We start from the raw sequence: 72,089 nt of genomic DNA, 5'->3' as shown, positions 1-72,089 counted from the left end.
CCATTCTTCTCGCTCCCTTTCCTCTTGTTGCTGATACCGATCCTCACGCTACTGCCAAGTCTCCCGATGCCATGAGTAATCACAACACCAGAGTGTGGAGGCCGTCCAGAGCTGCTACCCTCCTTGATCAAGCCTTTACCTTTAGCATCATCGGTGGTTAATCGATGCTGAGGATCCACTGATGCTTTCTTTTCAGCTAATTCTAATGTTAAGACCTTAGTCTTACCTTTGGCGTCCAACATATTTGTAGGGAAAGGGTGTTGATCAATTTTCATTGCCTTTTGAAGTTTTGAATTATCAAACTTCATTCTCCTAGACTCTATAGCCAATTGCATTTGCTACCTAAACACCTTGCACTCATTTGTGCTGTGTGATGTTGCATTTTGCCATTTGCAATATTTGATTTTCTTTAACTCCTCTGCCGATGGGATCACATGATTAGGTGATAATTTAATCTGTCCCTCCTAAAGCAAGAAATCAAATATCCTATCAGCCTTCGTGATATCGAAAGCAAACTTTCTGGTTCTTTTTGAACAAAAGGACAAGACATTGACTTTTTGTTTTTACCCACTTTGCCAAGCTGATGACTGGTTCTTCATCAGAATCAGAACTCAATGCCTCATCAATGAACGACACGTTCTTATTCCAGGCTTTTCTAGGCTCATAAGCCTTGACATCCTGATTAGAAATCCTCTGCACCAAATGACTCAAACTTTCAAATTCTTGAGAACCATATTTATATTTGATGTGTGGCAACAATCCTTGAAAAGCGAAATCGGCTAACTACGGATCGTCCAAAACCAGACTGTAACACTTGTTTACATCCCGCAGCCTCTACACAAAGCTTTCAACTGATTCATCATTACGTTGTCTTAGTCTTACTAAATCGGTAATCTTCTTTTCATGGACTCCAAAAAAGATATACTTGTGAAACTGCTTTTCTAGACCAGCCCAGGTTTTAACTGAGTTTGGAGGCAGCGAAATAAACAAGGTAAACACTGATCCTGACAAAGATGAGGAAAATAAATGAACTCTTAACTCATCTCTGTTAGCAGCTTCTCCACACTGGATGATGAACCGATTGACATGTTCCATGGTTGATGTGTCATCTTGCCCAGAGAACTTAGTGAAATCTGGTACCTTGTACCGATTTGGGAGCGGAATTAAATCATAAGCAGGAAGATACGGTGTCCGATAAGAATAAGTGTTAACCTTAGGTTTTATTCCAAACTGGTCTCTCATAACTTCTGCTATCTTATTGGCCCAATAGGCATCGGCATCCTGCCGATGTGCGGGTTGAATTTTTGGCACCTGCTGATAAGCTTCCACGTGTCTCTAGGGTGCACGGTCTCCAGGAAATATCACATTGGCCATAGCTTTCTGACCACCAATCTGTTGAGCGGGATTCATCGGTTGATTTACTAGTCCTTGATTCTGAAAACCGACCTGCATCTGTCCTTGCTAGAATCCTGCAGCCTGATGATTCTGTTGTGTCACCTGTGGAAAGAAGAACTGCTCTGTTGATAATTAGTTGTCATTGCTTGGTTGGCATAACCTGTTTGAGTCACAAACCTCTGTTGAGTTGTGAACGGATTTGCCGACGAATTTGCATTAGGAATCTAGAATGTCGGCATGTGAAAGTTCCCTGTAACAGGTCTTGCAGTAGTAGTTGTTGAATACTGAGGAATTTGAGTCATCGGCGAAACTAGAGGTGCCGATGTCATAGGAGCCTTCCCTGTTAAGTCAGTTACCTGAGATGTTCCATAACTATTTGTAAAAAATTTGGAGGCGTACCATATCCCCAACAACTGGGAGGAACTTGATAATCTAAAACTTTGATCCTAACATTGCCGATGCCGATAGATCTGTGTTGAGCTGAACCCGTCCCCAGATGTCGTTGGTTTAGGTCTCATCGGTGTAGATTGCTCATTAGTCAACTCTAATGTGCTTGGAGGAGAAGTAGCTTCTGTAACCGCAACGGCCGTAGGAGCCGATGGAGCTGTAACCGATGACAATCCTGACTGATGATAGGCCGAGCCAGCATTGTAAATATAGTGGTGGTGTCTGTCCTTCTTTAAAAGTTATAGCCACAGCATTGTAAATAGTATTGGGCAGCACATTGGAGTGATTAATCAAGGCATGATTGATAGCATTGTCAACCATGTCTTGCAATTTACCAGGATTAGGATCAAAAGTAACCTGCAGAGGCATCGGTAGTTCTTGCTTCTGGATAACTTCCCTGCTCCTGTTAATGCTGAAGGATTTCAAGCAAAGCTACTTGTATTCCTCCATAGCCCTCTCCATAGCCTGCTTCTGCTCGTCTCTGAGAACGGTTTCTGTCCCAGCAATGACGTTCTCCGTCTCAAGATTTTATTGATAGATTTGTCCCACCGGGCATGCCAAAAGATATGTTGATGCAAAAATGGATCTGCAAACACAAAGGGCTAATACCTGATTCAAACGTTGAGGCGTGCCAGCCGATTTGACCTAGCAATCGACAAAGGTGATAACTTGAATACTTTGGTCCCGACAACAGCGATGCGCCCGGATGCCACAGCCAAGAGGTATTCACACAGAACTCGAGAATTCGCTGAGTATTGCTCGATGAATCCTTAAGAACTCATAAATAAAAGAAAATATGTGAGTTGACGAAGTCGTCGAAAAGTAGATGTAAAAGTGGATGTAAAACTTGTGTATGATATTGATTGATTCTCTTACATTGCTACTAGGCCTATATTTATACTCTGTCCTAAAGAGTTACAATCGTATACGACTAAGATTCAATCTAAACCAAACAGGACTCTTACATAAGGCAAACTCTAACAAATATGGAAAATAAACACCTATCTATCCTGGTGATCGGCATATCACCGTTGCCTTCCTAGCAACTCCCACGTCTCCCTTCATCATCATCGGCATACTCCCTGTATCCTTTCATCATCATCGGCATACTCCGTGTATCCTTACCAACTCCCATACGTTTCCTCATCGGCATCAGCAATCATCAACATCGGCAACCAATCAGCAATGATCAGTCGCTACCATCAAGCTTAGCAACACCTTCCACCCATCATCCGGTCATCGGCATCATCAGCTATCGGCAATCTTCTTACCAGCCATACACAACACCTCCTTGTCTGCCGATCAAGTTTCACTGACCATCCCGACTTGTGCCAAAAACGGTGTCAACACACCTTCAATGCCTTCATTTTTGGTCATGGCCTAGCTTCCCCCACACTCGCCGATGTACTCATGCTCACGGACTTAGATATCTCAACTACCGATGATGGTAGTATTTTCAAACGGAAACCCAAGCATAGAGCGAACACTCGTAACATCGGCGGTTGGTCAGGATACATCTAGAAGTATCGGCACACCAGATTGGTCAACCAGAGAGAGCATACAATTTTCTTGAACATGTGGCTGGATAAGTTTCTCTTCTATGGCCGATCGGTAGGGCCAACTTGTGTCTACTTATCAGTTGCCAAGCGACTAGCCAACGACCACCGATTCCCTTTTGGCTGATATCTTCTAAGCTCTACCTATCATCTCCTCCATCAAGTAGCCGAGAAGCTTCTGCTGGGTGAACCTATCGGCAACTTGGGAGGCCCCTGGTGGTTCATCAACATGTGGCTCAATGCCCATATGGACAAACGCCTGCAATGGGATTTCTTCGCATAGCGATTCCCATAGGACATTGCTGAGGACTATGAATTAGCAGAGGATGAATCGGCAACGCGCTCGCCCCTCAACTATGGTGAAGCCATCATAGTCCTTCCTGGGACCAATGTGAATGAGAACCAGATTGGCCGATTCTTCCAAACTTTCTACAACGGTCTTTCTAGGGATCATTGGGCTTGGATGCCTTACGAAGATGAAGAATCCAAGTTACCTCTCCTCTTCCATCCTGCCGATGGTGCACTCAACAAGGATAATGACTTGATGATGGCAATTATCACCCCAAGGGTGATCCCAGTGAACAACTTTGGCAGTGGAAAGAATACCAACACAACTTATGAATTCTACAACCCATCGGTATTATCTCACCAGTTAGCTTTTGGTCAGCTGCCCATCAAACTTTGTTATGCCGATGTGGTCAAGCCAAGGGAGACAATCACCAGTGGTCTTGAATGGATCAGGGTAGCTCAACTTCCGCCAGATACCGATACAACAGATGTCGATCTATTGGCTTGGGTCCCAGCTTCCTTCATTACCGAATCCTACAGGCTATGGTGGGAAGAATGGAAGGAACAACTGTTTACAGCGTCGGCTCATGTATACCGGAATATGATCGACTCCGAGCATGAAATCCCCGATGACGTTGTAAGTTTTCTCCCGATACTCAATTCTTTCTTTACCTCTAACTTCATTGGCAACTCACTTCTTTACTTTGACAGGTTGATGATCCAGCACCATCGGTGAGCAAAAGTGGGCGGCCGTTTGATCTCCATCCAGTATCTCTAGTTTCTCTGATCGGCCACAACGCCCCCAGTCTAGCAGCCCTGATGCACCGAGGCATTCGTTTTAAGAAGATGATCACCAAGCGATCAAAGGCCTCTCCATCGGTTGCTGTCGCTACTCTAGCGCAAGCTTTTAAGGTAAGAATCCTCAATTAATTCCTCTTATACCGATTTCGATCTATACTTATATTATCCTTTTAGGGTGCATCGACCACGACTGGAACGTCATCGCTAACTTTGCTCTACACTAGACACTTTCATTCCTTAATAAATTTCAGAGATATTCCTCTGCTCTTATATTTAACTCACAAAATTTTTAAATTTTGTGGCAACAAACCAGCGCATCGGCAAGAGCCCAAGGTACTCAATCATCGGGTGCCGATGCCCCCCAGTCGACAACCAGCCAAGCTCCTCCTAAGAGAAAAGCCCCCAAAAGCACCAAGACTCAGCCGAAACGGCAGAAAGTAGCACCAACCTCTCCACCTCATCCGGCGCTCCAGACTCACGTAGATCCGGCCGATGCACCCGAGTAGACCATCGATCCACTCGATCAAGGCATGTCATCGGCCGTCGTTCCTGAGCAGGCAACTATCACTCCCCCTCAAGGTAAAATAATAATAATAAAGTCATTGCCAATGAACTTTTATACAAATATCATCATTCACCCTTAGTATTTACAGCTGAAGATACTCCATCGGCAGCCCCGACCGATCAGGGTACAATACAAGTCACATCTCTAAGCCAAAGGCAAGAGATCACTCTGAAATAAGTAAGCCACCCGATCTGCTTGGTTCTGCATTATCCATATTCGACTCTAATTAAATCATTTTATCCTCTGTTTCTAGGAACAAGACTCCCTTGATAGCTTGTTCTCTTTCGCCATCGACATCTCTGATGACGAAGGTGAAGAAGCAAGTTCTTCTTTAGCGCTAGGAATCGCTTCTGCGGAAATCAAGTCCAAGCTGGAGGATCTGTTGGCTCTACTACATCAAAACACGGCTCAGCTAGTAGACGATTCTGACCCTGCCAAGGCTATCTTCAAAACTCTTCACGGTCAGGTACCTGCCGATGCCGAAGAGATACTCTTCCAAGCTGCCCATCTAGAGAGCCATCAGATCCAGTACCAAAAAGCCATTCAGCGCCTTGCCGATAGAGCTGCTCACGCCCAACTTAATGAGGAAATGTTGTAGGTAAAGCTTACTGCCGATGAGAAGCACAAGAACAGCGGCATTTTGCAATCCTCAGGTGTTGAATTAAAGTAGAAAATTTCGAATCTATCGGCAAAGAGAGAAGCTCTACTTGCTGAACTCAAACAAGTTGAAGAAGCATTGACTCACGCCAAGTAGAAAGAAAGCCAACTACCCAATGTACTCAAAAATCTCCAGTAGGACAGGGATACCCAAGATCGCAAGGTGTGGGAGTATAAACCCCTATACCCTTACGGTTAGACTTGGGCCGGGAGGCTTGGCCCATCACGAAGATAGTCCGAGGCTTGATCCAACTGCTCGGAGTTTCGCGCAAGGAAACAAGACGTGGAGATCAAGACGGATTCTAGTCGGTTAGATTAGGAATTCATATTGTGCTATCTATGGCAATTGTAACCGACTAGGATTAGTTTCCAGATTTGTAACCCTGCCCTCCGGACTATATAAGGACGGGCAAGGGACCCCCTAGGACACATTATCTCAACACAATCCATAGCAATACAATCAGACGCAGGACGTAGGTATTACGCCCACACGGCGGCCGAACCTGGATAAAAACCTTGTCTGTGTCTTGCGTCACCATCAAGTTCGTAGCTTGCGCACCGTCTACCGATAAACTACTACTGTGGGTATACCCCAAGGTACATTGCCGACTAGCTTTCGTCGACAGTGGCGCGCCAGGTAGGGGCAATGCATACAGCTCTCCCAACGAACAAGATGGTCATCGTCCCAGCTTCCGCGACCGTGGCTGAAGGCCTCATGTTCACCGTCGGCGAGATCACGTGGACGACTCGTGGCGGCGGCCTCGCGACCACGACTTCGGAGTAAACCTAGATTCAATCTGGGGCAGCAGAGGCGTCGACTCCGATCACACCGATTCTGAGTACCCGACCCCCACTCCCTCGTTACGAGGTAAAGTCGGTCGACAACTCGGATCTTCTCCAAGCCCTTGATCGCGCCGACCTCAGGCTCCTCGAAGCCTCCAACTTGGTGGATGCCATCTCGTGCAAACCTGATCAGGCGGCGTCAACAAACTTTTTCTACTCCTGCCAGCCAACTCGTGTCACCACACACGAATAGCTGGAGACATCCCTAACAATAACATCGACCCCCACGGGACGGTCCATCAAGCTCAAGACAACTCAAGACCAGAATTGCCCTTATGGTCTAAACAACTCGGCCGACCACTATTCGCGGCACACCCAATCTCTTTCAGCAGGGCAGGCTTGTCGCCGCGACAGAGCAGCCAAGCAGCTCGCCATTACGTCAACATGGTATCCATCCGAGTCCTGCCAGACGACAAGGCTACCAGTACGAACTCCAACACAGGGTCCGTCCCTACCGAGGTTCTACACTCCGAGGACGAAGATTACGACCTGGATCTACCACCATATCCTCTGGGTTTTTCTCGTTTCCCAGTCTTTCCACCTCAGCGAGGAGATCTTATTTTTAACGTCAGCAATGATGAACCAGTTGTCGAAGGCGAAACAGACGAGCAGAAGCAACTCCGCGAGCAGCGCAATGCCGATCATGGTCGGCGGCGCGCGGATGAGGAACGGCAACTTGTGCCACACAACCTCAGTGATGCTTTCGACATGGTCGGAGATCAGCCAGTCTAAAAGACGCCAAGCGCTAATGTGGCTGTAGCCATGGCAAACCTGGACCGACTCCCTAATACCCCAGAGTGCCAGGGCGTCCGATCCAGTATACGAGCACATCTGATCGCCGTGATGGGACAGACAGCCACCTTGCTCAAAAGGGTCTAAGTCGTCTCCTACACGGAGGTTTCTTTCGACCAGACTCATCGTAGCCGGACTTCGCCACGACCCAGCGTGCGCCATCATAGCCGCTCCCCCAACGGTCGCAGGAAGGTCACTGGACGCGACAACCGAGGTCAGGACACGTGCGGTTACCACGAGCAGAGGCGCGGGTGTGGTCAGGAAGTAAACCAGGACAGGGATCTGCACTACAACATCCCTCCCAAAGATGCCCGCGACCGCATCAACAGGCGCACTACGGAAAGAGCGGTACACGAAAACCTAAGATGCATTGAGTACGATGCAGCACACGGCCCCCCAGCCTAAGACAGTTCTCTTCACACCTTCGTCAAGTCGTATGGCCCCGCAACTTTAAGCTCGAGAAGCTTAGAAAATACAACGGCAAGGAAAACCCTGAAAACTGGATTACTCTATACGAGATCGCAGTCCGGTCAGCAGCTGGAGACGAGCACGTCATGGCAAATTACTTCCCAGTCGTCCTTGACCAGGCTGGCCATCACTGTCTCCTCGGCCTGCCCGAGGACTCCTTTGACTCTTGGGAAGAGCTGCGCCAGGCGTTTATTGACAATTTCATCGCTATCTGCGAACAGCCTGGTAACAAATACGATCTCGAGAGAATAAGGGATAGGAAGAATGAGACCTTGCGCGATTACATCCGACGGTTCTCGGATATGCACCTTAAGATTCCAAAAATCTCTCACGACGAGGCCATATCAGCCTTCATCAAGGGTCTTCGCTTCCACGAAGCACTAAGGAATAAGCTACTGCGCAAAAGGCCGACCACGGTTGCCGAGCTCCTCGCCATGGCAAAAAACTACGCTGACGCCGATGACACAGAAAAGCTCATCCGAGAAGATGCGAGAGGCGCCGACCAGCCTCCTCGACGAGACGACAGTCGTGGACGCTTCGACAACTGCAACCCTCACCGCGGTGACAACCGCGACCACCGAGAAGGTTGGGACAGGCGACGTGACAAGCACGACGATTTTAGGGGCAAGCGACCTCGTGAACACGACCACAAGGTGAACACAGTCAAGCGCCCCAATGGGCGACCAAACTACCAGGAAGACTACAACAAGACGCTGAAAGGGCCATGCCAACTCCATCCCAAGTCCAATCACACGATGGAAGAATGTTGTGTCCTCAAAAGCATCTACACACAGCGGGTTGCTCAAGGGGATTCCGCCAAGAAAAATGGGAAACAGGACAGACATGGTCACGAAGACGAAGACGACGACCAGGATAGGGACCCACGACACCAATATGTCAGTCCCACTGACATAGTGCACTCTATCTTCGGAGGCAAAGTTTCCATCGAGTCTAAACGAGAGAGAAAGCTCCTCAAGAGAGCATGCCTCAATGTGGACAGCGCAGACGGCCTGATCGCCGACCCGAAGTTTCCTCCCTGGTCGCACAGGGAGATCTCCTTCAACAGGAAGGACCAATGGGCCGCAATCCCAAAACCAGGACGCTTTCCTCTGATCCTGGACCCTTGCATCAACAGCGTCATATTCGAGCGAGTGCTCGTTGACGGGTGTGTTGGGTATTTTAAACGCAAACAGAAAAAATCCGCAAGCGCACGGATACCGATGTAGCCTTCACCCGGGAGTATTCCAGAGTATCGATTTTCCACAGGGAACGTGAGTGTACTAATTTAGATTCAAGATCGCCCAAGGATAACTATATAATTATTTTTGGTGGAAAGAGAGGAAGTTTCCTAAGAGTTCTCTAGTTGATCTAAGAATCAAGAATTACTTCAAGATTATCTATTTCGGGACATCACAACACTAACCACACAAAGAGATGAGAAGGGGGCTAGGAAGCTCTGACTACGGTCCTACAAACACCGATCCGAACGAGGTGGAATACATCGACCGTTAGGCTGTCACTATCCTAGGGCTACTACAACAATTCGCAGGATTGGGTGCAATTTCAGGTAATTGCAAGACTAAACACCACGTCTAATCTATTAATCACTACTCTAGCGTTATAAAGACTAGAGCACTTGATGCAAGCGGAAATCCAATAAATAACCTGAATGTAAATAAAAGTAATTAAGGAACTCAGGAATTATGAATTGATGAACTTGGAGAACGATGAAGAACGAACCAGTTGCTGCAAAAGAATAATGTTGAGGAAGATCCGACAGATTCGGCTCCTCCTCCGCTCTCCTCTTCTCTCTCCCTATTTTCTAGATTACAACTAGAACTAGAACTAGATGAACTAGAGGGATCCTCTCTACTTGGCTGAAGAATTGAAACCCTAACTTTGATTCTGTAGAAGAGGTATGATCTCCAGGGGCCTTGCTTATATAGTCTTTTCAGATGAATCTGGGCCGTCAGATCAAACCGACATTAATCGCACGGTTTTCCTTGATCCTTTAGGTCGGTGGAGCATAATCCGCGAAACGGGTCTGGATTGAACATAGAAGGTGGGCGGGCACCCAGGAGAGTAGGGCGGGCGCCCTGCCTCCGAGCCCGATTGCCTTCCCGTTCGTTCCAGTGGCTTCTGGAGTCTTCTAGATGGTAGAAAATTGCGCGGCACGTTAATATCTCTATGTAAACCCAACGTGTGGGCCTTTCTTCCGTATTTCCTGATAACCCCCTGTAGAAATAGACAAACACTGAAACTCATGGAATTCTATCAGATAAAACCCTAAGTCTAGGTGTTGGTTGCATTTGGATCCTTTTCTATGATTAGTTGACGGTTAAATGTGAGCATTAAGGACCGTCAACAATCTCCCCCAAGCTTAACCTTTGATCGTCCCTGAGCAAAGATGAACTCAAGAGTTTCTGAAGTGGTTTCATGCCTTAAAGGTACACATGTGTTCAAACAAGATCTCATCTCTGGGTTAGGGTAAACTGTTAAGATTTAAACTTACTCATTTTACCTTCCACCATGGGGCTTGCAACCATCACCTGTGTCTTGAGCAGTTAAAAGATAGAATGGTCTAGTCAAGCGCCATGTCTCTTGTTCTTCGAATAACTATAGCTCTAGAGTTTTTGCAGATTTTCAAATAAAACTCAGAGATTCCTTGTATGACTCTCTCTAGTCTCTCTTTTGTGGTATTTCTGGATCCTTACCAAGGCAGTAAAGGTGTATGCCTTCTCTCAAAGTATGTGGTATTTTTGGTATGAGGCATAGTGACATTGCCTTCTCTATCACCCTACTCTAATAAGGATTTTGATATCTAGAGCTCATAGGTGGGAGACAGCTAATACATACTTACAAGACATTTATTGCATAGTCAAACCATGGATCCCGAAGAACAAGTCAATAAGTCAAATCAAGATGTGCATGTGTGGTGAATGAATGGTGCATGGTAATGATGGTGATAACAATGGTGAAAGTCTAATTCTACTTTTGCTCTTTTGAGGGGATACATACCTTTCTTGCTCTTTTGAAACTTTTTGAGGAGAATGAGATGCTCTATATTTTATTTTTCTTTTCTCTCAGGTGGGTATCTTATACCCCTAATTCTGCTATCGGACACTTGTCCATTTTTACCTCTCGTCTCACTTTTTCTTTTCTTCGAGGTTCCGGGCACTTGCCCCTTTTTATTTCCTCGTTTTCATTTTTTTTTCAGAGCACTCATCCTCCTAGAATAATGTAGCAAGTGGTAGTAACCAAAATATCTCAAGCATTTATTTCACAGGGAAAAACAGGAATAGGAGAATGTTTTTGGCTATTCTCTCCCGGATTAGGAGTAGAATATTTTTGGGTGATTCTGGAGATGGAAATGGATGGATATATGTGGATGCATACTTCCGGAGTAGAAGCAGCATGTGCGAGTGAACATGCAAGTGAATCTTGATTTAACCACACTCAATGCTCATAAGCAGTAAAAGTAAATGTGTGGCTCAAAGTCTAGCAAGCATGTATATATGGATGTGGTAGGAATTTAAACTCTCATCATACAGGAACTCATCATGCAACATTTTAAAGATTTTCAAAGATAAAATTCTCCAGAATTCTAGCATCTCTAGGAAGAGATAAACAGTAGCTTAACCTTCCCATATCATATCCATTAACAACTTAGACTTCAGATCAAGTTCTCTTCCCACAAGTTCAGGTTTAGAGCAAATCTTAATTCATAACAGTCATGCCTAAATTTGAGAGAGAATTTAATTTTGAGAACTAGTCATGGCAGAGCAACTATTCATCATTTCCATGTGAGAGCTTATCATGAGGGATCATAGCAGACTTTATTTATTTATTTATTTAGCAAACTAGATATATGTATATAAGCACAAAATCTTTACTTGGGTTTTTATGATTATGCATCTTTTTATTATTTGAGTAAAGTATAAACATGAGTAACCAGCAGGTGCTGGAGGTGTATTTGAATGTCGGCAGCACCCTGATTGCGATTAGGATGTCCTCCGTCTGCTAGTCTCTTTGATCCTTGAATTCTGTGGAGCTCAAACAGACAACAAAGCTTTGTGGAACTAGTTAAGTGTTAGCATAAATATCTAGCCATTATCATGTTGAGCCTCCTCAATGAATGTTACACTCTTTGGTAGGATCATAAATTTATTTTTATATTTTCGTTTTTATAGGACAGAAATATATTTATTTCATTTTTACGCCACCACAGTGAATGTACTTATGGGTTTTATGCCATGAGCATACTCACATGGGGCTTACTATTTTTAACATTTTTATTTTCTTTTCAAGATGATATGAACTTGATTAACTAAGCACACTATTTAAGGAAAATAAATAATTGAAGGGAAAAGGATAACTACCAAGTTTACATCTTGGCAAGGCGTTCAGTGTTTTTAAGTCCTCCGAATGGGACTCTCCGTCTTCTCAGTTGTCCTGGGATTCGCTGGATGGCGTAGTCGGTGGTTCCGGCGGCGCCTCCTCCTCATGTATAACTATCTTCTCTCTCCACACCTGACTCGGTGCTACGGTCTCCTTAGAACAGTTCTGTTCAAGCTGTATGTCTTCAGACCTTACTACTCTTCCTTCATAGTCTGCCCATCCGTCCTTGATGATTTGCCTTCTCTAATTGCGGTTGCGTCGTCTTCTTCTTGTCCTGACCTGCTTAGAGTCTTCAACTATATAGTTAGGGTCAGTAAAATAGCGACGTACCTTCTTAGAAGGGAAGTGCATGTGGACTTCTCTGATTCCAATGTAAATGATTTCTTTAACGGTGCTGAGGAACGGTCTTCCAAGGATGATGGGTGGATTGTACTCGTCTTCTCCCATGTCAATAACCTGAAAATCTGGGTCATCCTTTTTGGTCAGGAACGGTGACTTAAGTCAACGGTCTTGACCTCCTTAAACTGCAGTGACCATCTTAGCTGACTTGGTCCACATTTGCTTGTTCCCATTCCTCCTGTTGGTCCTCTTCCTTGGTTCATGTCGGGATTGCTCTGAGATTTGTGTAGTCTTGTTCTTGAAGGAAAACGTCTCCTTCCTCCTCTTGATGTAGAAACTGATCTTGGCAGCACTAGCGTAGATGACAGCTCCTGAGGTGTTCAGGAATGGCCTCCCTAGGATGATGGGTGCCTTCTCATCAGTACCAGTCTCTATCACCATGAAGTCTGCTGGGGCGTACAAGGTACCAACTCGGACGCAGAGGTTCTTCAATATTCCCTTTGGGGAACTTAGTGTCCAATCTGCAGGCTGCAAACACATGGTTGTTTCTAGTAAAGGATGTGTAAAGAATTTTTCAGAGAGTACCCTGGGCATAATGTTGACGCTGGAGCCAAAGTCGCAGAGTGCTTCTAGGAAGTCCACCATGCCGATGGAGATCGCGATGACGGGGCGTCCTGGATTGTCTCTCTTGACCGGCAGAAGGTCAGTAATTACTTCCACAATAGGGTTACTCCAATAGTTACGTCCCGAAGCATTTTAGGGCAGTGATTGCCTAAGTGTCCAGTATCTCCAGTGTGTTTGTGCTCGTAGATCTAGGTTCTTCACTTGGTTGAGTCTGGGAGTTGTAAAAGTCCTTCATATTTTGCTCGACGTGTACCTGCTCATAGAGACAAGGCAGAGATCAAGTGCATGGGCCCTGTTGGTGGAAAACACCAACAGAACCAAAAGTGTATTTGTTCTTCTCTAACCTTAAGCATAGTGAGCAAGACAAAGTTGATGGATAATAAGATCATGAGTGTAGCATTTAAAACATTTGTCAGATCAGATCGCTCAACCTTATGGAAAGATAATTTATCTATGTATATGTCTTTTTTTATATCTTCCCAAAGATTGAATGTGCAACATTTTAGCTCATATGATTAGGAGTGTGGGATCACAAAGGTGGAAGGACTAAACATATTGAATCGATTGGGTTGGTTAATCTAGAGTTGTAAATCACACATGTTTGTCTCTTTTATTCATGTGAACGCCAGAACCAAGGAGAAGCTTATAAAAGTGATAGTTAAGTACCTTAAGATGTTACCTTACTTGAAGAGTGATGGTACAGTATCACCTTATGGAAGCTTTCCTTTCTTAGCGGTTGTGCATCGTGTTTGTGGCACCGTCCATGGATCATCTCTTGTGAGCTATGCCTTCCTTGTGTAAATTGTTAAACTTCATGTGTCTCTCTCTTTGTCTCCGATGTGAGTTTATCTCAGGACTTCCCAAATCGATATTGAAAGTTTTCCTGTTGGGGTTAGTCCAACAAAATATCCCATATCTACTATAGCATACTATCGGCTCAAAAATCAACCTAGACACCATGTCTAATTTGATTTAGGAGGGTATTTTAACCTAAGCATCATGCTTAATTTAAACTCCCTTGGAAGTAAGATCATCAGCCCTAAACTAAGCACCATGCTTAATTAAGAGATAAATGAAACTACTCCAAACCTAGACATATACTAAAGCAAATAAAGGTAGCATGAGAGCATTTATAGAGATCTACTCAAGTGGAGATGAAATAGTGTTATTAGTATTTAACAAATTTAGCATGTCTCAAAGGTAGGGACAACCAACATAGCAACATGGCAAATGATGTTTTTATGTAAAGTACTCCCCCAAGCTTGAATTTTGCAAAATTCAAGTTTGGATGCATTTAATTCAATGTTGTATGATGATTGGTTGGACATACCTTGTGCTTGTCATTCATCCCTTCTTGCTCCAATCCTGGAACGGTTAGTGACAAGAATACCCGAAGGGATATTTTTACAATTATCCTTATATGCTCAACTCACAAGGTAATGTTGCAAATAATTAAAAGCTCATGTTATGATTTGATTAGTGCATATTTTAGGACACTAAGCTTGTCCTTGGGAAACCATCAATTTATATCGGCGAAGCGATTTCCCCTCCAACGCTGACCTATATCAAGATCAACTCAACGAGATCTGTAAAATTTATTATAGACATATGCATCAACAACCGCCCTTTTAATGTTTTTATAAATAGAAAGGAAGAAGGGGTTGGAGATCTCGAATGTGGTGATGTTGGAAAAACCAATGGATTGGGAAGATGTTGCATATGAGCATGTAGTAAATGAAGTGGCTATAAAATAAATTTCATGCTCATTAATGCTTAGAGTGAAATCCATGTGGTATGATGAAAATGATAAGGTGAGTGTGGTAAAAAAGGAAAAAAATGATACACGGACGACTTGGTTCGAAACTAGCACAGCTACCGTTCCTCGGCAACGGCGCTAGAAAGCTTGTTGCGTATTTTAAACGCAAAGAGAAAAAATCCGCAAGCGCACGGATACCGATGTAGCCTTCACCTAGGAGTATTCCAGATTATCGACTTTCCACAGGGAATGTGAGTGTACTAATTAAGATTCAAGATCACCCAAGGATAAATATATAATTATTTTTGGTAGAAAGAGAGGAAGTTTCCTGAGAGTTCTCTAGTTGATCTAAGAATCAAGAATTACTTCAAGATTATCTATTTCGGGACATCAGAACACTAACCACAGAAAGAGATGAGAAGGGGGCTAGGAAGCTCTGACTACAGTCCTACAAACACTGATCCGAACGAGGTGGAATACGTCGACCGTTAGGGCTGTCACTACCCTAGGGCTACCACAACAATCCGTAGGATTGGATGCAATTCAAGGTAATTGCAAGACTAAACACCACGTCTAATCTATTAATCACTACTCTAGCGTTATAATGACTAGAGCACTTGATGCAAGCGGGAATCCAATAAATAACTTGAATGTAAATAAAAGTAATTAAATAACTCAGGAATTATGAATTGAAGAACTTGTAGAACGATGAAGAACGAACCAGTTGCTGTAAAAGAATAATGTTGAGGAAGATCCGACAGATCCGGCTTCTCCTCCGCTCTCCTCTTCTCTCTCCATATTTTCTAGATTACAACTAGAACTAACTAAAACTAGAACTAGATGAACTAGAACTAGAACTAGATGAACTAGAGGGATCCTCTCTACTTGGATAAAGAATTGAAACCCTAACTTTGATTGTGTAGAAGAGGTATGATCTCCAGGGGCCAGGGGCCTTGCTTATATAGTCTTTTCAGATGAATCTGGGCCGTCGGATCAAACTGACATTAATCGCACTGTTTTCCTTGCTCCTTTAGGTCGGTGGAGCATAATCCGCGAAACGGGTCTGGATTGGACACAAAAGGTTGGCGGGCGCCTAGGAGAGTAGGGCGGGCGCCCTGTCTCCGAGCCCGATTGCCTTCTCGTTCGTTCTCGTGGCTTCTATAGTCTTCTAGATGGTAGAAAATTGCGCGGCACGTTAATATCTCTATGTAAACCCGACGTGTGGGCCTTTCTTCCGTATTTCCTGATAACCCCCTGTAGAAAAAGACAAACACCAAAACTTAATTGAATTCTGTCAGATATAACCCTAAGTCTAGGTGTTGGTTTCATTTGGATTCTTTGCTATGATTAGTTGACTATTAAATGTGAGCATTAAGGACCGTCAACAGGGGGCAGCTCCATTGACATTCTTTTCCGCAACAGCTTCCCTGCCCTCAGGCTAACCCCAGCGCAACTAAAGTCGTACGATGCTCAGTTTTGGGGCATCCTACCAGGCCAAAGTTCAGTACCCCACGGGCAGATAACGCTGCCCGTCTAGTTTGGAACACCGGACCACTTCCGCACAGAGTTCGTCAACTTTGTGGTCGCCGACTTCGATGGCACCTATCATGCAATTCTAGGCCGACCATCGCTCAGCAAGTTCATGGCAGTTCCACACTACTCATACCTGGTCCTCAAGATGACAACAGAGAAGGGTGTCCTAACTGTCAGAGGCAACGTCTACACCGCATACACTTGCGAGGAGGAAAGCTTCAAGATCACTGAGGCAATCGATCTCTCGATTCGCATGGTAGAAACTATAGCCCAAGCCACGCAAGTTTCACCCGACCAGCTCCAGCTACCCGAGCAGGAGACTCCGAGGAAAAACTCAAAGACCAAAGAGCACAAGGAGGTACAGCTGGTCGACGGCAGCCCCGAGAAGATGGCTCTCATCGGGGCCAACCTGGATCCTAAATAGGAAGACGCGCTCGTCAGGTTTCTAAGGGACAACGTAAGCGTTTTCGCATGGAAACCCGCAGACATGCTCGGCGTCCAACGAAACCTGATCGATCACTCCTTAAACGTCTCGTTGACCGCAAGACCCATCAAGCAGAAACTATGACGGTTCGCTCGTGACAAAAAAGAGGCTATAAGGACAGAAATAACACGGCTTCTAGCAGCCGGATTCATTAAAGAAGTGTATCATCCTAATTGGCTCGCCAATCCGGTTCTTGTAAGGAAAAAGAATAATGAATGGAGAATGTGCGTTGATTACACTGATCTCAATAAACACTGTCCTAAAGATCCTTTCGGTCTCCCTTGTATCGACGAGGTGGTCGACTCAACGGCCGGATGCGAACTCCTCTCTTTTCTAGACTGTTACTCTGGTTACCACCAGATTTCACTAAAGGAAGACGACCAGATCAAAACAACTTTTATTACTCCTTTTGGTGCATATTGCTACACCACCATGTCCTTCGGACTCAAAAATACTGGAGCCACTTATCAACGAGTCATTCAGCAATGCCTCCACGACGAGATCCGTGATGACCTCATCGAGGCCTACATCGATGACGTCGTCATCAAAACAAGGCACGCGAGCACTCTGATCGACAATCTGGACCAAACTTTTAAGGCACTGAATAAATACAAGTGGAAGCTTAACCCCAAAAATTGTATCTTTGTGGTCCCCTCTGGTCTACTACTCAGCAACGTCGTCAGCCACGACGGCATACGACCAAATCCTTCAAAATTCAAGTCGGTGCTCGATATGCGACCACCCAAGAATGTCAAGGATATTCAAAAGCTCACCGGATGTATGGCCGCTCTCAGCCGGTTTATCTCTAGGTTTGGAGAAAAAGGCCTTCCCTTTCTTCAAACTTCTAAAGCCGTCGGAAAAATTCTCCCGGACAGAGGAAGCTAACGCTGCGTTCACCTAGCTCAAAACTTTCCTCACCTCACCACCCGTCCTCACAGCACCTCAACCTAATGAGGACCTGCTCCTTTACATAGCAGCAACCGATCGAGTTGTCTCCACGGCAATGGTGGTCGAGCGGGACGAACCTGGCCACATCTACAAAGTCTAGAGGCCTGTTTACTTCATAAGCGAAGTCCTAGACGAATCCAAGACCTGGTATCCTCAGATACAAAAGTTAATCTACGCCATCCTGATAACCTCAAGGAAGCTGAAGCACTACTTCGACGGCCATCGGGTCTTAGTAACTACAAGTTTTCATCTGGGGGACATTTTACGCAACAAGGACGCCAACGACAGAATTATAAAATGGGCAATGGAATTATGCCCATTCTCCCTGGATTTCCAGAGTCGCACTACCGTCAAGTCCCAGGCCCTGGTCGACATAATTGCGGAGTGGACGGACCTCAATGAGCCCCCCCTCCCGATACCTCCGACCACTCGTTAATGTTCTTCGACGGGTCCCTAAACATCAATGGCGCCGGCGACGGGATACTTTTTGTGTCACTAAACAAGGACAAACTCCGCTATGTCCTTAGGATTCTCTTCCCGGTATCTAACAACGTCGCCGAATACGAAGCATCCTTGCATGGCATCCGACTGGCTATCGAACTGGGAGTCAAACGTCTTTACATCCACGGCGACTCCGCCCTGGTCATCAACCAGTTAAATAAGGAATGGGACACAACTCACGAGAAGATGGACCTCTATTGCAAAGAAATTTGGAAATGGGAATCCAATTTTTACGACATCGAATACATCCACGTCGTCCGGGACAGGAATCAGGCAGCAGATGTGTTGTCGAAGATAGGATCATCTCGGGCCTAGATCCCGCAAGGTGTTTTCGTCCAAGATATTCACACCCCAAGCATCGACACAGACCTGGTCGACAAGCCACCCAATGAGGCTATGCTCATAGACGATACTACTCCGACAACCAGCAGTCACGACTGGCGCACTCCCTTCATCAAGTACTTATCGGACGGTTTGGGATTCCAAGATAAAACGGAAAACGAGCGCCTTATGCGGCGGTCTAAGAATTAGATACTGGTCGAAGGCAAACTTATGCGTAAGAACGTAAGCTCAGAAGTATTGCTGAAGTGCATATCCTAGGACGATGGCATCAAGCTACTGAACGACATACACGCCGGGTCCTGTGGTAACCATGCCGCCTCCAGAACACTGGCCGGGAAAGCTTTCCGAGCAGGTTTTTACTGGCCAATAGCAGTTACCGACACCGAGAAACTAGTCAAGCATTGTGAAGGATGCCGGTTCTTCGCCAAGCGGACCCACGTACCTACTCACGAGATACAAACGATTCTGTCATCTTGGCCGTTCGCTTGTTGGGGCCTCGACATGATCGGGCCATTCAAGCCGGCCCCCGGCAACTTCAAATTTGTGTTCGTGCTAATCGACAAATTCTCAAAATGGATCGAGTACATGCCACTGGTCAAAGCAACTTACGAGAAGGCTGTGGAGTTCCTCGATCAAATCATACACAGATTCGGAGTTCCTAACAGCATAATTACGGACCTAGGCACCCAGTTCACCGGCACTACATTCTGGGACTTCTGTGATGATAGAGGCATAGTCATAAAGTACGTGTCGGTAGCCCACCCGCGGGCCAACGGTCAAGTGGAGCGAGCAAACGGAATGATTATCGATGCTCTGAAGAAAAGGCTGTATACTGAAAACGACAGAGCACCAGGACGATGGATGAAAGAGTTACCGGCTGTGGTCTGGGGTCTTCGAACACAGACTAGTCAAAACACGGGTGTATCACCCTACTTCATGGTTTACGGCACCGAGGCAGTGCTCCCTTCGGATGTGGTCTTCGGATCTCTAAGAGTTGAACATTTCAACCAGCCTTCGCCCGACCTCGCCAGTGAGCTTGAAATCAATTGCACAGAAGAAAAGCGCCTAATCTCGTGCCTTCGAACAATGAGGTATCTCGAAGCTATCAGGCGGTACCACAACAGGAACGTCAAAGGTCGCTCCTTCGTGGTCGGTGATCTGGTACTCAAATGGAAAACAAACTAGGAAGGAATGCACAAGTTATCTACATCGTGGGAAGGACCCTTCGTGGTCGCCGAAGTTACACGCCCTACATCTTATAGACTGGTGTACCCAGACGGAACACGCTTGCCCAACTCCTGGCACATAGACAAACTGCGCCGTTCTTATCCCTAAGCCCCAGTACACTTCATTTGTAAATCTTTTACAATGAGTAATAATAAAACTTGTCTTTCTTGTTGTGTACATTTTTTCATACGCAGAGCATTCGACAAGTGCTACAACTACTATCAAGGACAAAGGTCGTCAACTCGACACAGTGACGCATCACTCTAACAATGTTACAGCGCTCAAAACCATGGTTATGATAAATTAAGGTTTATTACAAACTTTATAGACAAAGTTTACAATAAACACCTCTTTGGGCGGTCTCTAGTCTACTCCTACAGACTACTTTATAGGCCTACTGCTCGGGCTGATCACCCGCACGGTCCTGCTGTCAAGTCGAAGGGGTCGGGGCCACCGGCATCTGGCTGGTCGAGACCGCAGGCGTCGACCGCTCATCTCCTGCAATGGACGCCCCCGACAACTCCCTGGCTGACCTGTCTGATCCGGGTTGGTTGAGGGGAGTTGACATCCCACAGAGGTTTATGTCACCGATCACTGTCGACGACAGGTCGAGCAGGCCGACACGAAGGTCATCTGCCTCCTACGGACCAACCTCCTTGGGATACCCCCTCTCCAGCCGGGACAGATCAACTAGAGGGTAGTGGGCATGTACCATGCTGAGGACGTGCGCTCCGGCGAACTCTCCGGTGTCCTTTACGAACTGCTGCAACCAACCCCACGCTTGCTGCGCCTTCTCGACCGGAGTCAGCCTCGGTGCGTGGGGCTGGTCTTCGGGGAGCTCGGGGCTAATCAAGTCGAGCACCGGGGCTACTCCTTTCCAGATCTTGATACAATTGGTCTTCCAGGAGTCTAGGTCCTTGACCAGCTCGTCGAGGTGCTTCTTGGTGTTAACTTTAAGCACTATGATAAAATTTACAAAGAGAACCAAGCCAGAAGTCAGTACAAACATGAAAAGAGGAACATTGCGTAGTCAACAAAGGGCGAAACGGCCCTTACCAGCCAATTCTTGACTCTTGTTCCTCAGCTCCTCACCAGCCTTGCGCCCGGCCTCCAGTGCGCCGGCGCGCTCCTGGTCGAGTCGCTCACTTTCGGCTCGGAGGCGCTCAATCTCCTCCTCGAGATCTGCAGAAAGAAATAGCTGGTCAACAAAACAGACCACGCAGTTAAATTATAGCTGCTCGGAGCGCATGACTTACATTTCTTCTCCTGATCCTTCTCGGCTAGTCGCTGGTTAAGATCGAGCAGGCGCTCTTACTGAGCCACCTTCTCGGCCGCCTTCTCTTCGGCTTCTGACCGAAGGTGGTCCACTTCTGTGATCAGGGCCTTATTCTCGGCCACGACCCCTTCAATTTGGTCGAAGCACCTCCTTTGGTACTTCGCCGTTTTCATTGCGCCCTGCAGGAATTACACGTATTGTGAAACAAACAACACTACATACACATTTTGGGCAGAACACGAGAATACATACCTTGACTTCTTCGATGAGCCGTTTGGCAGCGCGCTCTACTCTGGCCGCCTCCTCGGTCTCGGCAAGCTCTTCATGACCGATGAAGTGGTCCCTACATTGGCGCCACACGAGAACGTGCTGGCGACCATCTTGGGGGCGCCCCTGGATCTCCTCCACCTCGTTGTCGGAGGTCGCCTGGGCCTCCTCGCCCTCTGTACTACCCCCAGCCGTGGTAATAGGTATCACAGGACCCTTATCCCGACCAGAGGAGCCCTTTGGCGAAGAAGTCTCTGCCTGGGGTGGAGTTGGGGCCTTCCTTTCTTCAGCAGGTGGGGGAGTCGGGGCTCTGTCTCCCTCATCCATGACACTGCTCAGGGGAGGCGTCCTTGCAGCCTCATCATCCCTTGTCGGCATGCTCGCCCCGGTCTTCGCTTGAGCCGGGCCCTCCTCGGCAGTCTCCGCCGCAATCACTACCGTGGGCTGCTCCTCGGTTGGCTCCTGGGTGGTCTGCTCGTTGGCGTTTTCAACAACAACCGCCGGCCTCGGCCGTTCTTTGGCCGGCGACGTTGCCCGGATCAACATCTGATGCCGCACTAGCAAAAGAAGATATTGCGGCAACGTTACAAACCCACAACAAAAAAAAAACAAAAACAACAAGGAGGAAGTGCAGAAGACGAGTTGTAGAACTCACAGGTCGGAGCGCCTGTGCGTCGCGGCGAAGAACCTCCTCCTGGCCCTACCAGTCGCCGCTATTGCCTCTACCCCCCACGTTGCGTCGGCTCGGTGTGCGGGGCCGGAGGATCACTGGTCTCCTGACCAGCGGCGGCCGGCGCAACGTCAGGCCGACTGCGCGGTCTCCGGACTAGAGATGGTGCAGCCTCCTCCTCTTCGTCTCGTCGTCAGTGATCCTCAGGAGCCAACGACGCTTCGAAGCCTGGCTGGTCTCCGCCGGCAATGCCTCCGAAGGGTATGGCTCTACGGCCATTGGCCTCTTCCCCGCCACCCTATCCTCGGTGGTCGGTGCCGGTCGGTTCTGCTCTTCTTCGCTACTGGTGTATTGGGTACACCGAGCAGCATCGTCTACTGCCGGGTCCACCCTAGCAGGCTGTTCCATACCAGGTGCCAGTGATATATACACTGAGCACCCGTCAATGTCTCCAATCTGCAGCAGAACCAACGACAAGTCATCAACCAAGAAACAACAAGTATTCACATGACGATACATATCGATAACAGTACCCGTTTACCTTAGGAGCTGGTCGTCCTAGCTTGAAGGCGTGCATCCGATCATCGCTTCGAATGAAATTGTCATTAGACAAGTTGAACAACTCGTTCATCAACTGGTGGACCTCCGTTTTCTCCAGACCACCCGGGCACATCCTGGTCGGGTCTTGGCTCCGCGCGTACTCATACGCCGAATGCACCCTCCTCTGGCAGGGCATCACCCATCGCACATGGAAGTTACCGACCACTCCTGGCACGTCTAAGCGGGACCAGTCGATCGGGCTCATCAGCTCTGCCACTTGGCCATCGTACTCTGGACGATCTGTCCAGCTGACCCTCTTCTCGGGGATGTAGCCCACGTCGCAGAACGTGGCGCTGCCCGGCTCCTCCCTGATGTAGAACCAGTTCTTGTACCATTCGGTGAGGGAAGTTTTCCATGGGCAGCTGAGGTATCGGTTATTCATCCCGTCACGCAGATGGAGGTATACTTCACCTGTAATATTGGAGCTGCCAACTGCTCCTTTCTTCCGCAAACAGAAAAGATAACGGAAGAGGTCGAAGTGCGGCTCTATTCCAACATAGGCATGGCACAGGTGGATAAAGGTAGAAATGAGGAGAATGGAGTTCGGGTGCAGGTTGCAGATCCCGATCTCGTAGTAAAGAAGAAGGCCCTAGAGAAAAGGATGGACAGGAATCCCAAAGCCCCTCTTGAAGAAATCCTCAAAAACAACAATCTCACCGGCGCGAGGGTTGGGGTAGCTCTCCCCCTCTGGCGGCCTCCAGCTGCCGAGCTCCTGGTTATGTAGCAGACCCATTCCAACGAGGTCGTTGAGGGACCTTGTGCTGCTCGAGGATTTGTTCCACTCCTTGGTCATCAACTCGGCCCTTTTCTTCGAGTCGCTCTTCGCCATTGACGTTGCAGAAAGAACTTTGAGCTGGAAGTTAAAGATGGCAGTCGCAGGAGGCAGCAATGGCAAGGATAGCAGGTTTGTAGGCAAAGGCTGGGTAAAGAATATGGATGCCGCATTGAGCCTTTTATAATAGCAGCTCCACCTCTACCACTTCCCGTGTTATGGGGAAGTGGGCGGATCTTGCGGTGGCTGCGACGCTTCGGTTTTGAATATTTATCACAGTTAATACGATGACTTTTCCACGTAATTGATGGTTTCTTTTTCTTGGGCCGCACAAAGAGCGGCTGCACAGTTACCAGGCGCACCTTTTTACGCAACAGCCTGACAATGTGCCAGGGCGCTCTGCCCATCACACATTAATACGGCGATATGTTATTTTCAAAAAAGAGAAGTGGGGCTGTTGGTGGAACGGACGTGACATATTTGATGGACTGCACCGACCACCGAGCATCACAAACTCGGGGACTGGTCGACTAGTCTGCTCATTTGACATTTCGATTGACTGGACCGACCACCGAGCATCACAAACTCGGGGACTGGTCGACTAGTCTTCTCTCTTGACATTTCGATTGACTGCATCGACCACTGAGCATCACATGCTTGGGGACTGGTTGACTAGTCTGCTCTCCTGGCATCTTCATCGCTTGTACCGACCACCGAGTGTGGTACGCTCGGGGACTGACCGACTAGCACACTCGTTTTACAACCATTCATATATGCCAACCACTGAGCACGTTTACGTTTCCAACCACGCTCGGGGACTGCCTGGTTAGTCTACATGCTGTGCTCGGGGACTGTACTGACTGCCGATTGTGCTCGGAGATTCATCAATCAATCCTAGTCTTGTGCTCGGAAACTTGCTTTGATTACTCTCCAACCATAGCTTGGGGACTGGACGAGATAATTTTAATTTTTTAGACCTTGCTACAAGGCTCTTGCTTCGCCTTCAAGCAAGCTCGGGGACTACATCGGTGCGATACATCTGGCGATGCATCTCAGTTTTAGAATTTCTATGAAGACTTTTTTTGACCCTGGCACCACGTGCCTACGTCACCTACTACCAGGCTTGGGGACTAAGTGGGCACACTTCACCTTGCGGTGAATATGCTTGCTTTTTTAAGGTCTATACTTTTCAGAAAAGTAAAGTGGGCACACTTCACTAGGAAAAAATCTTTTTTGATTAAGAGCACCATGCATTCTTCGAACAACCTGCTTCTTCGATGACAATGTTGATCAACTGTCTTTTGAGTTGGTTAAAATACTGTTGCAACTGTTCAGGCGACTTCCTTGCTTATCAAAGACGCCAAGCCTCACTTGTCGAAGAAGCTCAAGACGGCATGTTACATCACAATGCACGGTGCTCGGGGACTAGCTGTGGGAGTATAAACCCCTATACCGTTACGGCTAGACTTGGGCCGGGAGGTTTGGCCCATCACGAAGACAGTCTGAGGCTTGATCCAACTGCTCGAAGTTTTGCGCAAGGAAACAAGACGTGGAGATCAAGCCGGATTCTAGTCGGTTAGAATAGGAATTCATATTGTGCTATCTATGGCAATTGTAACCGACTAGGATTAGTTTCTAGATTTGTAACCCTGCCCTCTGGACTATATAAGGAGGGGCAAGGGACCCCCCTAGGACACAATATCTCAACACAATCCACATCAATACAATCAGACGCAGGATGTAGGTATTACGCCCACACGGCGGCCGAACCTGGATAAAAACCTTGTCCGTATCTTGTGTCACCGTCAAGTTCATAGCTTGCGCACCGTCTACCGATAAACTACTACCGTGGGTATACCCCAAGGTAGACTGCCGACTAGCTTTCGTCGACACAAGGCGCTACAGATGAAGAAGAAGCTGAAACTAGTATAAGGCTCGACCGATGAGGATGTTGGGTATTTTAAACGCAAACAGAAAAATCCGCAAGCACACGGATACCGATGTAGCTTTGACCCGAGAGTATTCCAGAGTATCGATTTTCCACAGGGAACGTGAGTGTACTAATTAAGATTCAAGATCGCCCAAGGATAACTATATAATTATTTTTGGTGGGAAGGGAGGAAGTTTCCTGAGAGTTCTCTAGTTGATCTAAGAATCAAGAATTACTACAAAGATTATTTATTCTAGGACATCAGAACACTATCCACATAAAGAGATGAGAAGGGGGCTAGGAAGCTCTGACTACGGTCCTACCAATCCGAACGAGGTGGAATACATCGACCGTTAGGGCTGTCACTACCCTAGGGCTACCACAACAATCCGTAGGATTGGGTGCAATTACAGGTAATTGCAAGACTAAACACTACATCTAATCTATTAATTACAACTCTAGCGTTATAAAGACTAGAGCACTTGATGCAAGCGGAAATCCAATAAATAACTTGAATGTAAATAAAAGTAATTAAATAACTCATGAATTATGAATTGAAGAACTTGGAGAACGATTCAGAACGAACCAGTTGCTGCAAAAGTACAATGTTGAGGAAGATCCGACAGATTCGGCTCCTCCTCCGCTCTCCTCTTCTCTGTCCCTATTTTCTAGATTACAACTAGAACTAATGTTGACACCGTTTTTGGGCACGTGTCCAGGATGGCAGGATAGGGTGGCAGTACAATGCGGGTTGTTGATGAGGATGGTTGCCGATGAGGGAGAAGTTGAATGTGATTAAGTCCACAGGCAGTAATATGGTGCCGATGGCTGGGTAAAAAGATCTGCCGATGACTATGGCAAGGGGATTGCCGATTACGCGAAGGAGGAGTCCGGAAGCTGCCAGTTGTCATCTGGAGGAGTTTCGGGTTATCACGAAGGATAGTTTTATTATTTCCTTAGTTATTTTCATCGTTTTGTATACGGATTCCGTGTAATTTGGAATTCGAATTCTAATCGTGTCTGGTTGTAGCTCTTTGAGCAGGGTATAAATATAAACCCTAGGACCTTGTAATCAATATATCAAGAAATCAATCAAACACACGTTTTTACTCATATTCCAGCATCTACTTTTTCGACGACTTCGTCATACTTTTTCCTTTTTATTACGAGTTCTTAGGAATTCGTCGACTTAAGCTCGGCGTGTTCTCGAGTTCCGCGTGAGTACCTCTTAGCCGTGACACCCGGGCGCATCGCTGTTGTCAGGACTAAAGTATTCGAGTTATCACCTTTGCCGATAGCAAGGTCAAATCGGCTGGCACGCCTTAACGTTTGAATCGGGTATTAGCCCTTTGTGTTTGCAGATCAGTTTTGCATCAACACATCTTTTGGCACGCCCAGTGGGACTGATTCAAGATCAAGATCAACATGTCGATCTCCGACCTCGATCAAGAGAACGTCATCCCTGTGACGGAGGCCAACCTCAAGGATGAGCAAAAGCAAGCTATTGCCCAAGCCATGGAAGAGTTCAAGCAGCAGTGCCTGAAGTCTTTCAGCATAAACAGGAGCGGCGAAGTGGTCCAGAAAGATGCACTGCCGGCACCACGGCAGGTCACCTTCGACGCCAACCCTGGCAAGCTTCAAGATATGGTAGACAATGCCATCAATCGAGCGTTGATTAACCAAGCTGGCGTACTGTCTGATACGGTTTTCAACGCCGTGGCAAGAACATTCAAGGAAGGACAAATCCCGCCAGATTATGTGGGGCCCTCCCATCATCAGCCAACGGCACCAGAGGTCACGGCTCCATCGGCTGCCTTGACGAATGTAAGTGCACAGTCTGCCGTCCCTCCAAGTACATTGGGGACTACTGGTGCACTATCTATGCCGATGGCAACCAACCCACAAATTTCAGTTGGGCAGCATAAACTGACAACAGATATGTTGGCATCGGCAATGTCAGGGTTAAATCTTCCTCCTAACTGGTGGGGTTATGGTATGCCTCCAGAGTTGACGCCGGGAACATCACAGATAACTGACATGAGGGGCAAAACTCCTATGACATCGGCGCCTTCCAATGTGCCGGTGAACCAGAGTCCTCGGTATACCACAACTACTACTGCAAGGCCTCACACTGGAAATCCTCAAGATTCAATGTTCCAGATGCCCAACGCATCGGCAGAGTCAATGCTGATGCAACAGAGGCCTATGGCCCAGTCGGGGTATGTCAATTCAACGACGGTACCCAATTACCAATCATCGGCAGCACCTATGCCGATGAACGCTAATAATGGATGGCTTGGACAGCAAGCCTTTCCACAGTCGCCCCAGCAAGGTTATCAGACTACGGGGTTCCAGCAAGGGCAGGTTTATCCCGGGTTCCAAGGTCAGGGGATTCCCAACCACCCAATAAATTTTGGGCAGCAACTCGGAGGACAGCCAATCGGTGGACAGCAGTTTGGTAGTCCGCAGATTGGAGGACAGGGGACCAATACAATGTTCCATGCAGGTCACGTCCCAAACAGACACGTGGAGGTTCGCCACCAAGTGCCAGAACCGCAGCCGCCTCATCGGCAAGATGCCGATGCGTATTGGGCCGATAAGATTGCTGAAGTAATGAGGGAACAAATTGGGATAAAACCCAAAGTCAACACTTATTCTTATCGGACACCGTATCCTCCAGCGTATGATTTGATCCCGCTTCCACATCGGTACAAGGTACCGGATTTTACAAAGTTTTCCGGACAGGACGACACGTCAACCATGGAGCATGTCAACAGGTTCATTATTCAATGTGGAGAGGCTGGTAACAGGGACGAATTGAGGGTTCGTCTATTTTCATCATCATTGTCTGGATCGGCCTTTACTTGGTTCATATCATTACCTCCCAACTCAGTAATTACTTGGGCCGATCTAGAGAAGCAATTCCACAGATACTTCTTCTCGGGGGTTCATGAGAAGAAGATCACCGACTTGGTCAAGTTAAGGCAACGTAATGATGAGTCGGTTGAGGGATTTGTGCAGAGGATACGAGAGGTCAAGAATAAATGCTATAGCCTGGTTCTGGATGATCGGTAGCTAGCCGATTTGGCTTTCCAAGGTTTGTTGCCACATATCAGGGATAAGTATGCCTCCCAGGAGTTCGAAAGTTTAAGTCATTTGGTGCAGAGGATATCTGATCAAGACATCAAGCCTTTCGAGCCTAAGAGGGCATGGAATAAGAAAGTGTCATTTGTTGACGAAGCAACAAGCTCAGATTCCGATGAGGAACCAGTAATCGGTTTGGCCGAGTGGGTAAAAAACAAGAAGCCGATGTCTTGTCCTTTTGGGCAGAAGGAACCAGAGAAGTTCGCCTTTGACACCGCCAAGGCCGATAGGATATTTGACTTTCTACTTCAGGAAGGTCAAATCAAACTGTCACCTAACCACGTGATCCCGTCGGCAGAAGAGTTGAAGAGGATGAGATATTGCAAGTGGCATAATGCAACTTCCCATGACACCAACGAGTGCAAAGTATTCAGACAGCAGCTGCAATCGGCTATAGAGTCAGGAAGAATCAAATTTGACAGTTCCAAAGCCCAGAAGCCGATGAAGATAGACCAACATCCTTTCCCGACAAACATGTTGGATGCTAAGGGGAAGGCCAAGGTCTTAACGTCGGAAACAGCTGAGAAGAGTGCATCGGTAGATCCTCAGCATCAAGTTACTACTGCCGATGCAAGAAGTAAGGGCTTGGTCCAGGAAGGAGCTAGATCAGGAAGGCTTCCTCGATCTGGCGTCGTCATAACTCATAGAAGGCCACGAGGAAATTGGCAACAACAGGAAGATCGGTATCGGCGCCAGCAGGAAGATTATCGACGGGAAGAAGAAAGACGCCGACAGGAGTGGAATCGGCACAGGGATCATTGGAATTGTCCATTCTTCATCCATTGTTGGGAGGAAAATATCAAGCTTCCTACTGTCAGAGACTGCCCTGAGTGCAACGGTTATGATCGGTACGGTAGAACCGATCGGCGTTATCATGATGGTGAACGGCGATTTAATGGGCCAATCAGAGGAAGGGCGTCAGTTCATGATCGGCTGGGGGGCAGGCTTAGCGTTCACGATCGGCTCAGTGACCGTGTCCGGTATTTTCCCCGGAACCAAGAGGAGCTCGAAGGGATGGCTGATGCGTGGGTTCCCGATGAATTCATATTTTGCAGGGATGCTAACACGCATCGCATGGAGTCAAGAGAGAACCAACGCCCGACGGTGAGGCAAAGGCCACTTCCTCCATGGTGCCCTCAAGGATTAACCAAGACACAGAAAAGGAGGTTGCAACGTGAAAGGCAGGAAGAGCTAAATAAAGGAGAGAACTCTGGAAGTCGGTAGCCGTCAGACACTAAGAGGGAAGGTCCATCGGCTGGCGTCAACATGGTCTTCATGTTGCCGATGGAGTTTCTTGCACCAGCTAGTGACGATGAGTTGGAATTTTCTGATCAGATAGCTCAGTTGGCTCTGGATCCGATGACGGCTATCTTTGAGAAACCTGCCGATGACGAGAGGCAGCATCTTATGGCTTTGTTCCTCAAAGGAAGGGTTGATGGGCAGCCAATGACTAAGATCCTAGTTGATGGTGGAGCTGCTATTAATATTATGCCGTATGCAGTATATCAGAAGCTTGGGAAAGGGGATCCAGATTTGACCAAGACCGATATGATGCTCAAAGACTTTGAGGGAAACGTGTCTCCAGTCAAGGGGGCGATATGTGCAGAGTTGACCATCGGCAGCAAAACCTTGCCGACAACCTTTTTCGTGATCAGCGGAAAAGGTGCCTACAATTTATTATTGGGGAGAGATTGGATTCATGCCAATTGTTGTGTCCCATCTACAATGCATCAGTGCTTGGTTCAGTGGGTAGGTGACAAGATTGAGATTGTCCCAGGGGATTCTTCTTATGTTATCGCATCGGCAGAAGCGGATACTCATGAAAGGACTAGGTGCATTTCAGGAGAAGTTTGGGAGAAAGATTTTCTCAAAGTTGCCGATTATGAGATTCCACCGATCCAAGCAGTCGGTTCTGACGACGGTTTTTAATGGATAGATTCGCCGATGATGGAAAATTAGGCCAGGGGTTCACATCGGCCGATGATTTGGTAGAAGAAAATCCTAGGCGGTGGCATACGTTGTTAAATGAAGCACTGTGGTCTTATCGGATGGCTTGTCATGGATCAACCAAGGTGTCACCCTATCAATTGGTGTATGGACATGATGCAGTGTTGCCTTGGGAGATTAAGGCTGGATCTAGGCGATTATCTTTTCAAGATCAATTGGCTGCCGATGATTATGCCACTTTGATGACTGATGAGTTAGATGATTTAGCAGGGCATCGGTTAAAGGCTTTAATGAGTATAGAAGAAAATAAGAAGAGAGTTGCTAGATGGTATGATAAAAAAGTAAAGGCTAAGGAGTTTGCCGATGGGGATTTGGTATGGAAGTTGATTTTGCCAGTTGGGACTAAAAGTTCGAAGTTTGGAAAGTGGTCTCCTAATTGGGAAGGTCCTTATCGGATAAGACACTCAGCTCCTGGTAATGCCTATATTCTAGAAAGTCTCGAAGGAGTTGAATTTCCCAGAGCATTAAATGGCAAATATTTAAAGAAGTACTACCCCAGCATATGGGTCGACGCATAAAAGTTTAAGTGCCGATAACACTCCTATCGGCTGGATTTAAATGTTCAGGGGCAGACTTAATGTTTCAAAAGATGCCGATAACAGTCTTATCGGCTAGACTAAAAGCTAAAAGCGGAAAAACAAAGGTGTGTTGCCGATGAAAGCTTCAGATGTTCAGCAGCGCTTGGATTGCTGATATGGCGCGCAGCCGAATCTGATTGGCCGTCTCTATCTCTTTGATATCATCATCGGCAGAACCTTCTATCGGCTTCAGCTTCCTCTTCAGCTGCAGCGCTTTGCGACCATGGACGTTTCGTTCTTGTTCAAGGTGCTTGATGGTCTCCGACAGCTGACTCTCTTCTTGCTGGGCTTGGGACAGAGCGTCCTCTACTTGCTTGAGTTCGGCTAGTAGAGCTTCTCTTTTTGCCGATAGATCAGACACTTTCTGCTTCAGTGCATCACCTGAGGACTTTAAGGTGCCGATGTTCTTATGTTTCTCATCGGCTAAGAGTTTTTCTTTCATCATCTCCTCAGAAAGCTAGATTTGAGCGGCTCTATCGGCAAGGCGTCGAGTGGCTCTCTGGTACTGTAGCTGACGGCTTTCTAGGTGTGCAGCATGGAAGAGTGTTTCTTCAGCATCGGCAGGAATTTGGCCTCTAAGGGTCTTGAACAGGGCTTTGGCTAGGTCAGAATCATTGACCAGCTGAGTTGTGTCTTGATGAAGTATGGCCGATAGCTCTTCCAGCTTAGCTCTGGTTTCTGCCGATACAGTTCCAACTGCCCGAGAGGAGCTTGCTTTCTCGCCTTCTTCTTCGAAGATATCAATGGCGAAGGAGAATAAGCTGTTGGGAGAATCTTGTTCCTGAAAATGAAGATGAAATAAGTCAGTTTTATGGTCAAAACTTCGGCAGACGATACTGGTGGAAAATTGGATGACTTACGTGCTTCAAGGCGATTTCTTGCCTTTGACTCAAAGATGCCGATGGAGCTACAGGTTGATCGGCAAATGTTGCCGATGGAACGATATCGCCTGAAAGAAGACAGGAAGGATTATGAGACTAAATAAAAATAAGTTTATCGGCGGAAGTATTGTGGAGATATGTTACCCGGAGGAGAAACAACAGTCGCCTGAATCGGGGAAACCGCCGATGATATAACTGGACCTGCCGGGCCAGTTGTTTGTTCACCTGCGTCAGCTGATGTACCTTCCGTTTGAGGTTCTTCCTGCTGGGGTTCTTCCATCTGTGGTGCTTCCTGTATTGGTTGGGGAGATGGTACTTGCTGTGTCTGGACTTCTGGAGAAGAAGGGGAAGATTCCACCGGGATTGGAGACACCGGAGGAGGAGGAGGAGTTGCCACTTTCTGGCGCTTTGTTCCAGCCTTAGCACCTTGGATGCCCTTCCTCTTTGGCTGGCTAGACTGGGGGGCATCGGCACCTTGGCGTTTGGCTTTTGCCGATGCACCAGTTTGCTGCAACAACAAAAAGGAGTTTATGAGCACAGATAGCCGATACAAAGATAGTCAGCATAAATGAAAAAGGTTTTAACAGATTGCCTTGAAAGCTTGCGCCAGAGTGGAAGCAGTTACCGTTGGTGATGTCTGAGTTTTCCTGGTGGTAACTTTCTTGAGGCGCGCACCCCGGTGCACGATGGAAGCCAGAGTGGGAGCCTTATGGCCGATTGAGGAGATCGGGCCTGATGGGAATAAGTCGATCGGCTTGCCACTCCTGCTAACCGATGGGGGGGTGTTGTCAGTCTGCAAAAGAAATACAGGGGTAAGTTACCGATAGGAATAGTATTGGAAAATGAGACATCGGTTTAAAATACTTACAATGTCATCAGGGACTTCGTATTCAGGGTCGATCATGCCGCGGTATGAGAGGGCCGATCTGCAGAATAGATTCTCTTTCCATTCTGCCCACCATAGCTTGTATGCCTGAGTGATAAAGGCAGCTGGAACCCATTCTGACAGATCTACATCTGTATCGGCATTTGGTGGTAGCTGGGCTACTCGAGTCCACTCGAGGAGGTTGGCGATGGGTTCTCTGGGCTTTATTACATCGGCATAAGGAAGTGCAATCGGCAATTGGCCGAAAGCTAGCTGGCGAGCTAATGCCGATGGATTATAAAATTCATAGGTTTGGGGGGAGGTTTTCGTGCTACCGAAGAAATTCACTGGTATGGCTCTGGGAGTCACGATTGCCATCATCACCTCATTGTCCCTGTCGAGAGCTTCATCAAATGGATTGAAAGTCAGAGGGAGCATGCTGTCTGGGTCGTCATAAGCCAGCCATGGTCGTTCATCTCTGGCCAGACCCTCATACAGAGTCTCGAAGAATCGGCCGATCTGATCCGGATTGTTCCCTGAACCGGGTAAGACTATAACGGCTTCACCAAAGTTCAAGGGGGCACGCGTTGCCGATTCCTCTTCACCTAACACATGATTCTCGGCTATATCTCTTGGGAAGTGCTGTGAGAACAAGTTGAAATCAAGGCGCTTATGCAGATGCAGATTGAGCCACATATTAATAAACCACCAGGGGCCTCCCAAGTTGCCGATGGATTGGCCAAGCAGGAGTTTCTGGGCTACCTGATGAAGAAGGTGGTAAACAGCGCCGAGCAGATATCGGCCGAGAGGAAATTGGCCGCCGCTAGCCAGTCTTTCTGCTGCCGATAGATAGACAGAAGTCGGTCCTGCCGATCGACCACAGAATACAAACTTGTCCAGCCACATGTTCAGAAAGGTGGTTTGCTCCTTTGTGGTGACAGGCCCTCTCCCGCGGTACTTCTGGATGTACCCTGACCAACCGCCGATAGCGCGAGTCTCCACTTTGGTACTGGGGGCGGTATCAAAAAAGTGGGTGCTATCGGCAGAAGATATATCTAGCCCAGTAAGCATGGCTACATCGGCAAGGGTAGGAGAAGCAGGGCCGTGGCCAAAAACAAAAGCATTGAGGGTGTCTGACCAAAAGTAGGATGCAGCTATCAGCAATGACTCGTTCCTGTGCATATCGGCAATGGATAGCCTAATGCATTGAGCTAGCTTTCTCTCACCCCATTGAACTTCATAAGAATTGCTGACCCTCAAAAACCAGTCTTTCCACCCTACGGTAGGGCTGGGCCAAGAACGAAAGGTGTCTTTCCACAGATCTAAAGAAAAGTTTTCAGCTCTAAAGGGAATCCTGTTGGTTTCTGCATTGATAAGGTCAGTTGGATCTGGATCCCCTAGAGGGCCGAGGCACTGAAGGTGTGGTTGATCGGTAGGGATGACAATTTTGTTGGACAACTCCTAGTGTTTTGGAGAATAAAGATACAAAGAAAAAGGGAAAGGAAAATATTCGGTAAGATGAATCGCAGATGAACAGGAATGCGAGAAAAAGGTACAGCAGATGAGATGGAAGTCTGACCTCAGGGACGACGAAGCCAATGGCCATCTTGTCGTGAAAAGGACGTTGGAGGGCACCAGAGTTGATGAAGAAGAGTGCTTGTCGGAGGTCTTGAGGGTTGTAGATGGCGCCGCCGCTGGAAAAGCAAAGTTGGATAGTAGAATGGTGTAATGGAGGAGGAGTACCCAAGAAGGAACTATTTATAGGACAAGATGGGCAAGGGCAAATCCGTCTTATCTCTTTGCCGCATCCGAGAAGCCCGAGGGTACTCAGATGGATATGGTAACTGTTCGCACGGTAATCCAGGGATTGTGCAGGTGATTTGACAGGAAGCGGTCATTATCTAAAGATATTTTACTGTGCGCGATCTCCTGGTCGGTCCATCGGCAATATTCTATAACGGTCATCTTGCCGATGGGCGGATAGACGGGGGGTAACCGTTTTTTGCGAATATCCTGGTCAGAGCATCGGCAGATCTTTATAACGGAATTGTTGCCGATGTACGACCAAGAAAGATGCCCGTTTAGGAAGTTGGGAATTTCGAGGAATCTGCGGAGGATTAGGATCAGAGTTGTCCAGATTGAGGTTGTCGGTTACCAGATTAGGAGCATTAATTGCGGAAAAGGCATCATTACTGCAGAGAATTTCGGAGCATTAATAGTTTTATACTCCGAAACTGGGGGGCATGTGTTGACACCGTTTTTGGGCACGTGTCCAGGATGGCAGGATAGGGTGGCAGTACAATGCGGGTTGTTGATGAGGATGGTTGCCGATGAGGGAGAAGTTTAATGTGATTAAGTCCACAGGCAGTAATATGGTGCCGATGGCTGGGTAAAAAGATCTGCCGATGACTATGGCAAGGGGATTGCCGATGACGCGAAGGAGGAGTCCGGAAGCTGCCAGTTGTCATCTGGAGGAGTTTCGGGTTATCACGAAGGATAGTTTTATTATTTCCTTAGTTATTTGCATCGTTTTGTATACGGATTCCGTGTAATTTGGAATTCGAATTCTAATCGTGTCTGGTTGTAGCTCTTTGAGCAGGGTATAAATATAAACCCTAGGACCTTGTAATCAATATATCAAGAAATCAATCAAACACACGTTTTTACTCATATTCCAGCATCTACTTTTTCGACGACTTCGTCATACTTTTTCCTTTTTATTACGAGTTCTTAGGAATTCGTCGACTTAAGCTCGGCGTGTTCTCGAGTTCCGCGTGAGTACCTCTTAGCCGTGACACCCGGGCGCATCGCTGTTGTCAGGACTAAAGTATTCGAGTTATCACCTTTGCCGATAGCAAGGTCAAATCGGCTGGCACGCCTTAACGTTTGAATCGGGTATTAGCCCTTTGTGTTTGCAGATCAGTTTTGCATCAACAACTAACTAGAACTAGAACTAGATGAACTAGAACTAGAACTAGATGAACTAGAGGGATCCTCTCCACTTGGATGAAGAATTAAAACCCTTGCTTTGATTCTGTAGAAGAGGTATGCTCTCCAGGGGCTAGGGAGCCTTGCTTATATAGTCTTTTAAGATGAATCTGGGCCATCGGATCAAACCGACATTAATCGCATGGTTTTCCTTGATCCCTTAGGTCGGTGGAGCATGATCCCCGAAAAGGACTCCATTTGGGCACAGAAGGTGGGCGGGTGCCCTGGTCTCTGTTGACGGTCCTTAAGTACCAAATATAATCATCAAATCAATAAAGAAAAGGATCCAAATGCAACCAACACCTAGACTTAGGGTTTCATCTGATAGAATTCCACGAGTTTTGGCGTTTGTCTATTTCTATAGGCGGTTATCAGGAAATATGGAGGAAAGGCCCACACGTCGGGTTTACATAGAGATATTAACGTGCCGCGCAATTTTCTATCATCTAGAAGACTCCAGAAGCCACGGGAACAAACGGGAGGCCGAACGGGCCTAGGGGTAGGCCGGCCGCCCTCCCCCCTTGGGCGCCCACCCTGGTACAAGCACCAATCACAAAATGGAGTACACCATTACAAAGATCTCGTCGAGCTGATCGAAATGCATATATTATTTGCTATATCTGGAGTTCAGAATCAAGAGATATTAATAAAAGAAGGACTCCACATAAAAGAGCTGCGGGATTAATTGGGCCCAAATCAGATTTTGGTCCATTAAGGCCTATGTGCATTTTAATGAGATATGGTGGAAAGTTTAGTACAACATCGCCTGCTGAACCAAAAAGGCACAAAATGAGGAGGCTATATAAGCAAGGCCCCTGGCCCCTGGAGGAGAACACATAATTATAGAGTTGAGAGGTGCCCTCGAAGGATAACCTTTCCTCTATAGAGAATTAGGGCTTAGCATCCAATGTGAGATTAGAATTAGTTGTTCTAAGTTCTTTTAGATTGAGAGAGATAGAGTGGAGGTGTAGATCGGAGGAAGACCGACCTGTCGGTGTCTACTCCGAGGTTGTACCTGCGGGATCAAGTCTCCTAACCCGAGGCTTGCTCCTAGGATTCTTTAGTATTTCGACTTATAAATTCTAGTAAGTTCTTTGTTTTATTGTTCTTTGGTTTATGAGTTTACTTTAATCTCTTCCGGTTGTGTTTAGAGTGATCATTGCTAGCGTAAACGTGGTGTTTGGACTAGGGTACTCATAGATATCCCCTGTCTAGCCAGACCGTGGTAGAAGCGAGGAACGTGACATTTCTGAGTTACCTTTGTAGCCCACGTCACATTAGCAGGATCGATAGGGTTTATAGGTGCGGGTCGAACATCCTTTGTAGTGTCTAGATTCCGTGAGCCTCCCCAATAGAACAATAGATCATCCTTACCATGGTTAGAACGAGAGTGCAGTTGTAGTCTTCTCTATACATCACTCACAACGAATCACATTGTTTGTGGCCTAAAGGGTAGTAGCAATAGATTTGGTTAGTCAGATGCACGCTTTCTCCCAGTGGTAAAAATAAAAATACGATACTTTGGATAACCTCCAAGGTGAAGTGCTCACCGATATCCGTGCGCTTGTGGATCATTTCCTGATGGCATTACCAAATATCAACAAGCATTTTTGGCACCGTTGCTGGGGAGAAAGACAGTTTGCTGAGATAACTTTAAGTCTTGCTATTATCTTGTATTATACTTTTATACATTTATTATTTTATGTTTTTATTTTTTCCATCTTTATAGATAACTCAAATTCCACACCTATTATTGAATTTTTTGCACCTTCGGAGACCAGCCATAGACCATGGGAGTCAACAAGTCCTTTCTTTGCCCCTAATTATGATATGTGTCTGGAGTTGATTGCAATAGGTCAAAACCAACCCTTTTATATAGCCGAGGTCCTATCTTTTAATCAAGAAGATAATGAACTTTTAGCTACACCTAGGGAATCTTTTAATCTTTCTATAAATTTTGGTTTAAACCTAGCCCTACAAGACCATGTTTTTCCTCGATATTTTCACATTGGTCTTAATCATATAACCTTTGGTAGAGTTTTTCTTTCTTTATCTATTAGTAAAGCAAGGTATGTCTTCATTCGTGGACATCCTTCTTGCACTAGTCTTCAGAAAAAAATCCTAGAGATAGAGAAGGAATAATCTCCCAGAAGAGGAAAGGAAGTTTCAATAGCCGATTTCCAAACATTTCAATCCAATGATTCGGCTATCCAACCCAAACTAGTAGTTCTCCAAAATCATCTTAGGGAAGAAGAAATTCTACCTTTGCAAATTCATTTTGGGATGAGCTTAAACTTCCTGCTTCATAAGAGACCTTTGAGTACATATAGTTTGAACCTTCCTAAGAAGGGATCTCTTAGAAAGCATCTCAAATCCAATCCCTTTGATGGACATCTAGAAAGACTCAACGATGGCATCTTAAGTGATGCAATAGAAGGAGAGCGAAGCCATTTAGAAGACAATCTCATCTTCTCCCCTTCTACGCTCACTTTTGATGACTCATTCAAAACTATCTTTAAACCCATCCTTGAGCCTAATAATTTCTACTATGCTCTTTCTCTTAAACCTCCCGATGACCCTATGAATCTCTCTAGACATCCCATGCATAAGAGTTACGAAGACCACAAGGAGGATCGAGAAGAGCAACATCAATGGCTAGAGGGCATTAAAAATCCATGTGCTATCACCATTGAATGGATGGATAAAACAAACTTGAGAGACAATCCTAGAGGAATTTTAAGCATTCATGAAGAATCATCCTTGGAGTTTGAAAATGAGAGAAACAACAGTGAGCATGGAAGTTATTTCATAAATACCTCACCAACACATTTTGATGGTTTCCCAAGGACAAGCTTAGTGTCCTAAAACAAGCACTTATCAGATAGTAACATGAACTTTTAATTATTTGCAACATTGCCTTGTGTATTGAGCATATAAAGATAATTGTAGAATTATTCCTTCGGGTATTCTTGTCACTAACCTTTCCAGGATTAGAGCAAGAAGATCGGATGAATGACAAGCACAAGGTATGCCCAACCAATCATCATGCAACATTGAATTAAATTCATCCAATCTTGAATTCTGCAAAATTCAAGATTGGGGGAGTACTTTACATAAAAACATCCTTTGCCATGTTGCTTTGTTGGTTGTCCCTACCTTTGAGACATGCTCAATTTGTTAAATACTAATCACACTACTTCATCTCCACTTGAGTAGATCTCTATAAATACCATCACGCTACCTTTGTTTATCCTAGTAAGTGTTAGTTTGGAAGTACTGCACATACTTCTATTGGCTTTTAAATTAAGCATGGTGCTTAGGTTAAACAGCTTTCCTTAATCTGAATAGACATAGAGTCTAGTTTGGTTACTGAACTAAAAAACTGCTTGAGTAGACATTGGTATATTTTGTCGAACTAACCCCTACAAGAAAACTTTCAATATCAACCTAGGAAGTCCTGATATACAAACTCACATTGGAGACAAATGAGACACATGAAGTTTAACGATTTGGACAGATGATCCATGGAACGAGACAAAGAGTGCCACAAACACGGTTCACAACCACTAAGAAAGGAAAGCTTCCACAAGGTAATACTGTACCATCACTCTTCAAGTAAGGTAACATCTTAAGGTACTTGACTATCACTTTTATAAGCTTCTCCTTGGTTCTGGCGTTCACATGAATAAAGAGACAAACATAAATTAACCAACCCAATTAATTCAACATGTTTAGTCCTTTAATCTTTGTTCTTAGTACTACGTTCGTGATCCCACACTCCTAATCATATAAGCTAAAATGTGCACATTCAATCTTTGGGAGATATAAACAAAACTTAAATATAGATAGATTATCTTTCCATTAGGTTGAGCCATCTGATCTGATAAATGTTTCAAATGCTACACTCATGATCCATCAACTTTGTCTTGCTCACTATGCTTAAGGTTAGAGAAGAACAAATACACTTTTGGTTCTGTTGGTGTTTTCCACCAACAGGGCCCATGCACTTGATCTCTGCCTTGTCTCTATGAACAGGTACACTTCAAGCAAAACATGGAGGAGTTTTCAACTCTCAGACTCCACCAAGTGAAGGACCTGGATCTACGAGCACAAACACACTGAGCAGGATATTGCCAACGCCGCACTTCGAACTACTGGGCAAACGAAGAACATGGGTGACACCGTATCAAGAGGTGCAGACGTCAAGGTCCACACCTAATCAAATGATGCACCTAAAGGATGAACACAACACTCTACGACACTGGATCTAACGTCAACATAATGGCCGCAATCACTTATCAGCTCCTGCATGGAACCATGCCCCAACAACCAACATACATTCAGCTTCAGATGATTTTCAGGTCATTGACATGGGAGAAGACGAGTATGATCCACCCATCATCCTTGGAAGACCGTTCCTCAACACTATCAAAGCTATCATCTGTATTGGAACCGGAGAAGTCCACATGCACTTCCCCTCTGAGAAGGTACGCCACTAGTTTAATGATTCTAACTATATAGTTGAAGATTCTAAGCAGATCAGGATGAGAAGAAGGCGACGCAACTGAAACTAGAGGAGGCAAATCATCAAGGATGGATGGGCAGACTACAAAGGAGATGTAATAAGGTCCAAAGATATACATCTTGAACAGGATTGTCCAGAGGAGACCGTAGCACCGAATCTGGTGTGGATAGAGAAGAGAGTTGTACTAGAAGAGGAGCCACCGCTGGAATCCTAGGACGACTGAAAACACAAGGAGTCCCGTTCGAAGGACTTAAAAACGCTGAACGCCGTGCCAAGAGGTAAACTTGGTAGTTGTCATTTCCCTTCAAATTATTTATTTTCTTTAAATAGCTTGTTTTGTTAATCGGGTTCATACTATCTTGAAAAGAAAATAAAAATATTAAAAAATAGTAAGCCCCATGTGAATATAAGAGTGGCATAAAACCCATAAGTATATTCACTGTGGTGGCATAAATAAATATTTTTTCTGCTCTATAAAAATGAAAATATAAAAATAAGATTGTGATCCTACCAAAGAGAGTAACATTTATTGAGGAGGCTCAATATGATAAATGCTAAGAGATATTTATGCTAACACTTAACCAGTTCCACAAAGCTTTGTTGTCTATTTGAGCTCCATAGAATTCAAGAATCAAAGAAGACTAGCCGGCGGAGGACATAGTAATCGCTGTCAGGGTGCTGCCAACATTCAAATACACCTCTGCAACCTGCTAGCTACATCAGAAGAAATTACGTCAAAATCTAGCTTGGGGGAGAGCACCCCCATTTATCCAGCTAAGTGTTTCTACTCGCGTTTATACTTTACTCAAATAATCAAAAGATGCATAATCGTGAAAACCCAAATAAAAATTTTGTGCTTATATATATCTTTGCTTAGTTTGCTAAAAAATAAATAAAGTGTCTAGGCCAAATTGAACTTAAATGATAAACTCTTACATGGATGTGATAAATAGTTGCTCTGCCATGTACCTAGTTTTTAAGTTTGAGCTCTCTCTCATGTTTAGGCATGACTGTTATAATTTAAACCTGCTCTAAACCTGAACTTGTGGAAAGAGTACTTGATCTAAAGTCTAAGTCGTTAACGGATATGATATGGGAAGGTTGAGCTGCTGTTTATCTGTTCCTAGAGATGCTAGAATTCTGGAGAATTTTAGCTTTAAAAATCTTTAAAATGTTGCATGATGAGTTCCTGTATGATGAGAGTTTAAAATCCCACCACAACCATATATACATGCTTATTAGACTATGAACCATATATTTACTTTACTACTTATGAGAATTGAGTGTGGTCAAGCTGTATAGACCCTTAGGAGCTTGTCATGCGGTTAAAATCAAGATTCACTTACACGTTCACTCACACATGCTGCTTCTACTCCGGAAGTAAGCATCCACATACATCCACTCAATTCCATCTCCAGATTCACGTAAAATTATTCTACTCCTATCCGGGAGAGAATAGCCAAAAACTTTTTCCTATCCCTGTTATTCCCTGTGAAATAAATGCTCGAGTTATCTTGGTTACTACCACTTGCTATATTATTTCAGGAGATGAGTGCTCTAAAAAAAGAAAAAAGAAAAAATGAGAGCAAAAATACGAGGAAATAAAAAGGGGCAAGTGCCCGGAACCTCGAAGAAAAGAAAAAGTGAGACGAGAGGTAAAAATAGACAAGTGTCCGATAGTAGAATTAGGGGTACAAGATACCCACCTGAGAGGAAAGAAAAAGAAAATATAGAGCATCTCATTCTCCTCAAAAAGTTCCAAAAGAGCAAGAAAGGTATGTATCCCCTTAAAAGAGCAAAAAGTAGAATTAGACTTTCACCATTGTTATCACTATCATCACCATACACCATTCACTCGCCACACATGCACATCTTGATTTGACTTATTGACCTGTTTCTCTAGATCCATGGTTTGACTATGCAATAAATGTCTTGTAAGTATGTATTATCTATCTCAAACCTATGAGCTCCAGATATCAAAACCTTTTTAGAGTAGGGTGCGAGAGAAGGCAATGCCACTATGCTTCATACCAAAAATACCGCATACTTTGAGAGCAGGCATATACCATTACTGCCTTGGAAAGGATCCAGAAATACCACATAAGAGAGATGTGGTATTTTTGGATCCTTACCAAGGCAGTAATGGTGTATGCCTTCTCTCAAAGTATGTGGTATTTTTGGTATGAGGCATAGTGGCATTGCCTTCTCTCTCACCCTACTCTAATAAGGTTTTGATATCTGCAGCTCATAGGTCGGAGACAGCTAATACATACTTACAAGACATTTATTGCATAGTCAAACCATGGATCCAGAAGAACAAGTCAATAAGTCAAATCAAGATGTGCATGTGTGGCGAATGAATGGTGTATGATGATGATGGTGATAACAATGGTGAAAGTCTAATTTAACTTGTGCTCTTTTGAGGGGATACATACCTTTCTTGCTCTTTTGAAACATTTTGAGGAGAATAAGATGCTCTATATCTTCTTTTTCTTTCCTCTCAGGTGGGTATCTTGTACCCCTAATTCTACTGTCGGACACTTGTCCATTTTTACCTCTCGTCTCACTTTTTCTTTTCTTTTTTTCGAGGTTTCGGGCACTTGGCCCTTTTTATTTCCTCGTATTCACTTTTTTTCAGAGCACTCACCTTCCTGGAATAATGTAGCACGTGGTAGTAACCAAAATATCTCGAGCATTTATTTCACGGGGAATAACAAGGATACGATATTGTTTTTGGCTATTCTCTCCTAGATAGGAGTAGAATAATTTTGGATGAATCTGGATATGGAAATGAGTGGATGTATGTGGATGCGTACTTCTGGAGTAGAAGTAGCATGTATGAGTGAACGTGCAAGTGAATCTTGATTTTAACCACATGACAAGCTCCTAAGGGTCTACACAGCTTGACCACACTCAATGCTCATAAGCAGTAAAGTAAATGTATGGTTGACAGTCTAATAAGCATGTATATATAGCTGTGGTAGGACTTTAAACTCTCATCATACAGGAACTCAGCATGCAATATTTTAAAGATTTTCAAAGATAAAATTCTCTAGAATTCTAGCATCTCTAGGAACAGATAAACAACAGCTCAACCTTCCCATATCGTATCCGTTAACGACTTAGACTTTAGATCAAGTACTCTTCCCATAAGTTCAGGTTTAGAGCAAATCTTAATTAATAACAGTCATGCCTAAACTTGAGAGATATTTCAATTTTGAGAACTAGTCATGGCAGAGCAACTATTCATCATTTCCATGTGAGAGCTTATCATGAGGGTTCATAGCAAACTTTATTTATTTATTTATTTAGCAAACTAAGCAAAGATATAAGCAAAAAATCTTTATTTGGGTTTTGATGATTATGCATCTTTTTATTATTTGAGTAAAGTATAAACATGAGTAGAACACTTAGCTAGATAAATGGGGGTGCTCTCCACCGAGCTGGATTTTGACGTAATTTCTCCTGATGTAGCTAGCACGTGGCGGAGGTGTATTTGAATGTCGGCAGCACCCTGACAGCAATTAGAATGTCCTCCGTCTGCTAGTCTTCTTTGATCCTAGAATTCTGTGGAGCTCAAATAGACAACAAAGCTTTGTGGACCGGTTAAGTGTTAGCATAAATATCTAGCCTTTATCATGTTGAGCCTCCTCAATAAATGTTACTCTCTTTAGTAGAATCATTAATTTATTTTTATATTTTTATTTTTATAGGACAGGAATATATTTATTTCAATTTTATGCCACCATTGTGAATGTACTTATGGGTTTTATGCCATCAGCATACTCACATGGGGCTTACTATTTTTAACATTTTTATTTTCTTTTCTAGATGATATGAACCCGATTAACTAAGCAAACTATTTTAAATAGTTCAAAGGAAAAAAGATAACTACCAAGTTTACCACTTGGCAAGGCGTTTGGTGTTTTTAAGTCCTCCGAACAAGACTCTCCATTTTCTCAGTCGTCCTGGGATTCGCTGTGTAACACTCCTAGTGTTAGCTTGCATGTTAACCATGAGCATTGCATCATCATAAGCATTATCATGATCACTCATGAGCATCATACTATGATCACATGCCATTTGCTACATATACTATGTGATTGAATTGCTATATGACTTGCTATGGTTGATTGTAATGGGTGACCAATGCATACAAGTGTACATTGTCTTCCAATATACTTTAATCATATTTAGAATAACATTTTGAACAAAGTTTGTGTTGGGGGTTTTATCCAAAAATACCCCTAAGTCATGATTAACCCTAGATTGACCTAGTTGACCCCCTAGACCTCTTTTCAAAGATGTTTTATGAAACTGGTGTTAGATACCTTGCATGTAAATGACACCTAAAACAAAGTTGTAGATAATTTCATAAGCTACAAAAGTTATGTTGATGACTTTTTAAGAAAATGCATGGAACCTGACCAAAAGTGGCCCACAAGCGAAAAAACAGTGCTGTTTCTACACATTGCCGAATTTGGCTAAGTCTGGAATCCTACAGTTTCGACATAGGGTGATTGGGGGCTTTGTAGATTGAAATCCATGCCAAATTAGACTTTGATCTTGTAAGCAAACCTATAGATATCACGTAGCTCTATCCAAAGAAACAAATTTGAGCCAAAACTATCGAGTAAAACGCGAGTAAAACGTCGACGAAGATCGAGGTTCAGACACGGCCGATGACGACTGAATCGCGCGATTCAGTTTCGTCAGTCGCCGGCCGGCCGACGCGTGGACGACCCGTGGCGGCCATACGTCGACGGCGACCCCGTCTGTCAGCCCTGACACCTTCACTTGGACACCACGACGCCACCCCGAGCCTCGGCCGTCCTCATTTCGCCTTCCCAGCGCTCTCTCCCTCCTCCATTTCGCCTCGGCGAGCTCCGCCGCGAAACAGCAGCCTCGCCTGAGCTTTCCTCGCCGTCTCCGGCCAAGCTAGCCCGCCAAAAGCTTCACCAGAGCTTCCTCTACCTCGGCGTCACCTCCTTGGCCACTGTCGAGCACGGGTAAGGTGGCATTGCCGATCTCCGAGCCGATCTCCTTCGCCAGAGTTCCACCCGAGCTCACCGGCGACGTGACCAGGCCTCCCTGCTCCACCATTTCTCTCCGTTTTTGTTCCTAGCGCTTCCCCTTGACTCGCTGATGCTCGGCGTGAACCTCAACCGGGACGGCATCGGCTGTGCACGCCGGCGTATCGCCCGCAGCGCCACCGAGCCGCCATTCACGCCAGCGAGCCCCCTAGAGCTCGGTAGAGTTAGGGTTTCGCACCTCGGCAAGTCCGCCTTGGTGAGAGGGTCACGTTGGTGCCCTTGGTTTCCCCGGAGACCTCGCCATCATCAAGTTTCGCCGGCGACGAGCGCCTCCCCTGTCTCTGTCTCTCTGTCAGTGGGTCCCGTGTGTCAGCGGATCCCACCTGTCAGTCACTCACTCTCACACCTCTGATTCACTGTGTAGCAGATCCTTTGCTATTTTTGAAAAATTCATATCTTTAGTTTTACAGATCCAAATGATGTGGTTCCAATTTTGCCAGGTTCTTATGGTAATCTAGTTTTTATTAAAAATATGAAATATTCCATGTTTTTGCAAAAATAACTAGATATAATTTAATCTTAATTTAATAGGAGGTAATTATATCTTGAGATCTGTTGATCTGGTGGCTATGCAAATTTAGGGTGTTCTCACTTATGACATGAATAGGCTCTGATAAATTTTTCATGATTTTTCGAAGTCTGATTGTGAAGTTAAAAATATTTCTTGCTTAAATAGGGGTTTCTTGTGGTATTTTTAGTAAATAGATTTTAGCTCCTTTTATGTTGAAACTAGTTGAGTGTTGTACTCATATGTAAACAAAGCTAGGAAAAATCTGAAATCTGTTGTTTGACACTTTTTGATAGGGTTTCACATTTATGCCTGGCATGCCCTCGCTAGCTTGTTATTTTTGTAGCTCACAATCTGCATGTGCAAGTGCCCTAAAAATTTTACAGTAACCTTATGATAGTATATATAGCTTGCTGTAATTTTCTTAGGATTTTTGGAGCACTTGTGGTGTATGCTCATTAAATCACATTAATAATTAAATAAATAGAAAAGGTGATAATAGAAATGAGTCTAGAACTTGCCATGATGTTTTCTAGTGTTTCGTAGACATGTTCCACTGACTGGTGCATTTGGTTTGAACTAATGTTACATTCTTAATATGTGTCAAATATTATTTTTGCTATTTATGCCGTTCCTAGAGCAATTCTGTGTAGCTGATAGCAATTGCTTAAGAACTAATTGAAGATGATGTTTTCTGAGAAATTTTTCTATAACAAACTTGTAGCTAAATTGCTTATCTACTTTGTATCCAAATTTCATGACATTTGGTTGAGTAGTTTAAAAGTTAGGAATGTTACAAGTAGCTGCTGCAAAGTGCTTGCTCTCTGGATTTTCCAGGACAGCCAGCCACCTTTGTATGTTTTGGCATATTTCGGTTGGGAATCCTTCTGGGATGTTTAAAAGTGAATTGTTGACAATTTGCTAAGCTTTCCATAAAGTATCTATTTGCTTAGTTTGGCTAACTGATGCTTAAGTTATAGCTAAAACTTGTGACAAGTTGGTCTGTCTACGAAACCAGTGACTGAGTAGGAGTAGCTAAGGTTGATTAACTTGTCTAGTTAGCCTCTCTACCAGAAAAAAAATATGCACTTACTTGTTATTCTATGATTCACTGAATTTTAGGATTTTATGCCCGTGTTTATACTTTTTTGTGTGTTCCTTCGCTCAGCATCATGACATATTACATTTTATGTGCATTCCCTGTTTATCACCTTGTCATGCATACATAGGTGTACCCAAGGGAATGACGGTACTGGAATACGAACTACCCGAGCCGGAGGAACAGCAAGAGGAGCCAGCTCGTGGAGCTGAGGAGGAGGATCTGCCAGAGTGCCCTGACCACCGTCCCTCTACTTACATTGAAGGCAAGCCCTGGAGCATTATAAGCCTCCTACTATTTTGTTATCATGTCCAGCTACCAATTGATTATGGTTATGTATTGTTGCATTAAGTGTTAGGCGTTGATATGACACCCTTGCTGCATAATTAACTACCTTGTCCACCTCCTACCTTACCTAAGTATGTCCAGGATCGAAATGATGCTTAGCCATGCTTAGTTCGGTAGAAGCCGGGTGATTTCCTGTCACCTGCGAGAAATAGGTGGATGCTGATCACGGTTGGCTATATTTGCTATCGTGGAAATAACCATGTGCTAATAATGAACTTGAGACCGGGCGGGATGATGATAGTGCAGCAACAAGGCATGGAGGTCTTGGGTGTGAATCTATCCCCGTTTGTGTCGTTTAAGGACCGAATCGCTGTACATCCCCGTGTCATGTTGAACGCATGCCTAACATTTAGTTGGCCGGATAAGTCATTCCGACCGCGAAGCCTACGAGTGCATCTCCGGCCGGATAGCCCGATCTAGTTAAAGTGCGCACCCTGGTTGGTAGTAAGGATGTGCGGGGAGTCAATGGCGTAAGACCGAGGTGTAAGGTTAGAGTCCTAGCCCTGGCAGATTGGTGGTCCCTGGGGGTGCGGCGCCGTACGGACCCGTGAATTGGTCCGGAGTTGTGCTAAAGGTGATCCGAGCTGCCGTCATGAAGTATGCTCGGGTGAGTGTTAGGAATACTCTTCCAGCTGGATAGGAATCGATTCGAATCGCCGTCTCTCCCGGATAGTGAGAACTTGACTTGGGCAGCGGCAACGTAGAACTCACTAAATAAACTTAATGGTTATGATGAGAATGTGGATAGCAAAGTGATAATCTGGATATGGTTATTATTGACATGCTTAAATACTCACGTGTGTGCTTAGGACAGGTGCAAATCTAGTGGATAGTTGTTAAGTAATGAACCTGCTGCTAAAATGTTATAAATGGGTTACTTACAACTAAAGCTTTTATGCAAAAAGTAAGTGAAACCAGCCCACAAAGATAAGCCTTGCATACTCCTTGGTGTCACTTTATTTTTGGTTTATGACGGGTAAGTCTAGCTGAGTACATTCTCGTACTCAGGGTTTTATTTACCCTTGTTGCAGATGATGTCGTTTATCACGGCTACTGTGCTAACTGTCATCATCCGGTTGCGGACGATGAATAGATCTTGGGCATGATCAACTCCTGTACCTTCAGTTATGCTTTTGTTGGGATGACTATGGAACTGGCATGTAACTAAACTGAGTGTGTGATGTTTCAAAACTACTTTGCTTCTTCTACTGAACTGGTTTGTAATAACTTTGTTGAAAACTCCGATGTGATGTAAAACTTTGTTCTGAGATGAACGTATGTAATCTGTGATGGCGATGCTTGATCATGTACGATCTTGGTTGTATGTTGGTTGAATCGAGGTCTTTTGAGATTTCGTCGGACTACCGGGTTTATATGGGTTCAAGTCCATTGGCTTGGCTGCTTTCGTGGTCGCTAATTCACTTGTGTTCTTATAAATTGGACGGTTCTGTTACAGCTGGCATCGGAGCAAGATTAAACATTTAACCATCATAGATGTATTTAAAAACAAATGGATTTGTTTTCTCAAACTGATTGGCAAACAATATTTTACATAGGGTTGTTTTAAAAATGTTTCAATAACATATACCATGCCAGTGGTCATACCCTTTATGTCCATATAAGGACTTCTAGGTGGCTTAATATTACTAACATGGGGTTTTTCCTTTCGTCGTCCATATGGCGTGCAATTATATGGATGCCACTTACTTAAGTGGTAATGAATGGATCATATACCTCTACGCCATCGTAAGCCATGATTGTTTACTTTCGTTGTCCATATGGCGTGAAATTGTATGGATGCCACTTGCTTGAGTGGTAATGTATGGATCTATATGCCTCTACGCTACGGTAAGTGTGATCTGTGAGAGCATGATCGTCCAACCGTCGGTCTAGGGAAGTGTTAGCTGTGGTTACTAGAATATTTACATGTTCCACACATGTATATATGAAGGTACTTAATTCTGGGTAGTAGGTGCGGCCATGTATACATGTTTGATATATATATGGGTGTATCCCAAATGGGTAGTGTGCTGCGATATATGTTTGGGAATATATATCGATGTACCTAGCTTGAATATAGATGATTGGACTTTCATTTCTGCATATATACTCTTGTGGGGTTGGGCTGAAATGAAATTTTCTGCAGGAAAACTAACAACGAAACGTGTAGACCGTGTAGTTGCGTATAAAGAGTGCACGTATGTATGCCACCGACTATACCGTTAGAACTTTCTTCTAAGAATGGAAAGGACGTATGGAACGTGCATGCATCATGAATCATTCATACATTCCTTATGCACTACTCAATTCTTATAATTCTAAAATTATATTTAATCGTCTTCCCTTGTAATTAATCTTCCTTACTAAAGTTGTGGTCTTTCCTACAGATGGCAGCCCCACACGCAAGTGAGACCTTTCTGGACATGTTAGGCACTCCTACCTTATTGTGGAGGGTGCTGAGTTCAGTGGGATATGAGGAACCACCTCAGTACACTTGGACAGAGGCCGAGCATGCAGGGTCTTTACCTTGGGTAGATGTCCAAATTACAGTTCCCCCTTGTCCAAACAACCCACAATGGCTAGGATGGATAGTAGAGTCCGATGGTCAAACTCCTTGGGAGGGTGCCCAAGTAGTAGCTTTAGAAGTGCTATTGGAAATATGCCAAGACTATGGAGATGAGCTAATTAATGGCCCAGCTGGATCATTTTCTAGAGTGAGTGTGACTGACACTTTTGTGTCCCAGATAGGAACTCAGCCTCTAGAGATGAGAGAAACCATACTAGGATATAGCTCTAGCCCTGCCATGAGTGCCATGCTTTCGGTACTTAAGTTGTACTATGTATGCCAAGACACCTACATAGAAGCCATGCTAGCACTCCAACAAGCTCAAGTTGGACAGCGCAAACTGCGCAAGCGCGTGCGCAAGCACTGCAAGGCTTTTAGCGATGCACAAGCTGAAATCCAAAACTATCACACCGCTTTGCAAGCCCGCTGCAACCAAGTTGAAAATGTAGTTAGAGAGCGCAATGAGGCACAAGCCCGCATGATGCAAATGACTAGAGAGCGAGATGAGGCTACGCGCTTGGCTGAGAATAGAGAAGCTGCTAGAGTTAGAGCTTTGTTCCATGCTGAGATTAGGGAGGAAGAGCTGATCACTAGGATTGCTGAGCTGCAGTTAGATGTCCATCGCCTAAATAATATCATAAATCCTACCCCACATCCTATTCCTTTTAATCATGAAGAAGCTCCCAGTGAGGAAGATCAGGATGATGGCATCATTTCTAATGGAGAATCTGAGGAAGATATGTAGCCTAGCAATGATTTCCATGCTCATGTATCAGTTTCCATCTCGTTGTGTAATGGACATGTAATCTGAATTTCAGCTGAAACTCTATGTATTTGGCCATGGTGCCCCTCTTGTAAGACTTAAGTTGTGGCAGTAACTCTATGTAACCTTATGCACTCATTTGTGATGCTCCATGTTATGTTGAACTTGAATAATCTTCTGCAATGTCTTTAATCCTTGCAAATTGTGACCGTGAATGACCGCGGGAATTACCAGTATCGTGGATAATATTCTCTTATTGTACATGGATTATTGTGCCTTGCATTATGTGAATTTACTTTATTAAATTCCATATGGCAGCAATCGATGTTCATGGCAATTATATCTGTTATCCTAAACGGTCACTTGGTATGCATTGTGCAGATGGCTTGCAACACTCGCTCTGGTCACAATGAGGTGCCGCCACCACCACCTCCTCCCCCGCCTACGCCTGCTGAGCTCTTAGCAACTCTTGTTGAGGGCCAGCGAATGCTCAATGAAGCTATGCAGACTATGGCGCGACAGAACCGGGGTGGTCGCCATGCCCGCCAAGGCGGAGAGGCAAATCAGTATAGCAATTTCAAGGATTTCCAGGACACAAAGCCGCCGCTTTTCAAGGAGGCTGTTGAACCTCTGGAAGCTGATGAGTGGCTGAACACTCTCGAGCAGAAGTTCCACTTGCTGAGGGTGACAGAAGAGCTAAAGGCGGAATATGTAGCCCACTAGTTGGAGGGCAAAGAAGGTGTCTGGTGGAGTCATTACAAGACCAGCTTGCCTGCCAATGCTATTGTAACCTGGGATCAGTTTAAAACTGCTTTCAGGAACACTTATATTCCCCAAGGCTTAATGACTATCAAGCATACCGAGTTCATGAACCTGACTCAAGGCACTAAAAGCTTGACTGAGTATCTTCATGCTTTTAATAATTTGTCTCGCTATGCTCCTGAGATGGTTGATACTGAGGTCAAGAAGCTTGCTAGTTTCAAGAGAGGGTTGGGACCCAAGCTGTCCAAGAACATGGCTGGTAACAAGAGTACCACCTTTAATGAGTTTGTGAGTGATGCGTTGACCCAGGAGAACTCAAATGCTGTTTATGTTGCATCTAAGAACCGCAAGAGGGCCCACGAGGCAGGAGCTTCGCAGTCCAAGGCTCCGGTGGCAAGCAAACCGGCCTATCGCCCACCCAATGCTGTGACAAGGTACAGGCCGCCGCATGAAAAGTCAAATGTGAAGACGGGAGTTCGCAAGTCCTTCATAGTTGCTCTCCCTAGGGGTGCTACAGGTCAAGGAAGTCCCAAGACTCCCACTGATAACCGCCCTTGCTTCAATTGCAAACAAGTTGGTCACTGGGCAAGGGATTGCCCTTATCCCAAGAGGAATTCTGCAGCTAGGAGTAATAACCGTACTGGCCGAGTGCACTATACCACTGTTGAAGAAATCCCTGAAGGTGAAGTGGTCACCGCTGGTATGTTTTTTGTTAATCAAAACCCTGCAGTTGTCTTGTTTGACTCCAGAGCTTCGCATTCATTTATGAGTCAAGCATTCGCATCTAAGCATGGGCAGCATGTAGTTGATCTTGACAGAGGCAAATTTTGCATTAGTGCTACTGGTAATCAAATTGCTACAAATCAAGTAGTGAGGGACGTACATATTGCCATTGAAGGGCGTGATTATTCAGCAGATTTAGTAATCTTGCCAGGCTTAGGGATAGATGTTATTCTGGGAATGAATTGGATGAGCAAGCATGGGGTGTTTATAGACACCTCCATGAGGGTAGTCATGTTGCGAGAGCCTGATAGCAAAGAAGCCTTCTTAGTCCAACTTCCCAAGAATGATGACATCCGTCACGCTGCTAATGCTACCAGACCACTCACAGTGGCAGAGATTCCTGTAGTGTGTGAGTTTTCGGATGTCTTTCCAGAAGATCTGCCCGGGTTGCCACCAAATAGAGACATAGAGTTTAAAATTGACTTAATTCCGGTACCGCACCTATCTCTAGAAGGCCATATCGAATGCCACCCAATGAGTTGGCAGAGTTGAAGAAGCAATTGCAAGAACTCCTAGAGAAAGGTCTTATTTGGCCTAGTTCTTCTCCATGGGGTTGGCCGGCTCTCTTTGTCAAGAAAAAGGACAAGTCTCTACGTATGTGTGTAGACTATTGTCCGCTAAATGCCGTGACTGTTAAAAACAAGTATCCACTGCCTCGCATTGATATCCTGTTTGATCAATTAGCTAAGGCTAAAGTATTCTCCAAGATTGATCTGAGATCCGGGTATCATCAAATCAAGATCCGACCCGAAGACATTCCTAAAACAGCTTTCTCTACCAGGTATGGGTTGTATGAGTATCTAGTCATGTCCTTTGGTCTGACTAATGCCCCTACTCATTTCATGTACCTGATGAATTCGGTGTTCATGCCCGAACTGGATAAGTTTGTGGTAGTATTCATCGATGACATATTGGTGTACTCTGAAAAAGCCCAAGACCATGAGAAGCACCTTCGAATTGTGCTCACTAGGTTGCAAGAACATCAGCTCTATGCCAAGTTCAGTAAATGTGAATTCTGGCTGAAGAAAGTGCCTTTCCTAGGCCATATTTTATCTGAAGACGGAATTTCCGTTGACCTGTCAAAGGTGCAGGAGGTTCTAGATTGGAAGGCCCCGACTTCAGTACATGAGGTTCGGAGTTTTCTCGGTCTAGCGGGATATTATCGTCATTTTATTCAAGACTTCTCCAAAATAGCTAAGCCTATGACTAAGCCACTGCAAAAAGATGTGAAGTTTGTGTGGTCCCAGGAGTGTGAAGTCGCTTTCACCATTTTACGCCATTTACTGACCACCGCTCCTGTTCTGGCACAGCCTGACATTGAAAAGCCATTTGATGTCTTTTGTGATGCATCTGGCACTGGCCTAGGTTGTGTACTTATGCAAGAAGGCCGCGTTATTGCCTACGCCTCTCGGCAGCTGAGGAAGCATGAAGCTAACTACCCGACTCATGATCTAGAGTTAGCGGCAGTTGTACACGCATTGAAACTCTGGAGGCATTATCTGTTGGGTAATCTATGTCACATTTATACTGACCATAAGAGCCTCAAATATATCTTTACTCAGCCTGAGTTAAACATGAGACAAAGTAGGTGGTTGGAATTGATAAAAGACTATAATCTGGAAGTACACTATCATCCCGGCAAGGCCAATGTTGTAGCGGACGCTCTTAGCCGGAAGCAACATGTTGGACCTCTTCTAGAATAAGGTTTCAATTTATTGCATCCTGTGGTCCTGCACAACATTGTGATTAGTTGCTCATTAGAGAGTCAAATTATAGAGCTCCAAAAGTCTGATCCAGGTATTTTCCATATCAAGAGAAGAATGCAAGAGCAAGACACAAACCATTTCAGGGTAGATGAGAAGGGTGTACTATGGTTTGACGATCGACTAGTTGTACCTAAAGACCGTGACCTACGCAACAAAATTTTAGATGAAGCTCATTCTTCCAAGTTGTCCATTCATCCTGGTAGTAGCAAAATGTACCGAGACTTGAAACCTCATTTCTGGTGGACCAAGATGAAGGAGATAGCAGCTTATGTTGCTAGGTGTGATACTTGCTGCAGGGTAAAGGCAGTTCACCATAAACATGCAGGTTTACTGCAACCTTTGTTGGTTCCGGGTTGGAAGTGGGAAGAAATCAGCATGGATTTCATTGTTGGCCTTCCCCTTACCCAAAAAGGGCACAATTCCATATGGGTGATTGTTGACCGTTTGACCAAGTCAGCTCATTTTATTCCTATACATTCTACCTACCGACCATCCAACTATGCTGAGTTGTACTTCTCTCAGATTGTTAGATTGCACGGAGTGCCTCACACTATTATTTCCGATAGAGGTCCTCAGTACACTGCCCGCTTTTGGGAGCATTTGCATTCACTCCTTGGTACAAAGTTGGTTCGCAGTTCAGCTTACCACCCTCAAACCTCCGGTCAGACTGAGCGTGTGAATCAAATTTTAGAGGATATGTTGAGGGCATGTGTTATATCTTCCAAGGGTGCATGGGAGAAATGGCTACCCTTAGCGGAGTTCTCTTACAATAATAGTTATCAAGAGAGTATCTAAATGGTTCCTTTTGAAGCTTTGTACGCCCGCAAGTGTAGAACTCCTCTAAACTGGGTTGAACCTGGTGAAAGAAGGTACTACAGGATTGACTTTGTCAAAGAAGCCGAAAAGCAAATCCTCATTATCCATAAACACATGGAAGCCACCCAGGCCAGACAGAAAAGCTATGCCGACCGAAGAAGAAAGCCACTTGAGTTCGAAGTAGGTGACTTTGTGTACCTGAAGGTATCACCCATGAAAGGAGTAAATCGCTTTGGTGTAAAAAGAAAGCTTGCCCCTAGATATGTGGGTCCCTATCAAATTATCGAGAAAAGTGGCAAGGTAGCTTACAAGGTACAACTACCTCCGGAAATGAGAGCTATTTTCCCTGTATTCCACGTGTCTCAACTCAAGAAGTGTCTTCGTGTGCCCGAAGAGAGAGTTGAAACAAGAGATATCAAGTTGCAGTCCGATCTATCCTATGAAGAAAAGCCTGTACAAGTTCTTGATGTCAAGGAAAGGGTTACTCGTGGGAGAGTGATTAAATTTTTTAGAGTTTTGTGGAACTGCCAAAGTGAAAGGGATGCCACTTGGGAAAGGGAAGACTATTTACAAGTAACTTATCCCGCATTCTATGAAAAATGGTACGTCTTTCAAATCTCGGGACGAGATTTTTGTAAAGGGGAAGGGCTGCAACACTCCTAGTGTTAGCTTGCATGTTAACCATCAGCATTGCATCATCATAAGCGTCATCATGATCACTCACGAGCATCATACCATGATCACATGCCATTTGCTACATATATACTATGTGATTGAATTGCTATATGACTTGCTATGGTTGATTGTAATGGGTGACCAATGCATGCAAGTGTAATTGTCTTCCAGTATACTTTAATCATGTTTAGAATAACATTTTGAACAAAGTTTGTGTTGGGGGTTTTCTCCAAAAATACCACTAAGTCATGGTTAACCCTAGATTGACCTAGTTGACCCCCTAGACCTCTTTTCAAAGATATTTTATGAAACTGGTGTTAAAGACCTTGCATGTAAATGACACCTAAAACAAAGTTGATGACTTTTTATGAAAATGCACGGAACCTGACCAAAAGTGGCCCACAAGCCAGAAAACAGTGCTGTTTCTACACTTAGCCGAATTTGGCTAAGTCTGGAATCCTACAGTTTCGACATAGGGTGATTGGGGGCTTTGTAGATTGAAATCCATGCCAAATTAGACTTTGATCTTGTAAGCAAACCTATAGATATCATGTAGCTCTATCCAAAGAAACAAATTTGAGCCAAAACTATCGAGTAAAACGCGAGTAAAACGTCGACGAAGATCGAGGTTCAGACACGGCCGATGACGACTGAATCGCGCGATTCAGTTTCGTCAGTCGCCGGCCGGCCGACGCGTGGACGACCCGTGGCGGCCATACGTCGACGGCGACCCCGTCTGTCAGCCCTGACACCTTCACTTGGACACCACGACGCCACCCCGAGCCTCGGCCGTCCTCATTTCGCCTTCCCAGCGCTCTCTCCCTCCTCCATTTCGCCTCGGCGAGCTCCGCCGCGAAACAGCAGCCTCGCCTGAGCTTTCCTCGCCGTCTCCGGCCAAGCTAGCCCGCCAAAAGCTTCACCAGAGCTTCCTCTACCTCGGCGTCACCTCCTTGGCCACTGTCGAGCACGGGTAAGGTGGCATTGCCGATCTCCGAGCCGATCTCCTTCGCCAGAGTTCCACCCGAGCTCACCGGCGACGTGACCAGGCCTCCCTGCTCCACCATTTCTCTCCGTTTTTGTTCCTAGCGCTTCCCCTTGACTCGCTGATGCTCGGCGTGAACTTCAACCGGGACGGCATCGGCTGTGCACGCCGGCGTATCGCCCGCAGCGCCGCCGAGCCGCCATTCACGCCGGCGAGCCCACTAGAGCTCGGTAGAGTTAGGGTTTCGCACCTCGGCAAGTCTGCCTTGGTGAGAGGGTCACGTTGGTGCCCTTGGTTTCCCCGGAGACCTCGCCGTCGTCAAGTTTCGCCGGCGACGAGCGCCACCCTTGTCTCTGTCTCTCTGTCAGTGGGTCCCGTGTGTCAGCGGATCCCACCTATCACTCACTCACTCTCACACCTCTGATTCACTGTGTAGCAGATCCTTTGCTGTTTTTGAAAAATTCATATCTTGAGTTTTACAGATCCAAATGATGTGGTTCCAATTTTGCCAGGTTCTTATGGTACTCTAGTTTTTATTAAAAATATGAAACATGCCATGTTTTTGCAAAAATAACTAGATATAATTTAATCTTGATTTAATAGGAGGTAATTATATCTTGATATCTGTTGATCTGGTGGCCATGCAAATTTAGGGTGTTGTCACTTATGACATGAATAGGCTCTGATAAATTTATCATGATTTTTGGAAGTCTGATTGTGAAGTTAAAAATATTTCTTGCTTAAATAGGGGTTTCTTGTGGTATTTTTAGTAAATAGATTTTAGCTTCTTTTATGGTGAAACTTGTTGAGTGTTGTACTCATATGTAAACAAAGCTAGGAAAAATCTGAAATCTGTTGTTTGACACTTTTTGATTGGGTTTCACATTTATGCCTGGCATGCCCTTGCTAGCTTGTTATTTTTGTAGCACACAATCTGCAAGTGCAAGTACCCTAAACATTTTACAGTAACCTTATGATAGTATATATAGCTTGCTGAAATTTTCTTAGGATTTTTGGAGCACTTGTGGTGTATGCTCATTAAATCACCTTAATAATTAAATAAATAGAAAAAGTGATAATAGAAATGAGTTTAGAACTTGCCATAATGTTTTCTAGTGTTTCTTAGACATGTTCCATCGACTGGTGCATTTGATTTGAACTAATGTTACATTCTTAATATGTGTCAAATATTATTTTTGCTATTTATGCCTTTCCTAGAGCAATTCTGTGTAGCTGATAGCAATTGCTTAAGAACTAATTGAACATGATGTTTTCTGGGAAACTTGTCTATAACAAACTTGTAGCTAACTTGCTTATCTACTTCGTGTCCAAATTTCGTGACATTTGGTTGAGTAGTTTAAAACTTAGGAATGTTACAAGTAGCTGCTGCAAAGTGCTTGCTCTCTGGATTTTCCAGGACAGCCAGCCAACTTTGTATGTTTTGGCATTCGGTTGGGAATCCTTGTGGGATGTTTAAACGTGAATTGTTGACAATTTGCTAAGCTTTCCAGAAAGTATCTATTTGCTTAGTTTGGCCAACTGATGCTTAAGTTATAGCTGAAACTTGTGACAAGTTGGTCTGTCTATGAAACCAGTGTTACTGAGTAGGAGTAGCTAAGGTTGATTAATTTGTCTAGTTAGCCTCTCTACCAGAGAAGAAGTATGCACTTACTTGTTATTCTATGATTCACTTAATTTTAGGAGTTTATGCCCATGTTTATACTTTGTTGTGTGTTCCTTCGCTCAGCATCATGACATATTGCATTCTATGTGCATTCCCTATGTTTATCACATTGTCATGCATACATAGGTGTACCCAAGGGAGTGACGGTACTGGAATACGAACTGCCCAAGCCAGAGGAACAGCAAGAGGAGCCACCTCGAGGAGCTGAGGAGGAGGATCTGCCAGAGTGCCCTGACCACCGTCCCTCTACTTACATTGAAGGCAAGCCCCGGAGCATTATAAGCCTCCTACTATTTTGTTATCATGTCCAGCTACCAATTGATTATGGTTATGTATTGTTGCATTAAATGTTAGGCGTTGATATGACACCCTTGCTGCATAATTAACTACCTTGTCCACCTCCTACCTTACCTAAGTAGGTCCAGGATCGAAATGATGCTTAGCCATGCTTAGTTCGGTAGAAGCCGGGTGATTTCCTGTCACGTGCGAGAAATAGGTGGATGCTGATCACGGTTGGCTATATTTGCTATCGTGGAAATAACCATGTGCTAATAATGAACTTGAGACCGGGCGGGATGACGATAGTGCAGCAACAAGGCATGGAGGTCTTGGGTGTGAATCTATCCCCGTCTGTGTCATTTAAGGACCGAATCGCTGTACGTCCCCGTGTCATGTTGAACGCATGCCTAACATTTAGATGGCCGGATAAGTCGTTCCAACCGCGAAGCCTACGAGTGCATCTCCGGCCGGATACCCCGATCTGGTTAAAGTGCGCACCTCGGTTGGTAGTAAGGATGTGCGGGGAGTCAATGGCGTAAGACCGAGGTGTCAGGTTAGAGTCCTGGCCTTGGCAGATTCGTGGTCCCCGGGGGTGCGGCGCCGTACGGACCCACGAATTGGTCCGGAGTTGTGTTAAAGGTGATCCGAGCTGCCATCATGAAGTATGCTCGGGTGAGTGTTAGGAATACCCCTCCAGCTGGATAGGAATCGATTCGAATCGCCGTCTCTCCCGGATAGTGAGAACTTGACTTGGGCAGCGGCAACATAGAACTCACTAAATAAACTTAATGGTTATGACGAGAATGTGGATAGCAAAGTGATAATCCGGATATGGTTATTATTGACATGCTTAAATACTTAAGTGTGTGCTTAGGACAGGTGCAAATCTAGTGGATAGTTGTTAAGTAATGAACCTGCCGCTAAAATGTTATAAATGGGTTACTTACAACTAAAGCTTTTTATGCAAAAAGGTAAGTGAAACCAGCCCGCAAAGATAAGCCTTGCATACTCCTTGGTGTCACTTTATTTTTGGTTTATGACGGGTAAGTCTAGCTGAGTACATTCTCGTACTCAGGGTTTTATTTACCCTTGTTGCAGATGATGTCGTTTATCACGGCTACTGTGCTAACTGTCATCATCCAGCTGTGGACGATGAATAGATCTTGGGCATGATCAACTCCTGTACCTTCAGTTATGCTTTTGTTGGGATGACTATGGAACTGGCATGTAACTAAACTGAGTGTGTGATGTTTCAAAACTACTTTGCTTCCGCTACTGAACTGGTTTGTAATAACTTTGTTGAAAACTCCGATGTGATGTAAAACTTTGTTCTGTGATGAACGTATGTAATCTGTGATGGCGATGCTTGATCATGTACGATCTTGGTTGTATGTTGGTTGAATCGAGGTCTTTTGAGATTTCGTCGGACTACTGGGTTTATATGGGCTCAAGTCCATTGGCTTGGCTGCTTTCGTGGTCGCTAATTCACTTGAATTCTTATCAATTGGACGATTCTGTTACACGCTGGACGGCGTAGTTGGTGGTTTCGGCGGCGCCTGCTCTTCATGTATAACTATCTTCTCACTCCACACCTGACTCGGTGCTACGGTCTCCTCAAGATAGTTTTGTTCAAGTTGTATTTCTTCAGACCTTACAACTTCTCCTTCATAGTCTGCCCATCCGTCCTTGTTGATTTGCCTCCTCTGGTTGCGGTTGCGTTGTCTTCTTCTTGTCCTGACCTGCTTAGAGTCTTCAACAATATAGTTAGGGTCAGTAAAACAGTGGTGTACCTTCTCAGAGGTGAAGTGCATGTGGACTTCTCTAGTTCTAATGTAGATGATTGCTTTAACGGTGCTGAGGAACGGTCTCCTCAGGATGATGGGTGGATCGTACTCGTCTTCAACCTTTCGGAATGTCTGATCTGCCATCTGGAGTTGGGTCGTCTTTCTTGGTCAGAAACGGTGACTTGAGTCGATGATCTTGACCTCCTTGAACTACCGTGACCATCTTAGGTGACTCGGTCCACACTTGCTTGTTCCTGTTCCTCCTGTTGGTCCTCTTCCTTGGTTCATGTCGGGATTGCTCTGAGATTTGTGTAGTCTTGTTCTTGAAGGAAAACGTCTCCTTCCTTCCCTTGATGTAAAAACTGATATTGGCAGTACTAGCATAGATGACAGCTCCCGAGGTGCTCAGGAATGGCCTCCCTAGGAGGATGGGTGCCCTCTCATCTGTACCAGTCTCTATCACCACGAAGTCTGGTGGAGCGTACAAGGTACCAACACGGACGCAGAGGTTCTTCAATATTCCCTTTGGGAAACTTAGCGTACGATCTGCAAGCTGCAAACACATGGTTGTTTCAAGTAAAGGATGTGTAAAGAATTTTTCATAAAGTACCCTGAGCATAATGTTGACGCTAGAGCCAAAGTCGCAGAGTGCTTCTAGGAAGTCCACCATGCCGATGGAGATCGGGATGACGGGGCGTCCTGGATCGTCTCTCTTGACCGGCAGAAGGTCAGTAATTACTTCCACAATGGGGTTACTCCAGTAGTTACGTCCTCAAGCATCTCAGGGCAGTGATTGCCTGAGTGTCCAGTATCTCCAGTGTGTTTGTGCTCGTAGATCTAGGTTCTTCACTTGGTGGAGTCTGGGAGTTGTAAAACTCCTTCATATTTTGCTCGAAGTGTACCTGCTCATAGAGACAAGGCAGAGATCAAGTCCATTTGCCCTGTTGGTGGAAAACACCAGCAGAACCAAAAGTGTATATGTTCTTCTCTAACTTTAAGCATAGTGAGCAATACAAAGTTGATGGATAATAAGATCATGAGTGTAGCATTTAAAACATTTGTCAGATCAGATCGCTCAACCTAATGGAAAGATAATCTATCTATACTTATGTTTTTTATATATATCTTCCAAAGATTGTGTGTGCAACATTTTAGCTCATATGTTTGGGAGTGTGGGATCACAAAGGTGGAAGGACTAAACATATTGAATTGATTGGGTTGGTTAATCTAGAGTTGTAAATCATACATGTTTGTCTCTTTTAATCATGTGAACGCCAAAACCAAGGAGAACCTTATAAAAGTGATAGTCAAGTACCTTAAGATGTTACCTTACTTGAAGAGTGATGGTACGGTATCACCTTGTGGACGCTTTCCTTTCTTAGCAGTTATGCATCGTGTTTGTGGCACCCTCCATGGATCATCTCTTGTCAGCTATGCCTTCCTTGTGTAAATTATTAAACTTCATGTGTCTCTCTCTTTGTCTCCAATGTGAGTTTATCTCAGAACTTCCCAGGTCGATATGGAAAGTTTTCCTGCAGGGGTTAGTCCAACGAAATATCCAATATCTACTATAGCATACTATCGGCTAAAAAATCAACCTAGACACCATGTCTAATTTGATTTAGGAGGGCATTTTAACCTAAGCACCATGCTTAATTTAAAATTCTTTGGAAGTAAGATCATTATTCCTAAACTAAGCACCATGTTTAATTAAGAAATAAATGAAACTACTCCAAACCTAGATATATACTAAAGGAAATAAAGGTAGCATAAGAGCATTTATAGAGATCTAGTCAAGTGGAGATGAAGTAGTGTGATTAGTATTTAACAAATTGAGCATGTCTCAAAGGTAGGGACAACCAACATAGCAACATGGCAAAGGATGTTTTTATGTAAAGTACTCCCCCAAGCTTGAATTTTGCAAAATTCAAGTTTGGATGAATTTAATTCAATGTCGTATGATGATTGGTTGGACATACCTTGTGCTTGTCATTCATCCGATCTTCTTGCTCCAATCCTAGAAAGGTTAGTGACAAGAATACCCGAAGGAGTTTTTTTTACAATTATCCTTATATGCTCAATACACAAGGTAATGTTGCAAATAATTAAAAGCTCATGTTACGATCTGATGAGTGCTTATTTTAGGACACTAAGCTTGTCCTTGGGAAACCATCAATTTATGTCGGCGAAGTGGTTTCCCCTCCAACGCTGATCAACTCAACGAGATCTGCAATATTTCTTATAGACATATGCATCGACGATCGCCCTTTTAAAGTTTTCATAAATAGAAAGGAAGAGGGGGTTGGAGATCTCGAATGTGGTGATGTTGGAGAGACCAATGGATTGGGAAGATGTTACATATGAGCATGGAGTAAACTAAGTGGCTATGATATAAATTCCATGCTCATTAATGTTTGGAGTGAAATTCATGTGGTACGATGAAAATGGTAAGGTGAGTGTGGTAAAAGGGAAAGAAAAAGAATACACTGACGACTTAGTTCGAAACTAGCACAGCTACCATTCACCGGCAACGGCGCCTGAAAGCTTGTTGGGTATTTTAAACGCAAACAGAAAAATCTGCAAACGCACGGATACCGATGTAGCTTTCACCCGGGAGTATTCCAGAGTATCGATTTTCCACAGGGAACGTGAGTGTACTAATTAAGATTCAAGATCGCCTAAGGATAACTATATAATTATTTTTGGTGGCAAGAGAGGAAGTTTCCTGAGAGTTCTCTAGTTGATGTAAGAATCAAGAATTACTTGAAAGATTATTTATTTCGGGACATCAGAACACTAACCACAGAAAGAAATGAGAAGGGGGCTAGGAAGCTCTGACTACGGTCCTACAAACACCAATCCGAACGAGGTGGAATACGTCGACCGTTAGGGCTGTCACTACCCTAGGGCTACCACAACAATCCGCAAGATTGGGTGCGATTCTAGGTAATTGCAAAACTAAACACCATGTCTAATCTATTAATTACTACTCTAGCGTTATAAAGACTAGAGCACTTGATGCAAGCGGGAATCCAATAAATAACTTGAATGTAAATAAAAGTAATTAAAGAACTCAGGAATTATGAATTGAAGAACTTAGAGAACGATGAAGAATGAACCAGTTGCTGCAAAAGTCCAATGTTGAGGAAGATCCAGCAGATCCGGCTCCTCCTCCGCTCTCCACTTCTCTCTCCCTATTTTTCTATTTTACAACTAGAACTAACTAGAACTAGAACTAGATGAACTAGAACTAGAACTAGATGAACTAGAGGGATCCTATATAGTTGGATGAAGAATTGAAACCTTAGCTTTGATTCTGTAGAAGAGATATGCTCTCTAGGGGCCAGGGAGCCTTGCTTATATAGTCTTTTCGGATGCATCTGGGCCGTCGGATCAAACCGACATTAATTGCACAGTTTTCCTTGATCCCTTAGGTCGGTGGAGCATGATCCCCGAAAGGACTCTGATTGGGCACAGAAGGTGGGCGGGCGCCCTGGTCTCTAGGGCGGGCGCCCTGGGCAAGGCCCCGTTCTGCCTCCGCTTTGTTCCCGTGGCTTCTGGAGTATTCTAGATGATAGAAAATTGTGCGGCACGTTAATATCTCTATGTAAACCCGACGTGTGGGCCTTTCCTCCGTATTTCCTAATACCCCCCTGTAGAAATAGACAAACACCAAAACTCGTGGAATTCTGTCAGATAAAACCCTAAGTCTGGGTGTTGGTTGCATATAAGTCCTTTTCCATGATTAGTTGACGGTTAAATGTGAGCATTAAGGACCGTCAACAGAGGACACCCAAAAAATTGAAGAGACCAACCAGATTCGCCTGCATGCAATATCGGCTATCCAAGCCTTGCTGAATCTGTAAACTTTTTCATTGGTAGTATGTCTCATCAGTTCTTTTGAAATCACTAGCATTTGATCCAGCTGATAGGATTATTATCGGCACTTGAACTTTTTATGCATCGACCCAGATACTAGGGTAGTATCTTTCTAAATATTTTCCATTTAATGCCCTGGGAAATTCAACTCCCTCGAGAGTTTCCAAAATACATGCATTGCCAGGAGCAGATCGACTTATCAGATAAGGATCTTCCCAATTAGGAGACCATTTTCCAAATTTTGAACTTTTAGTCCCAATTGGTAGAATCAATTTCCAAACTAAATCACCATCTGTGAACTCCTTAGCCTTTACCCTTTTATCATACCATCTAGCTACTCTCTTCTTATTCTCTTCTATATTTACCAAAGCCTTCAACCGATGACCCACCAAATTCTCCAACTCATCTTTCATTAGAGTAACGTAATCATTGTCTGTTAATTGATCCTGAGAAAATATCCACTTAGAACCAGTTTTAATTTCCCAAGGTACTACTACATCATGTCCATATACTAACTGATAAGGTGACACTTTGGTTGCACCGTGACACACCATCCGATACAACCATAAGACTTCATTTAATAGTGTACGCCATCGCTTAGGATTTTCTTCAATTTTTCATTTGATGAGTTTAATTATTCCCTTGTTAGAAGCTTTAGACTGCCCATTAGATTGAGCATAATAAGGAGAAGAATTCAACACCTTAATTCCCATACCGATTGCAAATTCATCAAAATCTCCCGATGTAAACATAGTACCCTGATCGGTAGTGATTGTTTGATGAATACCAAATCTGTAAACAATATGCTCCTTAACAAAATCAGTCATATTTGCCGATGTCACCTTCTTCAAACGGATAGCTTCAACCAATTTGGTAAAATAATCAGTAGTGACAAGAATAAACTTATGTTCCTTGCTTGATGGCGGAGAAATTTGACAGATGAGATCAATAGCCCATCCCCGGAATAACCAAAGTTTAATAATAGGCTTCATAGCCGATGCGGGTGCCCTTTGAATATTACCAAACTTCTGACATCCTTGACATCCTTTGAAATATTTAAAACAATCTTCAAGAATAGTCGGCCAATAATACCCATTTCGTCTAATCATCCATTTCATTTTGAAAGCCGATTGGTGTGCTCCACAGACCCCCTCATGAATTTTACCCATCAAGCTTTTTGATTCATCATCACCAAGACATCTAAGTAAAATTCCATCTATAGTACGATAATACAGCTCATCATCAAGAAGTCCATACTTGGTGGCTTGAAATCTAACACGCCTCTCAACTTTCTTGGATGGGTTTCTTAGGTAATCAACAATTTCCTTTATCCAATCATCGACACTAATTGCTGATAAAAACACCTCCAAGATATGTTGATACCCCGAAGCATGTTGAGCCAATCGATTAGCTTCCTCATTATGTAATCAGGGAACATGTTCTAAATGGAAATCTTTAAATTTCTTCAATAACTACAAACATCTTCCATAATAAGATATTAAAATCTCACTTCAGCATTCATAAACTCCAGCCAACTGATTTATAACAAGCATAGAGTCACCAAAGATTTCAACAGCATCGAAACAAATTTCCCTTAATAACTCTAATCTTTTGACCAGAGCTCGGCACTCAGCCTGATTGTTTGTTGATGTAGCAATAATCGACAAAGAAAACTCGTACTTCTTTTCTCAGGGAGAAATCAATACTATACCGATACCTGCCCCTTGATCACATGTAGATCCATCAAAGAAAAGTGCCCAAGGAGCAACCTCCAAAGAACCCACCGAATTGCAATGTTGGGTAACAAAATCCGCCATAATCTGCGCTTTGACTGCTTTAGCTGATTCATAATGTAAGTCAAATTCTGACAATGCCAGTATCCATTTGTTGATTCTACCGCTCATAATCAGCATCAACAACATGTATCTGACTACGTCATCCTTGCATATGATAGTATATTCGGCCGATAGCAAATAATGCCTTAATTTAGTACAAGAAAAGTATGGACATAAGCATAATTTCTCAATAGCCAAATACCTTGTCTCCGCATCCACCAATCTTCTACTTAAGTAATAAATCACACGTTCATTCCCTTCAAATTCTTGAATGAGACTAAACCAATAACTGCACCATCAGTCGATAAATATAACCTGAAGGGTTTTCCATGTTGAGGTGGAACCGGTACTGGAGGATTTATCAAATAATTCTTAATTTCATCCAAGGCTAGTTGTTGCTAGTTTCCCCGTACAAATTCTTGATCGGCTTTCAATTTGAGCAAAGGACTGAAAGCTCAGATCTTACCTGATAAATTGGATATAAATCGTCTGATAAAATTAATCTTGCCGATCAAGGATTGAAGTTCAGTTTTGTCGGTAGGAGCAACTACCTTATTGATTGCATCAATGGATCACATGCTAATTTCAATCCCTCTATGATGCACCATGAAACCCAAAAACTAGCTTGTCGATACACCAAATGCACATTTATTAGGATTCATCTTCAGACCATGTTTCCTTGTGCATTCAAGTGTTTTCTGTAGATCCGCTAGATGTTTTATGAAATCCCCAGACTTAACCACCACATCTTCAATATAAATTTCCACCAACGTGCAGATGAACTTGTGGAAGATAAAATTCATGGCCCTCTGATAAGTAGCACCAGCATTTTTTTAAGCCAAAAGTCATGACTATCCACTCAAATAACCCAACATGACCAGAACATCTAAATACAGTCTTGGGAATATCTTCTTCAGCCATGAATATTTGATTATACCCTGCATTGTCATCCATGAAGCTAATAATCTGATGCCCAGCTGCAGCATGAACCAACAAATCGGCAACTGGCATTGGATAACCATCCATCGGTGCAGCTTTATTAAGATTTCTAAAATCAATGCATACACAGAAGTTTTCCATTCTTCTTGTAGATAGGAACAACATTGGAAATCCACTCTGCGCACGGACACTGCCGAATATCAGGAAGAATATTAGGGTTACATCGGTGCGCTGGTTGCTGATGTGGCCAAAATCCAGATTTAATAGGCAACCGATGTTCAACAATCGATCGGTCTAATTCAGGCATCTCAGTATAATCCCAAGCAAAGCAATCTTTGTATTCCTTTAACAAATCAGTTAATTGTTGCTTACATCCAGAATCTAACTTAGCACTAATGAACGTAGGCCTCAACCTGTCTCCACTACCTATGTCTACTTCTATTAAATCATCAGCCAATGTAAATCCCTGTCCTAACTTTCCATCATCGGCGAACCTATCCATTAAAACTCCTCATCAGAACCTTATGCTCGGATCGGTGGAATCTCATAATCGTCAATTTTGAGGAAATCTTTCTCCCAAGCTTCTCCTGATACGCACCTGATTTGCTCATAAGTATCTGATTCTACCGATGCAATGATATAGGAAGAATCCCCATGAACAACTTCAATTTTATCGCCTACCCATTGAACAAGGCACTGATGCATCATAGAAGGGATACAACAGTTGGCACGAATCCAATCCCTCCCCAACAGTAGATTGTACGCGCTGTTTCTGTTGATGACAAAGAAAGTTGTCGGCAAGGTCTTGCTGCCGATAGTCAACTCAACGCATACAGTCCCTTTAGCTGGAGACACATTACCTTCAAAATCTTTTAACATCATATCAGTCTTGGTTAAATCTTGATCTCCTTTACCAAGCTTCCGATACAAAACATATGGCTGTTGGGTATTTTAAACACAAACAGAAAAAATCCGCAAGCGCACGGATACCGATGTAGCTTTCACCCGGGAGTATTCGAGAGTATCGATTTTCCACAGGGAACGTGAGTGTACTAATTAAGATCCAAGATCGCCCAAGGATAACTATATAATTATTTTTGGTGGGAAGAGAGGAAGTTTCCTGAGAGTTCTCTAGTTGATCTAAGAATCAAGAATTACTTCAAAGATTATTTATTTCGGGACATCAGCACACAAACCACAGAAAGAGATGAGTAGGGGGCTAGGAAGCTCTGACTACGGTCCTACAAACATCGATCCGAACGAGGTGGAATACGTCGACCGTTAGGGCTGTCACTACCCTAGGGCTACCACAACAATCCGCAAGATTGGGTGCGATTCTAGGTAATTGCAAAACTAAACACCACGTCTAATCTATTAATTACTACTCTAGCGTTATAAAGACTAGAGCACTTGATGCAAGCGAGAATCCAATAAATAACTTGAATGTAAATAAAAGTAATTAAAGAACTCAGGAATTATGAATTGAAGAACTTGGAGAACGATGAAGAACGAACCAGTTGCTGCAAAAGAATAATGTTGAGGAAGATCCGACAGATCCGGCTCCTCCTCCGCTCTCCTCTTCTCTCTCCCTATTTTCTAGATTACAACTAGAACTAACTATAACTAGAACTACAAGAACTAGAACTAGGGCTAGATGAACTAGAACTAGAACTAGACGAACTAGAGGTAGAACTAGATGAACTAGAGGGATCCTCTCTACTTGGATGAAGAATTGAAACCCTAGCTTTGATTCTGTAGAAGAGGTATGATCTCCAGGGGCCAGGGGGCCTTGCTTATATAGTCTTTTTTGATGAATTTGGGCCGTCGGATCAAACCGACATTAATCGCACGGTTTTCCTTGATCCTTTAGGTCGGTGGAGCGTGATCCACGAAACGGGTCCGAATTGGACACTGAAGGTGGGCGAGCGCCCAAAGGAGTAGGGCGGGCGCCCTGTCCCTGAGCCCTCTCCGCTTCCCATTCGTTCCCGTGGCTTCTAGAGTCTTCTAGATGATAAAAAATTGCGCGGCACGTTAATATCTCTATGTAAACCCGATGTGTGGGCCTTTCTATCGTATTTCCTCATAACCCCCTGCAGAAATAGACAAACATCAAAACTCGTGGAATTCTGTCAGATAAAACCCTAAGTCTGCTTGTTGGTTGCATTTAGATCCTTTTTCATGATTAGTTGACGGTTAAATGTGAGCATTAAGGACCGTCAACAAGCTCCCCCAAGCTTAACCTTTGCTCGTCCCTGAGCAAAGATGGACTCAAGAGTTTCTGCAGTGGTTTCATACCTTAAAGATGCACATGCGTTCAAACAAAATCTCATCTCTGGGTTAGGGTAAACTGTTAAGATTTAAACTTACTCATTTTACCGTCCACCATGGGGCTTGCAACCGTCACTTGTGTCTTGAGCAGTTAAAAGATAGAACGGTCTAGTCAAGCGCCATGTCCCTTGTTCTTCGATTAACTATAGCTCTAGAGTTTTTCAGATTTTCAAATAAAACTCAGAGATTCCTTGTATGACTCACTCTAGTATCTCTTTTGTGGTATTTCTGGATCCTTACCAAGGCAGTAATGGTGTATGCCTTCTCTCAAAGTATGTGGTATTTTTGGTATGAGGCATAGTGGCATTGCCTTCTCTCTCACCCTACTCTAATAAGGTTTTGATATCTGGAGCTCATAAGTGGGAGACAGCTAATACATACTTACAAGACATTTATTGCATAGTCAAACATGGATCCAGAAAAATAAGTCAATAAGTCAAATCAAGATGTGCATGTGTGGCGAATGAATGGTGTTTGGTAATGATGGTGATAACAATGGTGAAAGTCTAATTGCTCTCTTGAGGGGATACATACCTTTCTTGCTCTTTTGAAACTTTTTGAGGAGAATGAGATGCTCTATATTTTCTTTTTATTTTCTCTCAGGTGGGTATCTTGTACCCCTAATTCTACTGTCGGGCACTTGTCCATTTTTACCTCTCGTCTCACTTTTCCTTTTCTTTTGAGGTTCTGGGCACTTGCCCCTTTTTATTTCCTCGTATCTTCTCTTTTTTTAGAGCACTCACCTCTTTAAATAATGTAGCAAGTGATAGTAACCGAAATAACTTGAGCATTTATTTCATAGGGAAAAACAGAAATAGGAGAATGTTTTTGGCTATTCTCTCCCAGATTAGGAGTAGAATATTTTTGGATGGTTCTAGAGATGGAAATGGGTGGATATATGTGGATGCGTACTTCCGAAGTAGAAGCAGCTTGTGTCAGTGAATGTGCAAGTGAATCTTGATTTTAACCGCATGACAAGCTCCTAAGGGTCTACACAGCTTGACCACACTCAATGCTCATAAGCAGTAAAAAGTAAATGTATAGTTCATAGTCTAATAAGCATGTATATATGGCTGTGGTAGGATTTTAAACTCTGATCATACAGGAATTCATCATGTGTTTAGAGCAAATTTTAATTCATAACAGTCATGTTTAAACTTGAGAGAAAATTCAATTTTGAGAATTAGGCAGAGCAACTATTCATCATATCCATGCTAGAGTTTTATTATTAAGGTTCAGTTTAACATAGCCACTTTATTTATTTATTAAAGACACTAAGAAAAAGACATATATTTATATATAAGCACAAAATCTTTATTTTGTTTTTCATAGTTATGTATTTTAATATTATTTGAGTAAAGTATAAACGTGAGTAGAACACTTAGCTGGATAAATAGGGGTGCTCTCCCCCAAGCTGGATTTTGACGTAATTTCTTCTCATGTAACTATCAGGTGGCGGAGGTGTCTTTGAATGTCGGCAGCACCCTGACAGCAATTAGGATGTCCGCCGTTTACTAGTCTTCTTTGATCCTTGAATTCTGCGGAGCTCAAATAGACAACAAAGCTTTGTGGAACTAGTTAAGTGTTAGCATAAATATCTTGCCTTTATCATGTTGAGCCTCCTCAATAAATGTTACTCTCTTTAGTATGATCATAAATTTATTTATGTATTTTTATTTTTATAGGACAGGAATATATTTATTTCATTTTTATGCCACCACAGTGAATGTATTTATGGGTTTTATGCCATGAGCATACTCACATGAGGCTTACTATTTTTAAAAATTTTATTTTCTTTTCAAGATGATATGAACCTGATTAACTAAGCAAACTATTTTAAATAATTGAAAGGAAAAGGATAACTACCAAGTTTACCCCTTGGCAAGGCGTTTGGTGTTTTTAAGTCCTCTAAATGGGACTCTCCGTTTTCTCAGTCGTCCTGGGATTCGCTGGATGGCGTAGTCGGTGGTTCCGGCGGCGCCTTGCTCTTCATGTATAACTATCTTCTCTCTCCACACCTGACTCGGTGCTACGGTCTCCTCAGGATAGTTATTTTCAAGTTGTATGTCTTCAGACCTTACAACTTCTCCTTCATAGTCTAACCATTCGTCCATGATGATTTGCCTCCTCTGGTTGCGGTTGCGTCATCTTCTTCTTGTCCTGACCTGCTTAGAGTCTTCAACTATATAGTTAGGATCAGTAACATAGCGGCGTACCTTGTTAGAGGGGAAGTGCATGTGGACTTCTCTGGTTCCAATGTAGATGATTACTTTAACGGTGCTGAGGAACGGTCTCCTAAGGATGATGGGTGGATCGTACTAGTCTTCTCCCATGTCAATAACCTTCAACCTTTTGGAATGTCGGATATGCCATCTGGAGCTGAATGTATGTCGGTTTTAGGGGCATGGTTCCGAACAGGAGCTGGGTCGTCCTTTTTGGTCGGGAACGGTGACTTAAGTCGACGATCTTGACCTCCTTGAACTGCAGTGACCATCTTAACTGACTTGGTCCACATTTGCATGTTCCTGTTCCTCCTGTTGGTCCTCTTCCTTGGTTCATGTTGGGATTGCTCTGAGATTTGTGTAGTCTTGCTCTTGAAGGAAAATGTCTCCTTCCTCCCCTTGATGTAGAAACTGATCTTGGAAAGCACTAGCGTAGATGACAGCTCCTGAAGTGTTAAGGAATGGCCTCCCTTGGATGATGGGTGCCCTCTCATTAGTACCAGTCTCTTGA

The sequence above is a fragment of the Sorghum bicolor genome, chromosome 10 (assembly GCF_000003195.3).
Source record: "Sorghum bicolor cultivar BTx623 chromosome 10, Sorghum_bicolor_NCBIv3, whole genome shotgun sequence".
NCBI lineage: Eukaryota > Viridiplantae > Streptophyta > Magnoliopsida > Poales > Poaceae > Sorghum > Sorghum bicolor.
The sequence above is the reverse complement of the archived record's forward strand: the minus strand, read 5'-3'. Positions refer to the sequence as shown.